General features: G+C 45.4%; 2 protein-coding genes across 9 annotated transcripts; both read right to left on the bottom strand.

The window, feature by feature from the left end:
• Positions 1-5,246: 5,246 nt before the first annotated feature.
• On the bottom strand, positions 5,247-22,448 carry LOC141106531 (oocyte zinc finger protein XlCOF8.4-like). 5 transcript variants are annotated; one of them, XM_073597379.1, is made up of 7 exons: positions 22,346-22,448; positions 19,211-19,329; positions 17,795-17,983; positions 17,588-17,711; positions 8,820-8,953; positions 8,367-8,475; positions 5,247-6,396 (listed from the first exon to the last, which is right to left on the bottom strand). In XM_073597379.1, exons 2-7 carry the CDS (start codon positions 19,286-19,288, stop codon positions 5,726-5,728), a joined length of 1,305 nt encoding a protein of 434 aa, XP_073453480.1. In that variant the 5' UTR covers positions 19,289-19,329; positions 22,346-22,448; the 3' UTR covers positions 5,247-5,725. The 5 variants fall into 5 exon arrangements, with proteins under 5 accessions (XP_073453480.1, XP_073453478.1, XP_073453479.1 ...); XM_073597377.1 differs by having other exon boundaries at positions 22,269-22,436; XM_073597378.1 differs by having other exon boundaries at positions 22,301-22,436.
• A 12,309-nt stretch (positions 22,449-34,757) lies between these two features.
• Positions 34,758-65,962, bottom strand: LOC141106515 (uncharacterized). Of its 4 annotated transcripts, none has more exons than XM_073597339.1 (10): positions 65,858-65,962; positions 58,164-58,248; positions 57,016-57,096; positions 56,737-56,891; positions 54,816-54,915; positions 54,434-54,523; positions 53,529-53,624; positions 50,217-50,305; positions 42,602-42,698; positions 34,758-38,806 (listed from the first exon to the last, which is right to left on the bottom strand). In XM_073597339.1, exons 3-10 carry the CDS (start codon positions 57,044-57,046, stop codon positions 37,557-37,559), a joined length of 1,908 nt encoding a protein of 635 aa, XP_073453440.1. In that variant the 5' UTR covers positions 57,047-57,096; positions 58,164-58,248; positions 65,858-65,962; the 3' UTR covers positions 34,758-37,556. The 4 variants fall into 4 exon arrangements, with proteins under 4 accessions (XP_073453440.1, XP_073453441.1, XP_073453442.1 ...); XM_073597340.1 differs by having other exon boundaries at positions 56,794-56,891; XM_073597341.1 differs by lacking the exon at positions 54,434-54,523.
• Positions 65,963-71,590: the final 5,628 nt, after the last annotated feature.

Genomic DNA, 71,590 nt, shown 5'->3' with positions numbered 1-71,590 from the left:
ACCCTAATCTGCCCTTTACCACCCCAACCTACCCTATACAACCCCAGCCTGCCCTATGCCACCCTAACCTGCCCTATATCACCCTAATCTGCCACTATACCACCCTAACCTGCCCTATATCACCCTAATCTGCCACTATACCACCCCAGTCTGCCCTTTACCCCCTTAATCTGACACTATACCACCCTAACCTGCACTATACCACCCTAATCTGCCACTTCACCACCCCAGCCTGCCCTATACCACCCTAATCTGCCACTATACCACCCCAAGAACTATGAAATAAGCCACAAAAATGATCTGGAGCCTAAGAGAACAACTTTGTGAGAAAAGAAAATGGCAAAGCCATGGATTTAAGCTGCTAGGATTGACTCCTGGGGAGGCAATCATAGAAAAAGCTTCAAATAAATCCATAAGCGCTTGGTTCCAGTTGTAGCTACGTGGTTTGTATTATCTAACATAAACCATGGAAGTACCAGTTTTGATAAACAAGAAATAGTTGTTTATTGAGTAAAAACATTAAAAGGCCATGCAATCACGTGTCAGATGTTAAACCAGCCTCCAAGGTTAAGTGGTGCCTGCTTGTCCGCAATGGGAAGGGTCCAAAGTGTGTGTCGCCACTTGCAAGATCCAAGGATGGTGTGTGTCAGCTGGGCTGAAAATGAATACTAGGAGCTGCGGGGGGAGCCACTGAGTGGATAGCTGTAGCGGTTCTGGGGAGGTAAACGACTGCAGGCTGTGGCAATTCACCCCATGGAGACAACACTGGAAGTGGCATCAGGCGATGATGTCACTCAGATAAATGCGGAAGCCGAAGCCAAGGAGGAAGGACACTTGGAGAGCAAGCCGTTCGTACTGGTCCCGTTGCTATGATGACATGTTTCGCACCACTGCGCCTTGTCAAGTCATGTTGTCATAGCATGTTAGATACACACAAACCACATAGCTACAGCTGGACCCAAGCGCTTATGGATTTAGTTGCAGCTTTCACTATACCACCCTATACTATAATTTACAGGGGTCGTTTGGGGGTGCGCCCTGTGACTGTATGCTGCCTACAGGGCACTGGGCAGGATAGACAGGAGGAGGGGGGGCGACACCATGTTTTATGTGCCACTTTGTGTTGGTCTAATTGTGAAGTTGAAGGAAAATGATAAATGGTTTACCAAATTTTTTACAAATAAATATCTGAAAAGAGTGGCGTGCATTTGTATTCAGCCCCCCTGAGTCAATACTTTGTAGAACCACCTTTCACTGCAATTACAGCTGCAAATCTTTTTGGGGATGTCTCTACCAGCTTTGCACATCGAGAGTGAAATTTTTGTCCATTCTTCTTTGCAAAATAGCTCAAGCTCTATCAGATTGGATGGAGAGCGTCTATGAATAGCAATTTTCAAGTCTTGCCACAGATTCTCAATTGAATTTAGGTCTGGATTGTGACTGAGCCATTCTAACACATGACTATGCTTTGATCCAAACCATTCCATTGTAGCTCTGGCTGTATGTTTAGGGTTGTTGTCCTGCTGGAAGGTGAACCTCCGCCTCAGTCTCAAGTCTTTTGCAGACTAATAGATTTTCTTCTAAGATTGCCCTGTATTTGGCTAGATTCATCTTTTGATCAACTCTACCCAACTTCCCTGTTCCTGCTGAAGAAAAGCATCCCCACAACATGATGCTGCCACCACCATGTTTCACGGTGGGGATGGGGTGTTCAGGGTGATGTGTAGTGTTCGTTTTCCACCACACATAGCGTTTTTTTTTTTTAGGCCAAAAAGTTAAATTTTGGTCTCATCTGACCAGAGCACCTTCTTCCACGTTTGCTGTGTTCCCCACACAGCTTCTTGCAAACGGGACTTCTTATGGCTTTCTTTCAACAATGGCTTTCTTCTTGCCACTCTTTCATAAAGGCCAGATTTGTGAAGTGCATGACTAATAATTGTCCTGTGGACAGATTCTCCCCCTGAGCTGTGGATCTCTGTAGCTCCTCCAGAGTTACCATGGACCTCTTGGCTGCTTCTCTGATTAATGCTCTCCTTTCCCGGCCTGTCAGTTTAGGTGGACAGCCAAGTCTTAGTAGGCTTGCAGTTGTGCCATACTCGTCCCGTTTTCGGATGATGGATTGAACAGTGCTCCGTGAGATGTTCAAAGCTTGGGATTTTTTTTTTTATAACCTAACCCTGCTTTAAACTTCTCCACAACTTTATCCCTCACCTGTCTGGTGTGTTCCTTGGCCTTCATGATGCTGTTAGTTCACTAAGGTTCTCTAAAAACCTTAGAGGGCTTCACAGAACAGCTGTATTTATACTGGGATTAAATTACACACAAGTGGACTCTATTTACTAATTAGGTGACTTCTGAGGAAGGATAATTGGTTCCGCTAGATTTTAGTTAGGAATATCAGGAAAAAAAGGGGGCTGAATATAAATGCACGCAACACTTTTCAGATGCTGTATTTATTTGTAAAAAATAGTGAAAATCATTTTCCTTCCATATCACAATTATGTGCCACTTTGTGTTGGTCTATCACATAAAATCCCAATAAAATACATTTACATTTTTGGTTGTAACATGACACAATATGGAAATTTTCAAAAGATATGAATACTTTTTAAAAGGCATTGTAGTCCAACTTTCTATTTATAGCCATGTTTTTTTAAATGGATATCCAACAAGTGTTTCTAGGTGTGATTGCCAGGTCTCCACAAACTCTATTGGTACAAACAAATGGCAACTGTCCCAACCTACAACTGGCCTTAACAGCAAGGAACACATGAAAGGGCAACACGTATCAAACAACAACAAAGAAAAATTCCCAAGTCAACTTACCAACCAGCATGTAACATACCAAATTGCCCTAACAGTTTACGTTAAAAACAGGGGTTTCCACAAACTCTAACCAGAAAGTTTACAATAAATTACATGATAGTGCAGCAGGACATAGGAGAAATAGCTTAAAGCTATTTAGTCTCTTTATGTTTTAACCAGCTAATATCCATCCATTACCAATTTTGTGGTTACGATTAGTGTTAAAGTCCCTGAAATATGAAAATGTTTGCATTTAAAGCACTAGAGGCTTCTGCATGAAACAATTTAAGATTGCCTGGTTACTGGAAAACATAAATCTTTGGGTACATCTACATTTTTACAGCTTGTCAAGCACCCTGGGAACGTTGAAAACTCAGACGCTAACAACTACATTTTGATTTTGTTGAGAAAGTCAAGGGCTATCCCTTCATTAATTCACCTCCTTTTTGGTCATGAGTAGGGTCTCCTTGCTGGTAAGCGGGTTTTCTTTCGTCATTTTTGTTTACAGAAAAAAAAAAGGCATTAGGGATGGCATTTTTCCCAGAAAGCCTGTTAAAGTGATATGAAAGCTAGAAACGTTTTTTTTACGTCAATCCATTCCTTGCATTAAGGTAAAAAAACCTTTTTTATTCCTCTTTCCTCGCCCTTACCTGTGTAAAGGGGAAGAGAGGGAATAATAGATCCAGCGTTGTGCAGAGCTGCATCCATTCTCCCCTCTCTTCCTCTTCACTCAAGACTCAAGCAACAGAGGCCACTGGCTCCTGCTGCTGTCAATCAAATGCAGTGAGGAGGAAGGCTAAGTCCCACTGTGTCTGTTTATGAAGCGCGGCTCCTTAAACACACAGTTCAGGAGTGAGCGGACACAGTATGCCCCCATAGCAAATGGCTTGCTTTGGGGACACACTAAGGAGAGGAGGAGCCAAGATCACCACCGAGGACCTGAGAAGAAGAGGATCAGGCAAACAGTTCCACTATGAGTCCCTAATCACCACCATTAGTAGTATAAAAACAAAAAATTCCAGTATATATACACACCACAGTTTATGGAAGCTATAACTTTCAAGCAAATCAATTAACGTACACTTAGGCCCCTTTCACACTGGGGCGGTTTGCAGGCGGTATTGCGCTAAAAATACCGCCTGCAAACCGCCCCTAAACAGCCTCCGCTGTTTGTTCAGTGTGAAAGCCCGAGGGTTTTCACACTGAAGCGGTGCGCAGGCAGGACGGTGAAAAAAGTCCTGCAAACCGCTTTTTTGGAGCGGTGTATTCACCGCTCCTGCCCATTGAAATCAATGGGACAGCGCGGCTATACCGCGGCAATGCCGCAGCTATAGCCATGCTGTACGAGGGATTTTAACCCTTTTTCGGCCGCCAGCGGGGGTTAAAACCGCACCGCTAGCGGCCGAATACCGCTGCAAGAACGACGGTACAGCAGCGCTAAAAATAGCGCTGTTGTACCGCCGACGCTCCCACCGCCCCAGTGTGAAAGGGGCCTTATTGGGATTTTTTTTTTTTTTTACCAAAAGGCATGTAGCAGAATATATTTTTTATTGGATATGTATTTTTTTTTTTGGATATGTATACATTATAGCAGAAAGTAAAAAATATTGTTTGTTTGTTTTGTCTTTTTTTATGTATATAATAATAAATAAAAAAAACCCAGTGGTGATCAAAATACCACCAAAAGAAAGCTCTATTTGTGTGAAAAAAAAGTTAATGATATAAATTTAATTTGGGTACAGTGTTGCATGATCGTGCAATTATCAGCTAAAGTATCACAGTGCTAAATAGCAAAAAAATAGCCTAGTCGTGAAAGGGGTAAAACCCTCTGGAGTTGAAGTGGTTAAAAACACAAAAACAGAGGCTGACACAGAAATGTTTTATTTAAAAAAAAAAAAAAAAGTTTGTTCTTCAACTCATTTTAACTTGTGATCCATCTGCTGCTCAATGATCGCAAATGAAGTCGCACATCCTTAAGAGTTGGTTTACACTTCAAAACAAGGCTTCGGACACGCTTTATTGAAGCTCTCAGAATGCTAGTCAAAGCCCGTTACTAAATAAGATGGTTAGTTTACAGTCCTGTTTACACCTTGCTTTTGCTTCAAAAATGATACTCAAAGTCGCTTTAGTGGTGCTTCAAAGCATCTTCAAAGGCTCCATAGAATTCTATAGCAAAGTTCGCTTGAAGCATCATTGAGGCACCACCGAAGCATCAAAGAAGCATGTTGAAGCAGTAGGCGCTTTGATGGAGCTTCAAGTGAGCTTTGTCATAGACTTCTAAAGAGGGTTTGAAGCACCACTAAAACGACATGGGGTATAATTTTTGAAGTGAAGCTGAAGCAAAGCAAAAGCAAGGTGTAAACAGGACTGTAAGCTAACCATTTTATTTAGTGACAGGAGCTTTGACTGGCGTTCAGAGAGCTTTAACAAAGTGTGTCCGATGCCATGTTTTGAAGTAAGTGTAAACTAGCCCTAAGAAAGCTTATATGCCCCATCAAAGACACAAGTCGAGAAAACATTGAGACGTAGATAAAAATGCAGGCAAAGAAATTGCAAAGTCTATATTTATCGTCTTTCCTTGCGATTATTCTTGCCATGAAGACAGCAGGCCTAATGAATGTGGGCTCTGACCATGCTTACACAAGTGCTAAAGACTTTCCTCAGCACCCACATGACATCATTTAAGCTCGGCATCTGTTGGCCTAGGTACACATGGATGCACTGTGGGAGGAAGGGGCAAACGGAGCATTGGGGAAACAAATAGAAGGTGAGGTGGCAGGCAGTAGAGTGACCTGTTTCTTTGCCCTGCAAAAGTTCACATTAGTTCACGTAATATGGCTTATGCCTATTCCTTGGTGTCAGACAGTAACTTGTTTTTCAGAAGCCTTGCCGCAGTCAGAAAAAGACTAGGGGATGACTACTATCGTGATGGCCCCAATGCTGAACCTGCATTCGACTTTGCTCTCAGGTGACTCCTCTGATGGACAACAAGGTGGCTGTTTCTTGTAAAACATTTCCCGCACTCGAAGCAAGAATAGGGCTTCTCCCCTGTGTGAGTCCTGTGGTGTTTAGAAAGATTTGACTTATCTTTAAAGCACCTCCCGCACACCTGACATGAATAGGGCTTATCTTCCCTGTGGATTCTTCCGTGTCTGAGAAGATTGGCTTTGTCACGGAAACATTTCCCACACAGCGAACAAGAATAGGGCTTCTCCCCTGTGTGAACCCTCATATGGGTGAAGAGATGGGACTTCTGGGTAAAAGACTTCCCGCAGGCTGAGCACCCATAGGGTTTTGTCCGCAAGTGAATTTTCTGGTGCAAAAGGAGATGTGAGTTCTGGGTAAAACATTTGCTGCACTGAGGACACGGGTACAATTTCTCTACTCGGGGGCTACGGAGATCTGTAACCAGGTCATCAATGATACAAACTTCATGAGTAGAAAGGTCAGAAGATAGATCTTCACTATGAGGTGCTGGGAGGAAATTTGAAACATGGTGATTTTCTATTGGAGAATCACATATGATATCATCATCTTCGATTTCTCCATCTACAGTGATAATGGGGTGCCCATACTTTCTGTATCGTCCATCTAGAGAAAATAAAATAGGGGCATATAAGCAATTTGTTTCATTCATATTTAAAGCTGGACTCCAGGAAAACTGCTAATACATACACGTTAGCTGTTTTACCTGCCAATGGATTTACAAATCTGTCTATTCTATCCTGAGATTTACGCAGCACAGTCCTATCTGGCAGGGCAGGAGACCAGATTTTTCTCTGTTGCAGGTCATTAACACTAACAAGTCTTGTCCCTCCCCCAGCCAGTGACTGGACATTGAAAGGAAAAGCAGCAGACTAATAAGCTTATCTCTCGGTCACTCTGCTTTCTCCTCTGTTAGCACATGGACACTCCCTCCCAGTCTAAGCTCTGTTGTGCATGGAATTCTAAGGGCCTGAGATCAGGTCACATAAAAGGTACTTACACAGCTTGATTAAAAAAAAAAACAAAACAAAACAAAACAAAAAAGTCCTTAATGATGTATTAGTGATTACAAAATTGTATTCATTTGTGTCTGGAGTTCAGCTTTAACGTGAGCCCTGGTTCACACCAGTGCGGATTTGAAATCGCACTACTTCAGCAAGACTTCAAAGCCACAGATCAGAGTTATTTGGACCTCTGATTTCATTGCGGCTTGTGACTTCATTTAACAGAAGTCTATGCAAGTCGCAATAAAAATCACAAAAAAGTAGTGCAGGAACCTTTTTCAGAGACTCGACGATTTGAACGGTTCCATTGACGGCAATGGGGTGCGACTTATCAATTTTGAACTGTCAAATTGCATAACAAATCGCACTGGTGTGAAGGGCTAAATCTGTTAGGAGAGTAAAAAGTCCTTCTCTGAATACTTATTCTGGGGTCAGTGACCCAAATTATTAAATGCAAAGGGTAAGTATGACAGACAAGAAACTAGATTTTTCAAAGTTACCAATGGCAACCTCACATGGTCCAATTCGTTTTTGAACAAGCAGATCCTCATACACAATATTACCAAAACTATTGGGACGCCTGCCTTTATACACACATGAACATTAATGACATCCCAGTCTTAGTCTATAGGGTTCAATATTGAGTTGGCCCACCTTTTGCAGCTATAACAGCTTCAACTCTTCTGGGAAGGCTGTCCACAAGGTTTAGGAGTGTGTCTATGGGAATGTTTGACCATTCTTCCAGAAGCGCATTTGTGAGGTCAGGCACTGATGATGACGAGAAGGCCTGGCTCACAGTCTCCGCTCTAATTAATTCCAAAGATGTTCTGTTGGGTTGAGGTCAGGACTCTGTGCATGCCAGTCAAGTTCCTCCACCCCAAACTCGCTCATCCATGTCTTTATGGACCTTGCTTTGTGCAGTGGTGCGCAGTCATGCTGGAACAAGAAGGGGCCATCCTCAAACTGTTCCTACAAAGTTGGGAGCATGAAATTGTCCAAAATGTCTTGGTATGCTGACACCAGAAGAGTTCCACTGAAAAACAACTCATAATCCCCCCCACCACTAAATTATTTGGACCAGGGCACAAAGCAAGGTCCATAAAGACATGGATGAGCGAGTTTGGGATCGAGGAACTTGACTGGCCTGCACAGAATCCTGACTTCATCCCGATAGCACACCCTTGGGATGAATAGGAGCAGAGACTGCAAGCCAGGCCTTCTCGTCCAACATCTGTGCCTGAGCTCACAAATGCGCTTCTGGAAGAATAGTCAAACATTCCCATAGACACACTCCAATACCTTGTGGACAGCCTTCCCAGAAGACTTGAAGCCGTTATAGCTGCAAAGTCTGGGCCAACTCTATAGTATATATTCTGGACTAAGACTGGGATGCCTTTAACATTCACGTGCGTGTAAAGGCAGGCGTCACAATACTTTTGGTAATATAGTGTATATATGGAGTGATGGCTCCTGACAACCCCACTAGGCACATACCATTTCCCCTGGCAGATGAAGAAGATAATGTTGTAGTGGCTATACAAGGAGAATCTAGATTTAGTGTTTCTTACTCACCTATGCTGATCTCTGAGGGGATTTGCTCCTCCTCTTCATCGCAGGGCTCATCGCCCCTCACATATGACTCTTCATCATCTTCAACTTTAATGACGATTAAGTTATCTCCCTAAAATAAGGAAAACCACACCAACAATAAAGCATTACACCGAGTTATTAAAGCCCAACTCTAGACAAAACTTTTTTTGAAATGGGGAAGGGACAGAATGATTGTGGGGGTTTTATTTCATTGAGACGATCTCTCCTTACGTTCTTATCTCTGTGACACCAGGACAAGACATGAAGGGACTGAGGGTCACTGGGACAGGAAAACACATCAATTAAAAAAAAAAAAAAAACTAACTGAGGTTCCCATCTCTTTGCTTTATTCAAAACAAAACAATAAAAGGTTTTTGTAGAACTGGGCTTGGAATTTTAGTTAATTTTAATTTATATTATTAATACATTTCTCACCTTATAATGGTAGGTGACATCGTGAGTAAGGTCTATAGCATCTGCTGGGGTCTTCAACTCTTCCTGTGTGGGATCCCAGGAATACAAAGGATGGGGACATCTCTCTGGGGGATTTCTTTTATTTTTAAATCCATCTGTAGGAAACACATAAGATTGTTATACTTACTGTAAAATCTATTTCTTGAAGTCAGTTGAGGGATACAGGAATTCAGATAAAGTCGGGTTTTACAGCCTCCTACATGACTGGACACCTGCAAACAAATTTCATTGGTTAGCCACCAGTATAACCCCTCCTCTACCCAGCATGCCTCAGTTGTATAGAAAAGCAGTACTGGGGAAAAAAAAAAAAAAAAAAAGAGTGGGACTCGTGTCCCCCAATGGACTTCAAGAAATGGATTTTACAGCAAGTACAAGATCCCATTTTCTTTATCATCCATTGAGGGACAAAGAAATTCAGATAGATACAGTCAGGATGTCCAAAAGCAGTCCAACTGAGGAATGGGCAAAACATCAAAAGCATTACAAGCCTCCCTAGAAGGACTGGGGAACACCTATAGCCCAGGAACTGCCTGAAGGACCAACACCTGAATCCGAATGGATAAGGTGAACCCTACCAGATATGGGAACAAGACAACATGACCAAGGAGAAAGCACAAAGGATCAACCTGATGCTCTAGACCTGGATGGAAAAAGTCACTGCCAGAGGGGAATGACTCCATACAGAAGGAAACTACAACCTGAGCCAGCAAGAAGCTGATCAATAGGGATGAGCCGAACAACCCCCGGTTTGGTTTGCGGCAGAACATACTAACTGACAAAAAGTTTGTGCGAACACCGTTAAAGGCTATGGGACCCCAACGTGAAAAATCAAAAGTGCTAATTTTAAAAGCTAATATGCAAGTTATTGTCATAAAAAGTGTTTGGGGACCCGGGTTCTACCCCAGGGGACATGGATCAATGCAAAAAAAAGTTTTATAAACGGCCCCGTTTTTTCGGGAGCAGTGATTCTAATAATGCTTAAAGTGAAACAATAAAAGTGAAATATTCCTTTAAATATCGTGCCTGGGGGGTGTCTATAGTATGCCTGTAAAGTGGCACATTTTTCCCGTGTTTAGAACAGTCCCTGCAGCAAAATGACATTTCTAAAGGAAAAAAAGTAATCTGAAACTGCTTGCAGCTGTATTGTATTGTCGGGTCCCGGCAATATAGATTAAAATCATGGAGAAAAACGGCATGGGTCGTCCTCCCCCCCAGCCTATTACCAGGCCCTTTGGGTCTGATATGGATATTAGGGGGAACCCCGCATCCAAATTAAAAAAAAAAAATAAAGGGCGTGGGGCCACCAGGCCCTATATACTCTGAACAGCAGTATACAAGCGGTCCCCAGGTTACAAACAGGATAGGGACTGTAGGTTTGTTGTTAAGTTGAATCTGTTTGTAATTTGGAACAGGTACATTTTTTTACGTGTAGCTCCAGCCTAAAAAATCTATTTTTAATCTTTTTGGATAACATATGGAAGGGTTATCATCACCACTGTAACATTTGTTTTGCTGTCTGTGCCCCTGTTCAGAAGATTTCACCTCACTTTCTGTCCCAATGACAATTGGATTTTGAAAATGTTGGGTTATTAGAGAAACAAGGATTTGTAATAAAGCATCAGAGACACCTTTTTCCCATATTAAGAATTTCCCTTCCTAGGGGTAGATTTCCTCTCACTTCCTGTTGTCTCCTTCCGTTTGTAAGCAAGAGTCGTTTGTAAGTTGGATATTTGAAAATAGGGGACCGCCTGTATATACTATACGGCTTGCCCTATACACTCTGTGGAAAATTGGGCCTTAGGTGTTGGTGGTACCAGAACACTGTAAGCCCTCACAGTTACTCTTGGTGGGAGCTGGAACGGGCCTTGCTGTGAAATATTAGAGCAAAAATTGTAATTACATGTCCCTGTTAAACAGGGGCAGAAAAATTGGGCCTTAGGCGGTGGTGGTGGCACAACACTGTAAAGCCTCACAGATATTCTTGTTGAGCGCAGGAACAGGCCCTGCTGTGAAATATTAGTTCAAAAATTGTAATTACGTGCCCGTTAAACAGGGGCAGAAAAATTGGGCCTTAGGCAGTGGTGGTGGTTCCCTGTACCAAAAATATTCTTAGAAGCTAGATGTTCTGTTGCAAAGGTCTCCAAGTCTGATCTTGCCCCTAGATATTCCTGCACCATGTAATTCAGACGCTGGCGATGGTTGCTGGAACTGATCATACCTTGGCGCTGAGGACTGAAGAATTGTCTGAAGGCATCGGTCAGCCGGCCACCTTCTCCACCGCTCTTTCTGTGACTGAACGAAGCCTCAGCAACACGTTGTCCAGCACCAGGAAATTGTAACCTCCCAGGCTCTGGAAACGCATTGCACAAACCTTTCTGCAAGGCCTCCCGAAGATGTTTCATCCTCTGCTCCCTCTGCGAAGGCTGGATAAGTTTTGCAACCTTACCTTTGTAACGTGGATCAAGAAGGGTTGCCAGCCAGTAATGATCCCTCTCCTTGATACCACAAATCCTAGGGTCCTTTCGTAGGCTTTGCAGGATCAGGGAGGCCATGCAGCGTAAGTTTGCAGATCCTGAGTCCTCTGGGTCACATGATCCAGAACCACCTCCTCCCAGCCATTTGCAACTCCATGGGTTTCTGGGACTGAAAACGATCCCTTGAAGACTGCTGCTGGTGTTATCTTCCACCTCCATGCTGACACAATCCTCCTCCTCTTCATGTGTGATCCGCAGGCTCGCAGGAATACTATCTGGATAAAGGGGGCCATGAGAGGTAAGGAAGTCCTCTTCCTCCCACTGTTCTGCCTCAATTGCCCTGTTCATTATTCCACGAAGCATGTGTTCCAGCAGGAACACAAGAGGGACAGTATCATTGATGCATGCACTGTCACTGCTCACCATCCTCGTGGCCTCCTCAAATGGTGACAGGACAGTGCATGGATCCTTGATCAGTAGCCACTGGCGTGGCGAAAAAAAGACAAGCTCCCCTGACCCTGTCTTGGTGCCATACTCACACGGGTACTCATTAATGGCCCTCTGCTGCGTGTTCAGCCACTGCAGCATTGCCAACGTTGAGTTCCACCTGGTGGGCATGTCACAAATGAGGCAGTTCATGGGCAGGTTGCATTACCTTTGAAGGTCAGCCAGCCGAGCACTGGCATTATATGACCGGCGAAAATGACCACAGACTTTCCTGGCCTGCCTCAGGAGATCCTGTAGGCCCGGGTACCTGCTCAAAAAGCGCTGCACCACCAAATCTAGGATGTGTACCAAACAGGAAACATGGGTCAAGTGTCCCTGTCGGAGGGCGGAGAGAAGGTTGGTGCCATTGTGGCTCCTGTCCCCTAAGCAGACCAACTCAAGCACCGCATGGCATTTTTTTGCCTGAGTGCTTGCGTAGCCCCTTGAACGCCGACAGAGCACCGCTGGTTCAGAGGACAAATCTGCAGAGGAAGAGGCCATAGAGGAAGAAGAAGAGGAGGGGGTGGAGGAGAGAGCTGTGGAAGAATCACCACTAGCATTTTGGAGGCGTGGTGGCGGAACAAGCTCCAACAATACTGAACCCTGTCCTGCATCCTTCCCAGCTGCCAGCAGTTACCCAGTGCGCCGTGAAAGAAAGGTAACGTCCCTGTCCATGCCTGCTGGACCATGAGTCAGTGGTAATATGAACCTTACTGCTGACCGCCCTGTCTAACGAGGCCAAGACATTGCCTTCCACATGTTGGTAGAGAGCCGGAATGGCCTTCCGTGAAAAGAAATGTTGTTTGGGAACCTGCCACTGAGGTACTGCACATTCCACAAATTCACGAAAGGGGCAGAGTCTACCAGCTGAAAAGGCAGCAGTTGCAGTGCTAGCAATTTGGCCAAGCTAGCATTCAGATGCTGAGCATGTGGATGGCTGGGACCGAATTTCTTTCCACGGTTTAGCAACTGGGGTAGGGAAATTTGCCTGCTAAAATCGGATGTTGGTGTACCGCTAGCAGATTGGCCACAAGTACTTGGGACACCTATTTCTATACCGTCATTCCTCTCAGTGTGCGTTTCTGAGAGGATTGGAGGTATAGTGGGATTAAAGATCCCAGCTGATGGGGAGCAAGGAGAGTTCTGCCTTGTTCTTTGAGGTGGGTCTTTTAAGTGCTGTTGCCAACAGACTGCATGGGAGGTCATCATATGTCTGGTCAAGCATGTGGTGCCCAAGCGGCTGCTGTTTTGGCCACGCTTGATATACTTCAGACATATGTTGCAAACAGCAACGTTCAATCTGCTGCACACGTGTCAAAAGAACCAAAGAACTTTTCAAAGTATATGGGGAGTCAGCAGTGCCCTGCACCTGCTTTGCTGTGTGGTGTGATGCAATAGGGTGGCTGCCCTTAAGCTGCCCCCTTGAGACATATGTTGCAAATAGCAGTGGTGGGATCTGATGCACTCGTCTCAAAAAAGGCCCACACCAAAGAACTTTTGGAATAACACGCAGAGACAGCAGTGCCCTGCACATGCGGAGCTCTGCGGTGTGATGCAGTCGGTGTGCTGCCCTTAAGCTGGCCCCTGGAGGGCATCCTGCCTCGTTGGAGATGTGCCTCCTCCTCTCTTCTATCAGGCACCCAAGTAGAGCCAGTGACCTCATCATCCCCTCCCTCCTCGTCACTGGAGCAAACTTGGCAGTATGCTGCAGCTGGGGGAACATGACTGCCAGTTTCTTGTCCTTCTTGGGCACCCCCTCTCTCTAGGCTCACGTTACTCCCTTCCTCAACCTGGGTACCATCATCGGAGCCTTCAAATTGCTGCGCATCCTTCTGCAGCCTGTACCCGACACTGTGGTCGAATAGTTCGGGGGACTCCTCCATGCACGATGGTGGGGCTAGGGAAGGAATGACTGTTGATATGGAGCCAATGGAATAGGCCGCTTTGGCAGCTGCATTGGCAGGCAAACTACTCTGAGCCTGGGTGACAGAGAATGAGGAGGATGAGGACGGCTTTGTTATCCATTCCACCAACTCTTCTGCATGTTGTGGTTCAATAACCCGGCCAGCTGCAGAAAAAAAGGACGACCAGCTCTGTTGACTGTAGACACAGAGCCTGCTTGCCCTCTTTTAGTGGCCTGTGAGCATCTGCCTCTCCTTGGTGGCCTTTCGGACATGTTGTAAATTTTGTTTAGCAAAACAAAACTACACTGTATTGTGTACTGTGTACACCACCAGAAAGTAGTAGCAACTGCACTATGTGTACACTGCCTGAAGTATATTATAAAAAGTACACCAGGAATGGCTTGCAGTCAGATATAGGCTTCACTGGATGCAGTGTATATATCACACATATACACACACACGAGACTGTGTGTATAATTATACACATATATATATATTACACAGCAGCTAACTGAATAACCTGCCTGCCTAAAGTATATTAGAAAAAGTACACCAGGAATGGCCTGCAGTCAGATATAGCTACACTGGATACAGCTAACTGAATATCCTGCCTGCTCAATCTAAATCACACTCTCTCTTGTCCACGCCAACAACACACTACACGGGGCCGACGTGCAGGCAGCCTTATATAGTGGGGTGTGGACTTAGTCCTCCTGAGCCATAACTGGCCAAAGGCACCCTGCCTTTGGCTCTCTTAACTGAGGGCGCTAGGATTGGCCAAAGCATGCAGGTCATGGTGCATGCTTTGGCCAATCATCATACAGCAATCCACTGCGATCTCGCAGTGCATTATGGGGCGTTACGCGGTGTTCGAATTTGTCGTTAACACCCCATAATGTTTGTTTTTCGGCGAACGGGCGAACACCCGATGTTCGAGTCGAACTCATGTTCGACCCGAACATAAAGCTCATCCCTACTGATCAACCAGAACCATCAGAAATCATAAATGGGCGAACCAATAAATTCTCAATGAGAAAGAAAGGACCAACAACCTGATGTGGTCAATAGAACAAAACACTGGAAATAATCCTCAGCCAGGAACAGGTTTGAAAGAGAACCCAACGCAAGAGAAGTTTAGGTAAGAAGACCAGACAATCCACATGGGAAAGCCAAAGGCCTGTCATCATTACCCCTCAAGGTCAAGGGGATAAACGCTATCTAAGGAAGGCTGTCTAGCCAAACAACAAGGTATATCAGAACTTATGGTATAGTACAGGGGTCTTCAAACTACGGCCCTCCAGTTGTTCAGGAACTACAATTCCCATCATGCCTAGTCATGTCTGTGAATGTCAGTGTTTGACAATGCCTCATTGGATGCGTAGTTCCGTAACAGCTGGAGGGCCGTAGTTGGAGGATCCCTGGTATAGTATAACATAAAAGCCTATGGCATGAGAAGACCCCTGAACCCTTTAGAAAATTCAACAGTTCAATTCCACAAAGTCATGACAGAAAGAAGAGAATGCCAGAAGACAATAGTACAAGTATAGGCAGAAATGAAAAACCTGTCCTCACCCTCAGACAAGTTGGATGGGGATTGCTAAAAGGACACTGGGGCTGAAACAAAGTGAAACAACCTCCAATACATGTAAATGTCGCGCTGATTGATAAAACATATCAATACATTTCAACAAGTGCCAAAGATAAGAAAATGTCCCAAAGAAAATAATGTGCAAGTCCACAATATGTGTGAATGAATAAGAATCTTCCACCCAAGGATCTAGAAATAAGCGTCACGACAGACCGGGAACCTTCACCATATGGTCAAAAATGCGGGCTTACCAAACAAACAGTTTTGCCCCTTGAATAATAGAGAAGTTATAAAAAGCACGTTATAAGGATCCACATCAGCCACGTTGTACCAGCTCCTCGTCGGAGTCAAAAGTGTCCCAGTTTCTCATATAGCGCCACCTACAGCCACATATGCTCAGAAAGCAAACAAGAGCATACGCTCAACATAGTGCCAAACCTAATAACTTTTATTCATATGTATATAGTACTTACAAGCATCACAGGGTAATTGCGCATTGAAAAAAGTAAACTCCAGCAGTCATACAAACTTCTGGGTCACTCCTGGTTGCACGAAAATGTCAGTATGTAACTCCGCCCTACGCCTTTTATCACGTGTGACGTCTTCTTTTAACTTTTACATAACCTCAGTTCCCCTAGAGCCTGCAAAAAATTCTGTGGGTCCTGCTTACCCCTTAACCACAGCCATGGTTCTTGAAAGCTTCTGATCAACCCAGGTCTATCAAAGCATCAACAGTCGTGGAGCAGGGAACAGGAATCTTAGCTGAAAAGCGAAGAGCATCACCTAGAATATGGGCAAGTCCAGGGCAGTATTCACGTGACTTTCCCGAGGAGGCTGCTAACCAGCCAGGGAGGAAGGATCAATCCCCTGGTGAAGAGGTTCCACAAAGTCCTCTAGATACTCTCTGTCATCAACATAGTACCTGCAGTACAGAGCTAGTGTGCTCTGCCTGCTGGTAATCCCAGGAGACACAGTGCCTTCCAAAAAAGAGCTCTGCCTGCTGTGAAGGATATGAGCTGCAGCCAGGTGCACAAACCACTCCTGTCAGTGAAGGCATTATTGGTTGAGAAGAGCCAGATTCCAAGACAACAATCTTCTAAAAGCCCCTTCAGGCAAGCCAACATGCTTGCCATTATCCAGCACAAGCGTCCAGCAACCTATTGCTGGGGGGGGGGGGGACTCCCAACTCCCTCCCAGAAGTGAGGGCATTGCAACACCTAAATGGTGTCCAACAGAGTACAGGGTAGACATCTAGTCAAGGTGGAGTCCCCAGACATGAAGGGAACCATTCATTCCAAGGGATCAGACGGTAGTCCCAGGGATGGAGATACTCCAGCAAGTGGAATGTCTCAGGAACAGTAGGAATATATTATCCTAGTAGCCTGAAGACACAGAAAGATTTCAGCAGAAACTACCTGATCTTCAGGAACAGGCTCAAAGTTCTGTGCAGACCCCAAACCTGCAACCATGGGAGGGCAGAGGAAGCCAGGAAGAAACCAGTAAGGGGGAGGCCAACCTGAAGGGGGTTTCCAACACCCTACATTCCCTCAATGCACAGGAAGGAATGGACCCCTTGCCTGATAACAATGGTACACCTGGTGTAAGCCTTTTCAGGGAGGACTTAAGCTGGAGCACCACACCCAATGGAAAGAGGAGCTTGTCAAAGCTGGAGGCCAGCGAGGCCCAACCTGGCCATATTCTACACGAGTCAGTCTCTTCAGAAGGGTGTTGACTACAATAAAGTTGACTCTCTTTACAGCAGGACACCCAAGTTTTCCACATTGGTGATGCCAGGAGAAAACCCAAGCTGAACCCAAGAGCCAAGGCTCCAGGAAGCAACAGTAATACCCAAGGGACACTGATGATCCTTGCCCAGTAAGGAGAAGATAGAGCTGACCCTGTAGATCAGGGAGTTCCCCTGGAGCTGGGGGGCCTGAGAGATATCATGTACCATGAAGGGTTCTTTATAATTCAGAGACAGGGTGCCTTCCTGAGGAGGAGGGAGGAGCCCAGCTCCAAAAGCCAGACGATCATGAGGGTAGGGTCCAGGTCCAGGGGACATGAGCTGGATATAGAAGGGGTTATACTGGGGGTTGGATTAGTATTTTCTGTCTGCCATTGTACAATTCTTTAGGCGGCAGTATAACTAAATTCCTGTATCCCTTAATGGACCATAAGGAAACACTATTTCTCTGACTTTATATGAGAAGATGTATGTATCTAGGTGGATGCTCAATACTCTTCTTTCCTTTACAAGAAATGAAAGTCTCCTCTTACCCGGTGATTTCGGGGTCCATGGGTTCTCCATCATGATGTCCTTGTAGAGATCCTTGTGCCCTTCTATATATTCCCACTCCTCCATAGAGAAATAGACAGTGACATCCTGACACCTTATAGGAACCTGACACACACAATGATACCGTCACCATCCAGACACATCCTTTTTTTACTGGATAATGTCCCATAATTTCCAGCATGGCTCACCTCTCCTCTCAGGAGCTCAATGATCTTGTTGGTGACCGCTAGAATTTTCTCATCATTTCTCACAGGTATTAGAGAAAGAAGTGGGGGTTCCATAATAATCTTCTCTCTCCTGTTCCATTGTCTTGACACAGTGTGGTGACTGTTGGGTGTCATATGCTTGACAGATGTCTTATTCACAACCATGTACTCCTGAGCGTTAAAATACAGATTCATATCACTTTAACTTAAAATGATTTTAAGATCTTTTTTTTTTTTAACAAACATGTTACACTCACCCACTCTGTGCAATGGAATTGCACAAGATGGCCCCAAACCTCCTCTTTTTTGGGTGCCCTATTGCCACTCTTGGCTCCTCCTCCCTTGACAGTAACCCCTTAGCAAGCCAGGGTGAGGGGGCAATACTGCTACGTAAATATGTTTTTAACTTAATTCAGGGAATCCATTAAAGTAAAAAATGTTTAGGTCTTTAAAACCACTTTAGTGATAAAGAGTAAGTCACACCCTGCACCACACACTGGAACCATCTGCTTTTCTTTCCTTTGAACTACTTCAACCCCGGAAGGATTTGCGCCCTTCCTGACCAGGCCATTTTTTGCGATACGGCACTGCATCACTTTAACTGACAATTGCACAGTCGTGCAACGCTATACCCAAACAAAATGTATGTTATTTTTTTCCCCACAAATAGAGCTTTCATTTGGTGGCATTTGATCACCTCTGCGGTTTTTATTTTTTGCACTATAAACAAAAAAATGAGTGACAATTTTGGGGAAAAAAACAATATTTTTTACTTTTTGCTATAATAAATATCCCCAATTTTTTTTTTTCTCATCAGTTTAGGCCAATATGTATTCTTCTACAAACGTATGTTAAAAAAAATTGCAATAAGCGTATATTGATTGGTTTGCACCCAAAGTTACAGCATCTACAAAATATGGGATAAATTTGTGGCATTTATATATTTTTTTTTATTATTACTAGTAATGGCGGCGATATGCGATTTTGCGGCAATCGGACACTTTTTTGGGACCACTGACATTTATACAGCGATCAGTGCTATAAAAATGCACTGATTACTGTATAAATGTCACTGACAGGGAAGGGGTTAACACTAGGAGCCGATCAAGGGGTTAAATGTGTTCCCTGCTAGGTGTTTCTAACTGTGGGAGGATGGGACTGACTGGAGGAGAAGACTGATCGCTGTTCCTAAATACTACTCTCTCCTCCCCTGACAGAATGGAGATCTGAAGCCTTGCGGCTTAACAACCGGCTTCCAACTGAGCATGAGCGTATACAGCAGCTACTCAACAAGCGGTTAATAATATATCCAGAATCCTCCTCACCTCTCCAGTCAGGTCTGTATTTTATTACTATCGATAAGAGTGATGTCTTGTGACCTCCCAGAATCCTCCTTACCTCTCCAGTCAGTAGGCCGATGATCTCCAGAGTTAGGTCTAATATCCTCTCAGTAATGTGATTATGCTCTTTCTCCATCCTCAGCCAGGCGATATTTCCCAGACAGGCTTCAGTTTAAGCTGCGATAAAAATAAAAAACACACAGACCTTATGATGGAGTCTAGTAATCTCTGTGAGATCAGGAATGATAAACTTAAAGCGAAACTTCACCCAAAAGGGGGAAGTTCAGCTCTTCCTCCCTTCTCCTTTATATTTGGCACTTTTTTGGGAATGGGGGGTGGGCGGTAACATGATTTTGACAGGTACCCGCTCCCTCTAAAAGGAAGTTCACCCCCCTCCTTTGTCCGCAGACTTTTCTGGGACATCACAGGTCCCAGAAGACTGCGGGACCAATCACAAAATGTGGTACCGCTCATGCTGTTGGAAGCTGGTTGTGAAGCCGCAAGGCTTCACTCCTGGTTTCCCTTAATGAAGATGCTGGCGCCTGCACATAAAAGCGGATTAAAGAATTAAAGATTAAAGTGAGGACAGCACTGGATCCAGGGGCAGGTAAGTTTGCTTATATTAAAAGTCAGCAGCTACTGTATTTGTAGTTGCTGACATTTATTTTTTTTTTGAGGGGGAAAGGGGTACCTGAAGCTCCTCTTTAGGACTATGTTCTCAGGATTCCGATATCTCTGGGGTGGGAGTAACTCCTGGAATGGGACCATCTAAACAGGGACTGATCTAGACAGCCCGCATGCTGCCATAGCAGTGACAGCAGAAAAACATGTAATCTATAGAAGGGCTAAATACTACTTTACAGTAGTTAAAAAGAAAAACGCTTGAACTCCCAGAAAAAAGAGGTAATGAACTCCAGCAGATTGTTACATTGTAGAATCAGAGGAGGAGACATAAGAAGAAATTAAGGTAAGAGGGAGCCAGGAGAAAAGCAACAGCCGGAAGAGAAGCGAGGGCGGGGACGGTACAGCCGGAAGAGAAGCGAGGGCGGGGACGGTACAGCCAGAAGAGAAGCGAGGGCGGGGACGGTACAGCCGGAAGAGAAGCGAGGGCGGGGACGGTACAGCCGGAAGAGAAGCGAGGGCGGGGACGGTACAGCCGGAAGGGAAGGGAGGGCGGGGACGGTACAGCCGGAAGAGAAGGGAGGGCGGGGACGGTACAGCCGGAAGAGAAGCGAGGGCGGGGACGGTACAGCCGGAAGAGAAGCGAGGGCGGGGACGGTACAGCCGGAAGAGAAGCGAGGGCGGGGACTGTACAGCCGGAAGAGAAGCGAGGGCGGGGATGGTACAGCCGAAAGAGAAGCGAGGGCGGGGACGGTACAGCCGGAAGGGAAGCGAGGGCGGGGACGGTACAGCCGGAAGGGAAGCGAGGGCGGGGACGGTACAGCCGGAAGGGAAGCGAGGGCGGGGACGGTAAAGCCGGAAGGGAAGCGAGGGCGGGGACGGTACAGCCGGAAGGGAAGCGAGGGCGGGGACGGTACAGCCGGAAGGGAAACGAGGGCGGGGCGGTACAGCCGGAAGGGAAGCGAGGGCGGGGACAGTAAAGCCGGAAGGGAAGCGAGGGCGCGGACAGTACAGCCAGAAGGGAAGGGAGGGCGGGGACGGTACAGCCGGAAGGGAAGTGAGGGCGGGGACGGTACAGCCGGAAGGGAAGCGAGGGCGGGGACGGTACAGCCGGAAGGGAAGCGAGGGCGGTAAAGCCGGAAGGGAAGCGAGGGCGCGGACAGTACAGCCAGAAGGGAAGGGAGGGTGGGGACGGTACAGCCGGAAGGGAAGCGAGGGCGGGGACGGTACAGCCGGTAGGGAAGCGAGGGCGGGGACGGTACAGCCGGAAGGGAAGCGAGGGCGGGGACGGTAAAGCCGGAAGGGAAGCGAGGGCGGGGACGGTAAAGCCGGAAGGGAAGCAAGGGCAGGGACGGTACAGCCGGAAGGGAAACGAGGGCGGGGCGGTACAGCCGTAAGGGAAGTGAGGGCGGGGACGGTAAAGCCGGAAGGGAAACGAGGGTGCGGACAGTACAGCCAGAAGGGAAGGGAGGGCGGGGACGGTACAGCTGGAAGGGAAGCGATGGCCGGGACGGTACAGCCGGAAGGGAAGCAATGGCCGGGACGGTACAGCCGGAAGGGAAGCAATGGCGGGGATGGTACAGCCAGAAAGGAAGGGAGGGCGGGGACAGGAGAGAGGGCAGGGAAGTGATGGTAGAGAAGGTAGACAGGAAAGGGAAACGGGGGTAGGAATGGTAGTGAAGGGAAGTGAGAGTGGCGAGGGTAGAGAGGGGAGGTGAGGGCGAGGATGGCAGAGAGGGAAAAAAAAGCAAGGGCAGGGATAGGAGAAAGGGTAGGGAATGGAGACTGGGTTGGAGGAAGAGGGCAGGGAGAAAAGAGGTCTAGGACAGAAAGAAAGTGATCAAGAGAAAAAAACCTGAGGAAATAGTATAATTGGATAGAAAGAAGAATTGGAAGGATAACGGAATAATGGGGTTTAAACCGAACAGTAAATAGAGAATGGACAGGCGGACATAATGGATCTCTCCCGCCATCATTTATTAACGATAATCTTCCTTTCCTTGCACTGAAATGTGACGATTATACAGATTCTAATCAGATCTAACCAGCCACAGCTCCAATCCTTCTATCCGTCCCCAGAAATGTGCCGCTTATCACCGACATCTCCTTCCGCCTCTATCATGCGGCTTTAAATGGAAAAGTCTTTTGCCACCAACAAATACCAAATCTCAGGTCCAATCCCCCCCTGGACATGACAGTGCAGGGCCAGAGATATCCAGTGTGAGCTGCACTCCCACCACACCTCTGATCACCTGCAATATTGGGGGAGTGGAGCTGAGCCCCCCAGCATGTCACCTCATCCTTTATTCCATATGGAAGCTGAGGTACACTTCCTCCATACACCCCATTCATGGTTCAGGTAAATTGATTCATGAGGAGCCTCCATTGCTGAGCAGCCTCCAGCCCAACCTGGGGAATACAGTCAGTACCCACAACGCTCTATTTATTAACCTTCGCTCATATTTATTGCCGCAATCCCCCCCACCATCCCTCACCTGCAGTCTAGACCCCCTCAAAACCAACCGACCATCAAATCTTTCTCCTCTTCCCTGTAACTTCCAGGTTCACCCACCCCTGACAATTACTTCCGGGTTCAGCCTGCACAGCTGGTTTCCCTCTTGTATAGAAGAGAGAACGCCGACCTGCGCCCTCTACTGGCGGAACGGCCGCCTTTTACAAGCCCGCGTGAAGGCTTTGATTGGTTTCTGCAGCTACCCGCGCCAACGCAATAAAAGCAGCAGCCATTTTTGTGTGGTCCATTATAAAACAAGGACTTTATTGAGTGTTCTATCAGCCAGCCGCCACCCGGCCTACTGCGCATGCGCGATACGCGGCCAAAGTGACGTTGCCTCGCGGCCATCTTAGTACACCCGTACTCGTCCGAAGTAAGCCTGGAGTTGGAAGTCGGCAAGCGGACATGTTTATACACCCACCGGAGTCTTGCTTTTCATAGATATTTTGAACAGAAAACTGAGCTCATATAGTGAAATGCTGTATTTAGAAATTTCGAAATGAATCAGCGAAATAAAATTAGTTACATAATGAATCTATTCAAACCAAATCTAAATAAATGTTTCAGGTCTGCACGTCTAATAATGTTACTTGGAGAGATATGGCAAAACACTTGCACTGTTCTGACTACCAGTAATTAAGGGAACTGAATTGTGTTTATCTAGCAACAGTATATAAAGACAGTCCTTACTACAACAGTCCCCGTTTTATCCCACTGGCAAGTGATCGATGGAAAAAAAGAAAACAGTTGGCTGGCAAAGTTATGGCTCTTGAAGAAAGCACGACTGTTCCCAGATTAACTTGTTCAATGTTAGTTTCTTACCGTACCCAGAGCCCCGTCCTCGGGGTCTTCGGACACATGCTTTGGTTCAGTTCAAGTCCTCAGATAGGGATAGGAATTGCTGTGATGTCTTACTTTTAATCCTGCTGAAACAGACCTTTCCTTCCTCACATGCGGTAGGAGCACTCTACAGTACAGTCTGATCTCACAAGCATCCAAATCACCCCCCACCACAGAGAAGGTTTGCAGTCTCTTTGCTTCTCTGAGTTTTCACCCGATTGTGGTCAGCTATGGCAGGGACCCGTTCAGGCAGCAGCCACTGCTCAGTCTTTTTCCCACATGCCTTCTTTCTTTAAAGTGATACTAAACACACACGGTTTAATTTACATTGCCCTTTCTTTTTCTGTAGAATAATCATGGCACTGTAATTATTTTAATTAAAAAAGTACCTTTTTCCTGAAAAATATACAGCTGTCACATGACCCAGATCGTTCCCAGCCTGTCTGCAGGGAAACATAAGCAGGAGGAGCTTCTAGTCCTCTGCTGCTGGTCACATGTTCAAAATAATAATAATAATAAAAAAAAAAAAAAAACAGCCTTTGGAATACAGAGTAAAAATAAATAAATAATATCAATAAACTGTTTTTTTTTTAAAAAACTGTTTTAAATTGTCATACAAATATATTTTTGAAATCAGAGGTGGCTCTAGGCCTTGTGAGACCTTAGGCAAAGACATGAGGCCCCACTCATGCCTATATCAGGAAAAATACGTTCCAGAGCTCCAGAAGTCTCAGGTTACGCAAGAGGTGAGTGTGACAGATGCCTGCGCACAGCAGCATTGAGATGTCCTGTAACCTCTAAAATAAAGTCACGCTGCAAAAGAACCTTCAGGGCTCCGAAGCAAAAAAAATGAAGGGCCCTCCGACTCGAGCCCGGGGCCTTTACTTCCATTGCGGGGCCCTTTAACATGTTCTGCAGCGGGCCCACTTCCTGCCCTTACATTAGAATCCTCCATTACATCAGCTTTCCCAGTATGCCCAAAGCCCCCTTTACGTCAGAGTTCCCCTTTACAGTACATCAGTGTCTGCAGGGTTTGCCTTACAGTGCAAGTGGGAACTCTGCAGACCCTGATGTAAAGGGGAACTCTGTGGACCCCGATGAAAAGGGGAATGTTGTGGACTCTGGTGTAAGGCTGGATTCACACCAGTCCGGTGCGAATTCCAGCTCCGCTCTCTGTGCGTAGAGAAAAAGCAGCTGTTCAGCGCTTCCTGTCCGTTGTAGCTGCGGATCAGCTGAGCAGGGAGAGGGGGAGGTGTAGTGAGGAGGGGGATAGAATTTGTGTTCAGAACGGAACGCATCTGTGAATCAGATGCTTTCCCATAGACATAGAAGATTATACATGCTGTAATTCGCACCACAATGCTTAGAAAACGCACACATTTTTGGGCAATGCGGGGTGCGAATGCAACGCACATATGTGAACCAGACTGATTTAAACTAATAGGCTTTAAAATGTTCTGTGAATTGGATGTGGTCTAAACCACATCCAATTCGCATAGGTGTGAACCCAGCCTAAAGGGGAACTCTGGTGTAAAAGGTTCTCTAGTCACCAGAGCCCTCCTTACATCAGAATTTGCAGAGTTCCTCCTTACCTCAGAGTCTGAAGAGTTCCCCTTGCACTGTAACTCTGATGTAAGTGGGAACTCTGTGAACTCTGATGTAAGTGGGAACTCTGTGAACTCTGATGTAAGTGGGAACTCTGTGAACTCTGATGTAAGGGGGGAGGGGGGGTTCTGGTGACCAGAGAACCTATTACACCAGCGTTCCCCTTTACACCAAGATTCCAACATTCCTCCTTACATCAGGGTCCACAGAGTTCCCCTTTACACCAGGGTGTACAGAGTGAATACACTAAGGTAGAGAGGTTCACTGATGTAAGAGGGGAGTGAGGACACTGATATAAGGGGGGCCTTTATATCAGTGCCCCCCCCCCTTAACTTAGGGTCTCCACTCACCCCTTACATCAGGAACCCCCCATTAGAGTGGCTGACTGTGTCACACACTAACCTGTAATTGCCTGTAGGTTTTGGTTCTCCCCTCCCCCACGCCCCCTCCTTGCAGATGCTTTCAAATTCGCTGGAAAGTCACCAAGCAACATGATGTCACTGCACATGTGACCAGCGGCCTGCCAACCGGCGGCCCACCAAGCACCCCCAAGCCAAATTCCTTCTGAACTGGAGCCGAATGTGGATTGATAATCGGCTCCAGAACTTTGCATACGTACATGCAGTTCCGGAGCTGGTCAATTAGTAATCAGCTGAGCTCGACTCAGGCTCGATGGTCATTGTCTTGAGCAGGAGGGTTGGGAGGTCCACTGGTAAGGTGTGCAAATCAGCCCCACGGCTGCTCAAGCGATGCCTTCTGAGAGGACGTCATATGAATTTACTTAGGACGAATGTCCCCCCCAGCCATCAATCTGCTACAGGCCTGGCTTATAGGTGTTATACATGGTGATCATATCCACCTCTTCTCAAGGAAAAATAAATAGTATTTCTTGTGTACCTGTAAAATTCTTTTTTTTTATTACATCACAGGACAGAGAGTATTACATATTAATGAGTACTGGGCTTTGCTGCCACCTTCAGGTGAATGGACATTGGCCAAAAAAGGCAGGAATTCTCTGCCCAGGCATTACCCCTCCCAGCTCAAGGAAGCATAAGATCCCTGTGATGTACTAAAAAAAAAAATCCTAATTTCTTAATTGTACTTTACAGGACACAGGGTGCTTCATATTCATGATTACATGGGATGTCCCAAATCACAGAACAAGGAGGGTGAGCAACAAGGACAAATATGCCCAAAAACAGAAAGGGAGAACCCCACTACGAAGACCTTTAGCCAACAACCAGCATCCACAGAGGCGTGAACATCTACCTGGAGAATGTGTGAAGAGAAGACCTTGCATACCTTATAAAAAGGAAAGTGCAGCTCTAAAAAATAAAGACTAACATAGATATGTGATATACAATGTAAATATATCCCAAACATATGAATACGTTAGATAAATAGATATATATAGTAAACATTCAAAATGACACATCTATTGAGAGTTGAGTCCCAAGAAACATCCACTTGGATGTACATATACACAAACTACTATGCAAAAGTGAGTCCAAAAATGTCCGTTGAGGTGTATATATGTTAAACACCCAAAAGTGTAGAGAGATAATAAGGTGTTGATAGCAGATCCACCACCATATGTAAAAGTGGGGGGCTTACCAGAACAATTGGACATAGATGGGTATACACCCACTGCGCCAATTAAGCTTGTATAGATGATATCACGTAGCCTGTTACACAGCAGCATCCGCACAGCCAGGTCCCACCTATAGGAATGAGCATTCCTATAGGTGGGACCTGGCTGTGCGGATGCTGCTGTGTAACAGGCTACGTGATATCATAGGGCTGTGGATATTTGACCGGATTTGCCCCTGTCATATATACTCTCTACAAGTACCCTGGTTATCTTCACCACATCTACCGAGATCTTCATCTATACAAGCTTAATTGGCGCGGTGGGTGTATACCCATCTGTGTCCAATTGTTCTGGTAAGCCCCCCACTTTTACATATGGTGGTGGATCTGCTATCAACACCTTATTATCTCTCTACACTTTTGGGTGTTTAACATATATACACCTCAACGGACATTTTTTGGACTCACTTTTGCATAGTAGTTTGTGTTAATATGTACATCCAAGTGGATGTTTCTTGGGACTCAACTCTCAATAGATGTGTCATTTTGAATGTTTACTATATATACAGGCATGTACTGGCCATTGGGACTACAGGGAGTTTCCCGGTGGGCCGATGGCTCAGTGGGCCAATTTCAGTGACAGTGGACCGCTGCCTCCCTCCAGTCCTCTGTCCCCCCCCCGCAGTGCTCACCTCCTCTCCCTGGCTAGTTATGCAGCGCGCCTGAATACAGACATGATGCTCAGGAGTCAACACTTAGAAGCTCATCATACGATCTGGAAGGAGGGCGGCCTCACTTTCCTGCCTAATCTTGTTCCATTGGGGGGGGGCGCCAAACTGATTCTTTGCCCCAGGTGAAATAATGTCTAGCTTCCCCACTGATACTGCCTATAAGAGAAATAATGTAAAAGGCTAATAGCTAGTGGGGGGGGGGGGGCTTGGGTGGCAAGCCGGCATGGGAGAGACCTGTCAAAGTGGGCCAGTCTGGGTGAAGTCCAGGGCCAAATTTTTGTCCCAGTCCAGCCCTGTATATATATATCTATTTACCTAACTTATGCATACGTTTGGGATATATTTACATTGTATATCACATATCTATGTTAGTCTTTATTTTTTAGCGCTGCACTTCTCTTTTTATAATTTATCTCTCACAGGTTTAGATCACTTGTTTGTGCTAGCTGCTCACATCCCTTTCTGACGGCGCGATATTCACATATATATTTACCTTGCATACCTTGACCTTGATGCTGAATTGCCCAAGAAGCACTGACACTCATGGTAAAATGGGCCATTAGGCTGCATTCACACCCGAGCGTTTAACGTTTTTACTGTGATTTTGCTAGCGTTTTTCAGGCTACATTAACACCTGAGCGTTTTTAGCTCATAAAACGCCCGAAAAAAGCCCAACAAGCGAAATCCCATTCATTTCAATAGTACCTGTTCACATTTGAGAGTTTTGTCACCAGAAGCAAAACGCCTGAAAAACGCCCTAAGCTCAAAAAAGAACATGAGCTTCTTTGGGGCAGATTACAGGCGTTTTTCTGCCTTTTACATTGGTGACCTGAACAAAATTGTGGCAAAAACGCGTGACTTTAAAACGCTCAGGTGTTGAATGCAGCCTCACTGCATTTTTACCGCAATTTCGCCGTTTTTTCTGCCGCAATTTTGTTCAGGTCGTGTTTTTCAAGCGTTTTATGAGCTGAAAATGTACAGGTGTGAAGGAACCTTGCCCTTAATACCATAGGCCTGACAAATAAGCTGACAATTTCACTAGAAATAGTGGATTGGGAGCCAGTCTATACCTCGCGAGGACCAGCAAACAGGGACTAAGATTGAACAGCTCAAACAGCATCCAAAGAGTGAAGCATATATTATTTTTAGGATGTTTAGCATTAAGAAAAAAGTAACAAAAAATCCTTATTTAGTGGAACAAATAAACCACCTTTGGTAAAAAAAAAAAAGAAAAGAGGACAGAGGCGTCATTACCACTTTATCCTGGTGAAGAACCAGAAAAGATTTCTTACAGGAATGTACAGCCAACTTTCAAGTTAAACACCTGGCAGTGACCGGCCCCACAGCCCCTCCGTTTTACTTACCTGAGCCCTAGAACTTGACCCACAGGGACACGCTGTCTTTCTGCCCGGGGTTCTCGGCTCTTGATTGGATAGAAAGCAGCGCAGCCATTGGCTCCCGCTGCTGTCATTCAAATCCAATGCCGCGGGTGCCGGGGCCAATTCCTGCATTCTGCCTCTATGGACTAGGGAGCGCGCCCGCAAGGTAACCCCCCCAGGAGAGTGCTTCTCCCAGGGGGTTATCTGATGTGGGGAGAGCCGAGAAATCCGCCGGGGGACCCCAGAAGAGGATGTTCGGGGCCAATCTGTGCAAAACGAGCTGCACAGTGGAGGTAAGTATGATATGTTTGTTATTAAAAAAAAAAAAAAAAAAATGAACCTTTAGTGTCACTTTAAGATCCTGCTAGCCGAAGAAACGACAAGCAAAATGTCATCCTTGCATGTAAGCAATGGCAGAGAGTCAATTGGAGAGGCTCAAAATAGATAAGACCAAATTAAGTTTTCATGGATACAATGATATGTGATAAGTCTGTAGAATAGAATGGCCAATGCTGAGATTAGAGATGGGAAGGCCCGGAAAAAAACTGGAAGGAATTTGGGGAAAAAAAAAAAAATCTGTTTCTTTTTCAAAGTTTTTTTTTTTTTTTTCGGAAAAAACAAAAACGAAGAATTGTGGAAAATGTTCTTTTACAATGATAAATAATATATATCCAAATGTTACAAGGATGTTTGTTTGGGACAGCTTGGGGTTGACTTTTTTTGCCCTGAGGAGAAAAGGGATTACTGACTGAAACCCCCTATCCCTCAGGTATAGGGGTTCGACAGCCATGCCATCAAAGCCAGCGACTGTAAAGCAGGATGGAAGATTTGACCCTGCAACAGTAAATCTGGCTTATCACAGCTTGTTTGCAAAGAGGATAACCATGTTTACGTTCCACGTTCTTCATGGCAAAGTAGGTGCAATCAGAATAAGCAGAATGCCTTCCAACTTCATCCTGTGAACAGGCAAAGAAGAAGCAGCAAAGGGGGGAGATATATTAGGGAGAACTGATCCCAAGGAGTCATCAGGGCATCCAGGGCAATTACCTAGGGGTACCTAGTCCGGGACATAAACCTGCCCAGTTTGTTGTTGAATCTGTACGCCAAAAGATTCACATCTGGTGCCTCCCATTGTAAGCAAATCTCTGCAAACATCTCTGGGTGAAGGCCCCATTCACCTAGATTCAGTTATGGCTGATGGCTAAGAAAGTCAACCTGACAATTTTCCATGGTAAGAATCAGAGGTGTAACTAGAACCTTCAGGGCTCCGGTGGAAGAAGCCTTAAAGGGCCCTCTGACCCCAGGTTGGGGCCCTCCCCTGGTGGCAGAACGCAAGTGCGACCCTGGTAGTTCTGACACCTGTCAGGTGTTTTTTTAATTTTATTTTTTTTACAATTTTATTTTTTACAATTTTTTTCAGAGCCCTGTTGGGAGAGGGGAGGGCAGGCTTTGGTGAAATATAAGGGATCTAAACAGACCTCTGATGTTCCGCCTTTGAGACAGAGAAAGTAGATTGAGGACACAGCCTTTAATGTCCTTCTCTGCAGCCTCAGCTGCACAGAAGGAATGGACTTGAATAGCTCTGTACAGAGCTTCCTGTTCATTCATACACTGAAGCATAGTAAACAGTTATGAATGAACATGGACGCCTTTAGCACATGGGTGCTTTGATGTAGCAAAAATAATCAGTCATCTCGGCAGTAGCAATAAGTTCCCTATTTATAGGAGATACAGGTAGGCAGCAGTGCCCTGTTAAGGGAGACGCATATGCATAGATAACTCTGTAAAATTTGTAAAATGTGAACCACTTGTATAGACATTTTAATTATTCTAATCTACCCAATTGTTTATCTATTTTCTGTCAGAAGGCATTGTACCGTGCATGTGACCAGCATCCCCATGAAGAAGCCCGTTATAGGGGCGAAACATGTTGGGAAGTCCACCTTTTATTGCTGTATCACTGTTACTGTATTGAATTGTACTTGCCATATCTATTTCCAATTTTTTAGCTTTTATTGGATCAATTCCTATTTTTTCAAATAAATGCATCTTTTATATAATTGATAATTTCCTTCATTTGCACCTTAAAAATCCCATTTTTCTCTGTTTACTACTTCTATGAATGAACACAGTTTACTATGCCTCAGTTATGAATGAAAAGAGTCAGTGACCAGGATGGATCTCTGACTCTATTAATTCAGACAAGGAAGAGGCCAGTAAATTACACATTTACCGACCCCTTCCCCACTCTCCATCCTGAAGGGGGGCCAGGAGAGAGCACAGGAGCCTGATTACAGCAGGAGGTAGATAGGAGGGGTGGCATGTACAGAAACCAATTGTCTCCATTTTCCTCCTGCCACCAAAATGGAGGGAATCAGTTCCTCTATATGCTGTCTCCTCCACCGCTCCTATCCATGTGTACAGGGGGCCTCATGGGCCCCCTCGAGCAAGGGTCGGGACGCAATTGCGACCCCTGTCTGTACGCCCCTGCTCCTAACTGTACCTTCCCAAGATTTCAACAATCATAACAAGTGCTGGCACTCGGCTACAGTAACTTGCCTGACAGGGGAGCGCTAGAGTAGGCACCCAGGGCACTTGCCTCACATCTCTTACAGGTGCCAGGGGTCCCACATTCTGCAATTGCCTCATCTGTGGCAGGTGGCATCTCTTTGATTTGCTTTGGGAGGGGAGAGGACTTGTGCTAGAAGGTGTTGTGGGGGATTTCAAATCCGACCCACCCAGCACAAGTCCTCTCTCCTCCCAAAGCACCCCCAGCACATATTCTCCTACCCCCCCCTCCCCAAATCAAAGAGGTGCCATCTGCCACAGATGAGGCAATTGCGGTATCTGGGACCCCTAGCACTCATAAGGGATGTGGGACAAGTGCCCTGGATGCGCACTCTGGCACGCCCCTGTAAGGCAAGTTACTGAAGCCAAGTGCCAGTACTTGTTCTGGCACTGGGCTCCAGAACTCAGCCTGGATTCACAGGACACCAGTTACTGTGTTCCCCTCCCCTGTATATGTACATCCAAAAACACAGACCTCAGATCATCAGTTCGACTCTTGCAGTGTAATGCTCCTCCCATGGCTCCTCCTGCCTGTGTACAGGAGAACAATGGAGCTGAGTTGGAGGAAGAGGCTTTAGTGAGGTCTTTGTGCAGGCAGTCGGTGGGGAGACAAGCTGGCTGCTACAGAGGGGGCGATCGCCAGTCTGGGACCCCGGGCATCCTGCAAGAGATGGGGTGCAGGTGAACCTGGTAGTCCCACAACCCACTATCTCCTAATATCCAGCATCTCCATGTATATCCATCATTCCAAAGTCCACCTAGTCTTTGTAGTTAGGTGCATTGGCAGGTCCAAGGACCTCCGATGTTTGTCTCATATCAACAGGATATTGAGCTGAAGACTGCATCAAAAGCCGCTACCATCTTCCCTAGCACCCATATCCACACCCAAAATAAGGAACTTTCCCACAAATTCAGGGACGTCACCTGGGATAAAAGCAACACGTGTTTCTCCTGCAGAAGCAGTACTTCACCTGTGCTGTGTCTTATGCCCTGTACACACGGTCGGACATTGATCGGACATTCCGACAACAAAATCCATGGATTTTTTCCGATGGATGTTGGCTCAAACTTGTCTTGCATACACACGGTCACACAAAGTTGTCGGAAAATCCGATCGTTTTAAACGCGGTGACGTAAAACATGTACGTCAGGACTATAAACGGGGCAGTGGCCAATAGCTTTCATCTCTTTATTTATTCTGAGCATGCGTGGCACTTTGTCCGTCGGATTTGTGTACACACGATTTTGTTGTCGGAAAATTTTATCTCCTGCTCTCCAACTTTGTGTGTCGGAAAATCCGATGGAAAATGTCCGATGGAGCCCACACACGGTCAGAATATCCGACAACACGCTCCGATCGGACATTTTCCATCGGAAAGTCCGACCGTGTGTACGGGGCATAAGACTACAGCCTCGTACACATAATCCGATTGTTGGCCAACCGAGCGTCCAAAGGGCGTGTGCCTGGATCTTGTTTTGCATACTAACAGTACACAATTGTCGGCCAACAAACACGAAAATAGTGACGTACTATGAGGAATTTTAGCTCTTGAGCGCCACCCTTTGGGCCCTTTCTGCTAATTTTGTATTTGGTGAGCATTGATTCGACTTTGTGTGACAGACTTGTGTACTGACGATGCGAAAATCAGACAACAGATCGTTGTCCGCCGAAAATTTACCAGCCTGCCATCACACATTTGTTGGCCGAAAGTTGGCCAACATTTGTCAAAAGGGGCGTACTAACGGTCAGATTTTAGGACAACAGTCTGTCAACAGACAACCCCCTGCCAATAATCGGTTTATGTGTACGAGGCTTAAGCCTCAGTACTCCAGATGTTGTGTCAGACCCAAGGCTGACTTCTAAGGGTTCAACATCCAACTGAACTGTTCAGACTTGTATCATCTCCTGGACATTTGATGTCAGTTCTAAGCCGGTTGCTTTTTGAGAAGGTCACCTAGGTACCCCTTGATAGGAATACCCTGGGTCCCCAACATCCCCCAGAACTAGAGTTAACACTTTTGTAAACACACTGGGTGTTGTGGACAGGCCAGAAGGCACCTCCACAAACTGGTAGTGGAGATCCTTCACGGCAAACTTAATAAACCGACCAACTCTTGAACCATAGGATTCTTTTCATGTGGATAGACATGGTACCCACTAGGGAAAGCTGCTTAATGGAGTCTTTCAAGTCATCCACTGAGAAGCTCGAGGCCCTCAGAAAATCTTCCAGGAACAGCCAGATGGCAGGATCCCCTGGGTCCAATTCTCTGCAATGAAGCACCGTCTCTTCCACCTGTCCGGGACTCTTGGTGACATCTCAACACCACCCCTGGTGCCCAACCTGCAGCCCTTTGGTATGTGATGTGCGGCCCTCCCCACCTCATATAACATGTTCCCAGTTTTGTATTGTGTTTTGCAGCACATCCCCAGCCAAGAATGTAGCATATTTACACTCTCTGAACCCCATTTTCTCTACTAGGTCTTCAGTTTCTGACAGTGCTTTCAAGTATTACATATATTAAACATTATGTGTGGCCCTTTGGTGATGTCAGGGACCACACCTGAGGCCCCCTTTGGCTCATAAATTGACAACCACTACTCTACATTTATCTTTCCGCTCTGCACAGCTGCTGTACCCTTGGGGTTTCCACTATCACTGCTGGATTTTCTATTTATTTTATATTATGAAAAATGGAACAGAAGGAGCTGGAACATACAAAGGTGGTCAGAAACACCCAAAAACCCAAGTGGACAGGAACAAATCTGGGAATGATGGCAAGGAGATCTCATTGTTGGAGTAACCAAGACATTTAGGAACCCAGGGGCTGACTTAGCCCACCTATAACTAAAATAATATCAATTGCTCATTGACAAAGTCAGATAATTATTCTTGGTATTCACATCTCAGGCGTAGTAAATATTCTTGTCAAGGCAAGTCCTGAATTGATCATTATTACAATAACACTGTATCACTGAAAAAACACTGAACATATTCTACATTTTGTACACAAAACTACACAACCAGCAATAAAAAAACTGTGTAAACTGAAATGAAGTAAAAATTACCCTTAAAAGAGAAGTATGGGTTTGTTTGTTTTTTCCATAATCATACTTACCTAGATGGATGCAGCATCAGGCCGATGCTGCATCTGTCCCCTGTCACCTCTGCACTGAGAACCGAGTGATCGAACATCGCTGATCGCTCGGTTCTCACAGCTCCCCGAGCAGAGAGCTGACGACTGTCAATCAGCAGCTCTCCGCTCTGCTCCCTCCTCGCTCACTGGAGCGCTGAGCTGTGGAGGGGTGGGGAGCGGGCGTCTCAGGCTCTCAGTGACTCACTAATGCCGCGTACACACGGTCGGACTTTTCGTCTACAAAAGTCCAACGGACGCCGACGGACTAAAGCTGGCTGGTAATCCGTTCGTGTGTGGGCTTCTCCGGACTTTCAGCAGACTTTTTCAGCCTCAAATCCGACGGACTTTAGATTTGAAACATGCTTCAAATCTTTACGTCGTAACTACGACGGACCCGAAATCCGCTCGTCTGTGTGCTAGTCCGACGGACAAAAACCCATGCTAGGGCAGCTATTGGCTACTGGCTATGAACTTCCTTATTTTAGTCCGGTCGTACGTCATCACGTACGAATCCGTCGGACTTTTGTGTGGTCGTGTGTAGGCAAGTCCGTTCGTTAGAAAGTCTGCTGCAAGTCCGCCGAAAGTCCGCCGGAAGTCTGTCGGACTTTTGTAGACGAAAAGTCCGACCGTGTGTACGCGGCATAAGAGGCTGAGATGGGTGTCAGTCCAGGGATCTGGAAGATCCACACTCCCATTGTTGGGATGACGCGGTGCCTGGACTGATTTCTGTTACGCCAGCAGAGAGCAGACTTCAGTCCGCTCTCTGCTGAAAACAGGTCACAGGAGTGCAAAACGTATTGCACTCCTGTGATCCATAGGTGAAGCCCAGCAAAACAAACTTTGGCTGGACTTCGCTTTTAAGCTCATCTTCAGCCAAGTTTAACCCCCACTAAATGTCATTACCACCATTCCACGTCTAGCTGCTAATTCCAATGGTTCCTCCCTATACCTCATGAATAAGCTAATTAACCCCTTAACACCAGCGCCTCCCGAGCCTTTAAGGGGTTTCTGATGCCAGGAGGCGGGGTGGGGTTTATGGTCATATGCCCACCATGACTGACTGTCAGGGATCGGAGTCCATACAACTGGAGTTCAGCTTTAACCTGTTCTCACTGGCCATATGCACATATGCAGCAGCTGGACTCTAATGCTGAGCCACCGCACATATGCGGCCATGGGAAATGGCTTTTCTGTGCTGAGAGTGCGCTAACTGCATGCTCTCAGCACAGTAACTAAGCTGCCATGGGCAGCTCCTGAAGCATACGTACGATCAGGAGCGTCCGATCATGTGACTGCTGTGACAGCCAATCACCACGGTCACATGATCGGAAAGCCCACTTCTGCCTCATTGGCAAGGGATTAAAGTAACTGAGCTAAATGACCCAAATGCTTCCCTTAATCCACAGAGTGGGAGGGTTCATCTCTGAATGTTCAGTTATCTGCCTGGGTGGCATGGACACTTCCCATTGGCTGTCCAATGGCAGGGTCCTCATATGTTTCAGAAGACTGCGGAGACATGATGATGTCACTACAAAGGCCGGTAACTAGTTCGATGGCAGGCCTAGAGCGCAGCATTGAATCACTGGTCTCCTCACCAATGAACCCAATGGGAGGTGCCCATGTCACCAGGCAACAACAAAGGCTATTGGGTCCATTAGTGAGAAGGTTCCTGAAAACCCGAGGGGTGGCACGATGACATCAAATGAGGCAACAACACTGGTCTGCCAAAGGCTCTGACTGCAGCAGGGGATCGTGGGTCTTCACAAAGGTCACTAATAGCGAGGTGAAGTGGCTAAAGGACTTTTGAGAAAGGGTAGGATTGGGGTCATCCTCCATGACTAAGCCCCATGGGTGGGGCAAAACGCATCAGGGCATGGCGTGAACGGATTCTGGGCTGAGGCTCCTTTTACTACAGAAACTGCTGGGTTTTGCTGGATGTGCGGCACCTGGGGTGTTCCTTCATTTTTAGCTTGCATCTACTGAGCCGAGACAAGCTCTCTTCTAGCCTTCACTCTCAGCATGAGTTACCAGACCTGGACAGACAGGAGCCTAGAGCATCAACCCTAATCCCTGGCATGGGATTTGGGTACGTTCAAATTTTGCCCTAAGATGAGTCTTAAATTGTTTAAAAGATAAAAGTCTTAAAAGTTTTATAAAAGCCATCTGATCTAAATGTAACTCACTTTCATGACATAAGTCAAATAAGCATTTCATAAATATATTAAAAAATGTTCACGTAAGGACACCCATATTTCTAGTCGTTACTAATACTGGTGGCCAATTCGAGAATTATTCAATCACTGGGCCACCTGTGACCTCTTCAGTTATCACACACACAGATTATCTGACCTAATAAAAAAATTGCAAATAAGCGGGATCTCTTCCTTATTTGCAGAAAAAGAAAGGAAAAAAGTATCGCATTCGTGCTGGCATCATTGGCAAGCACTGCAATTAGTTTTGCTGCCAGCCCAGTCCATTATAGTATGGCCAAAGACATCATCAGGAAAATATTTAACTATCTACAACCAACTTTTGTCCAATTTTTGAGATGACCATTATGTAAAATTCCATTAGAGCTGCAATCTCTTGCAATAGGCAGCCATAGACCTCAAGAAAGTTTTATGTATAAACATGCACACTTAGTTCACCCAAGCGTTAAATGTTTATGCTAAGTCGGCAGGTGGTGGAAACATTAAGAAGAGTAGGGTAAGAGACCATCACTTAATCTCAATTAATACAAGAATTGTTCAAAGACATCATATAAAACCATATCCAGTCTATAAATTCCTTGTAGACAGCCAAACTATTTGTCTTTAAAGTAAGATAAAGCTGGAAACTGAAATAAAAAGTCTGATTTGGTTCTGGATTTCTGATTTCTAACAGTGGTGGTTTCATTTGGTTGTTCTTTCTCCCATGAAAGTGCCAATTTTGGATATACATAGATATGTTAACTTGTGAATCTTGTACCGATGGACCTTCCCTAAACTTATTAGAAAATTGCTCCTATAACCATTATGTGAAATGTTTGCTATTCAAACCCCCTCCCCCCTTTTTTTTCTCTCTCTTCTTTTCCCCCTCCTCATGACTTTTCTCCTCTTTCCTTTTGTGTCTTTGGTTTTTCCTATCCCCTCTATATTGGGTTACTGCCTTGATAATGCTCTCGGAAGAAAAATTCTGAGCTGAAAATTATTTCTGTTCATAACATACAACGGGTTTTTTTTCTTGTTCTCTATCATTATACTGGATTTACGCTTACAAAGACGCTACTTGTTGTCCAGAAGCAATTTACAACATTGCACATGTTTGGCATATTGTATGTGATACGGTAAACCTGTTTCTGTATGTTTTGCTATAATTTGTGCTATTTCAATAAAAATTTTATTGAACAAAAAAAAAAAGTCTGATTTGGAATAAAAGTCCATACTACGCTTCCTCAGCTGTGTCCCGACACAGGTTTTCTTGCCTCCTGTGGGAAACGAGATGAGCCACCAACGAAGACTTATGTGAAAACCGTCTTTCACATTCGGAACACGGATATGGTTTATTACCTGTGTGGACCCTCTCATGGACGACCAGATCCGATTTATTAATAAAACCTCTCCCACATTCAGAGCACGAGTATGGGCGGTCTCCAGTGTGGGCCTTCTTGTGCCTTACCAGATTTGATTTGTTCTTAAAGCTTTTCCCACATTCGGAACATGAATACGGGTTATCACCAGTGTGGACTCTCTCATGTCGAATCAGACTAGACCTGTAGATAAAACACTGGCCGCACTGAGAGCAGGAATATGGCTTTTCCCCTGTATGAGATCTCTGATGTCTAACTAGAGCCGACTTGTTAGTAAAACCTCTCCCACACTCAGAACACAAGTAAGGCCGATCACTGGCGTGAATCTTCTGATGCAGGAAAAGGTTTGATCTTTCGGTGAAGCTTTTCCCACATTCTAAACAGGAATATGGCTTCTCCCCACGGTGGCTTCTCTCATGCCTGAGGAACTGATACTTCCAGGAGAAACATTTGCCGCATTCTGAACAGGAATATGGCTTCTCCCCTGAGTGAGACCGTCGGTGCGAGATAAGGGTTTCCCTGCGTGTGAAACACTCTCCACACTCCGAACAGTAAAACGGCTTTTCAGAAGTGTGGGTCCTCTCGTGGTTGAGCAAGTTGGATCTTTCGCTGAAACATTTGCCGCACTCTGAACATGAATAAGGCTTCTCCCCTGTGTGAACCTTCTCATGTATGATGAGAGACGATTTCCAGGAGAAACATTTCCTGCATTCGGAACATGAGAATGGCTTTTCCCCCGTGTGAGTCCTTTGATGACGGACAAGACCTGATTTCTGGGTAAAGCATTTTCCACACTTGGAACAGGAATAGGGCTTCTCCACTGTGTGAGCTTTACAGTGCTTACTAAATTCTGTCTCCTCTGTAAAAGATTTCCCGCACTCAAAACAAGGAAAAGTTTCATTCCCTACAGGAACTGTATGGTAGGAGAGAGTGGGTGATGGATCTGAAGAGCAACCTCTGTGTGTGGTGGAACCACATACCAGTACTGGATGAAGATCTTGGGTAATAGTGTTTCCTTCTGACAAATCAGAGGTGGTATCATCTTCTGTCTTGTCTGGAGAGGTAACAGACCTTTGCTCCATACTATACCTTTTGTATCGTCCATCTGGAGGTAACAAGACATGGAAGGGTACAAAACCAGTTAAACAAATGTTTAGAAAAGGTCTTGAAAATAATAGCCAAAAGAAAACTGAAACAGGGAACCTCTCTGTATCCTTCAACATGTCATTTTGTTTGGAAGTCCACATAAAGCATTTCTGCAGTCTCCCCTCCCTCTGTGAGCACTCAGACTGTACACTTTAAGGCTGCATTCACTCTTTCCCAATATTCTTTTGAACGATTTGCACATGATTTTGCATGTCGCACATAGGGCAGCCCTATGCGTGTTTGTTGCCCAAAAAGAAGCTTGCGCTCCTTTTCGGGTGACAAGTGTGGCACATTTTTAAAATGTGTGTGTTCTGCGACAATAGCATCACTTGCACGTTCAGGAGAGGAGCATTATGGCACTAAAAATACCTGAGGTGCCTAATCACGTGTGATCGCACCAAAAAGCTGGGAGCATTTAGCGCTTGAGCATTCATTCATTTCAATGGCCAGAATAAATTTAAGTGTTACTAAAAGTCATTTTTAAAATTAAAATAATAAACACGTTATACTCACCTGCTCTTTGCAGTGGTTTTGCAAATAGCGGCCCTGAACCGCCTCTTCTAGGGGCCCCTGCCGGCAGTCTTGGCTCCTTCTCTTATTTGTGTGCCCCCATAGTAAGCCGCTTGCTATAAGGGCACACAGTGCACATTCACTCCCGAGCTGTATGTCTATGGAGCAGTGCTACACAGACTCCCGCTTCCTTCTCATTGCATTTGACTGACAGCAGCAGGAGCCATTGCCCAAGTCCCTGTGTGAAGAGGAAGAGAGAGGAGAAGAGATGCAGCCATACACAGCGCTGGATCTCTTCTCACCTCTCTTCCCCTTCACACAGAGAAGGGGGAGGACAGCGTGAATCGTCGTATATGTACAGTGGCTCCTTTAAGAGCCATAGCAGGCGCGCGCACTGCATGGCGGGGGACCCGATGCACATGGGGGGGGGGGGGGCACGAGAGCCAGAATGAGGATTTGTGTTTGTAAACAGAAATCCCTGTTCTGACAGGGGAAGAGAAACAGATCGACTGTTCCTACTCAGTAGGAACAACAATCTGGCTCCTCCTCTAGTCAGTCCTGTCCCCTTACAGTTAGAAACACACCTAGGGAACATACTTAACCCCTTGATCACCCCCTAGTGTTAACCCCTTCCAGTGACATTTACACAGTAATCAGTGGCTATTTTTAGCTCTGATCACTGTATAAATGTCAATGGTCCCAAAAAAGTGTCAAAAGTGTCCGATCTGTCCGCCGCAATGTTGCAGTCCCGATAAAAATCGCTGATCGCCGCCATTACTAGAAAAAAATAAATAAATACCGTATTCATTGGCGTATAACACGCACTTTTTTCCCCTTAAAATCAGGGGAAAATAATGGGTGCGTGTTATATGTCGATCCCCGCTATCTGTGATCTATCGGAGCGATCGCTGCGATCGCAGCCGACATTCACATAGCGTGTAGTTTTAAATATGGCGCTGCGGAGTTCGGAGGGACTCGGCGGAGCTGAACGAGTGCCGCCGAGATACACATAGTCGAATGTACTCGGCTCTTTCCGGCACCGCTCACAGTCACGCCCAGTCCCGCCATTGGACCTGTGTTATGTCCATCATAGGGCGGGACTGGGCGGGACTGTGAGCGGCGCCGGAAAGAGCCGAGTACATTCGACTATGTGTATCTCGGCGGCGCTCAGTCAGCTCCGCCGAGTCCCTCCGAACTCCGCGGCGCCATATTTAAAACTACATGCTATGTGTATGTCGGCGGTGATCTTTCAAGCGATCTGTCCAAGCATGTAATGGACACTGGGGGCAAGGCTGCACTGACCACTGGGGCAAGGCTGCACTGACCACTGGGGCAAAGCTGCACTGACCACTGGGGCAAGGCTGCACTGACCACTGGGGCAAGGCTGCACTGACCACTGGGGCAAGGCTGCACTGACCACTGGGGCAAGGCTGCACTGACCACTGGGGCAAGGCTGCACTGACCACTGGGGCAAGGCTGCACTGACCACTGGGGCAAAGCTGCACTGACCACTGGGGCAAAGCTGCACTGACCACTGGGGCAAAGCTGCACTGACCACTGGGGCAAAGCTGCACTGACCACTGGGGCAAAGCTGCACTGACATGGCTGCACTGACAAGGCTGCACTGGGGCAAAGCTGCACTGACAATTCTGCACTGGGGTAAAGCTGCACTGACAATTCTGCACTGGGGTAAAGCTGCACTGACAAGTCTGCACTGGACACTGGGCAAGGCTGCAGATGGACACGATAAGGCTGCATTGATGGGCATTTTAATGTAAGTTTTTTTTCCTTAAACTTCCCTCCTAAAAGTTTTTTTCCTTAAAATCCCTCCTAAACTTGGGGTGCGTGTTATACGCCGATAAATACGGTATATAAAAATGCCATAAATCTATCTCCAATTTTGTAGATGCTATAACTTTTGCGCAAAGCAATCAATATACGCTTATTGCGATTTTTTTTACCAAAAATATGTAGAAGAATACATATTGGCCTAAACTGATAAGGAAATTTATTTATTTTTATTTTTTTTAATTTGGGATATTTATTATAGCAAAAAGTAAAAAAGATTGTGTTTTTTTCAAAATTGTCGCTCTTCTTTTGTTTATAGTGCAAAAAATAAAAACCGCAGAGGTGATCAAACACCACCAAAAGAAACCTCTATTTGTGGGAAAAAAAAAAGAAGACAAATGTTGTTTGGGTAAAACGTTTCACAACCGCGCAGTTGTCAGTTAAATCGACGCAGTGCCGTTTCGCAAAAAATGGCCTGGTCAGGAAGAGGGTAAATTCATCCGGGGCTGAAGTGGTTAAAGAGGAAGTAAACTTCCTTTACTGACTTTTACATATAGGTAAGCATATAATAAGGCTTACCTATAGGTAGTGTAAATACTGTATCTCCTAAATGTGCACCGTTTAAGAGATATTTACATTACATGCAGCCAGTGACATTACTGGCGCATGCGCTCTGAAGAAACGGCCACCCGTGGTGTTCCTTCTGAGCTCCTGTGCACATGCGCGTGAGTGACATCATCGCAGCCGAAGCCTGCGAACCCGGAAGCAAGACGGGTGAAGATGGAAGCAGCTGCAACGCTGACATTGCGGCACTGGAGAGCTTCATTTTAAGGTAAGTTTCACATAATGTGCTAGTATGCCTTGCAGGGAGAAAAAATAAATCCAGCGGTATACAACCGCTTTAATATTCTAGTCAATGAAATGAACACTAGAACGCTTGACGTGCCTAAATGTGTCTAAATGTTTTTGAAAATTCGCTGCTTTAGGCGTGTTCTTGACTCTGCCTTCTCTTTTCAAGAGAAATGAGTTTAAAAGAGCTGAAGAGTGCATGAAGCCTAACTATATACTGTATTTCTTGCAACTACCATGACCCACCACTAAAAACAACCCAAAATAAATTTTCCTCTTCCTGACGTGCATGGGGATACCACATGTATTATTTTTTCCTCTGTATCCATTTTAGGGCCCAGAAACAAAAGTGTGTGTGTGCATTTTGCCTTTATGGACTTCTTTATTATGTGATCATTGTGAATGGCTTTCACAGTGATCATTTGAGGAGGAGCCCATCCTACCAGTTTCTGATCATCATTCTATGACCACATGCTATCGATGACAGCTCTGGAGGTGCACAACATCATGGTCTCCATACAAAACAGATATGCATGTATATGAGAGAACAGAATAAGCCCCACCCAGTGTACAACCGCCAGGAAGGGATTAAGCAATTTTTACTCACCTGTTCTGATCTCTGGAGGAATTTCCTCCTCCTTATATAGTTCATCGCTCCTCATGTCCGCATCTTTATCCTCTTCAACTTTAATCGTTTTTACATCCTGAATACCACAAAACAATAGACAGCAAGTTACATAGACTATGGTTACAATGCATGAGATCATGCAACAAAATCAGTTACATCACACTTCCTAAAGCATATCTAAACCCAAGAACTAAAATGTAATACATTCCTCCTCACCAGTCCATAGATGTGGTGGCTGCATTTGTTTTTTTCCCAAGTTAGAGTAAAGTTTTTTTGTTTTGTTTTTTGTACTTGTACCTACAGGTAAGTATATAATAAGGCTTATCTGTAGGTATAGTGATTATCTCCTAAACTTGCATGGTTTAGGAGATATTCACACTGCATGCAGCCGCTGACGTCACCAGTGCATGCGCTCCAAGACACTGAGCCATGTGGAGGTAGAAAAGAACAGTCAAAAGACCTGCGTAACAAGGTAATGAAACGTTACAAAGGTGCAAAAGAATATAAAAAGATATCCAAAGCCTTGAATATGCCAGTCAGTACTGTTTAATCACTTACTAAGAAGTGGAAACATAGGGGCTCTTTTGATACCAAGCCAAGGTCAGGTAGACCAAGAAAGATTGCAGCCACAACTGGCGGAAGAATTGCCAAGGATACAAAGAAAAACCCACAGGTAACCGCAGGAGAAATACAGGCTGCTCTCCAAAAAGACGGTGTGGTTGTTTTTAAGGAGCACAATTCAACGATACTTTAACAAAAAAGAGCTGCATGGTTGAGCTGCCTTTACCGTGCCAGTGCCACAAAAAAGCCAATGAGGCATGTCAGGGTGTTGTTGGGCATATTGTAACCAGGCTTTTTTGTGGAACTTGTACAGTAAAGGCTTCTTTCTGGCAACTTGACCATGCAGCTCTTTTTTATTCAAGTATCATCGTATTGTGCTCCTTAAAAACAACCACACCATCTTTTTTCCAGAGCAGCCTGTATTTCTCCTGAGGCTACCTGTGGGTTTTTCTTTGTATCTCGAACAGTTCCTGTGGCAGTTGTGGCTGAAATCTTTCTTGATCTACCTGACCTTGGCTTGGTATCAAGAGATCCCGAAAATTTCCACTTCTTATTAAGTGATTGAACAGTACTGACTGGCATATTCAAGGCTTTGGATATCTTTTTATATCCTTTTCCATCTTTGTAAAGTTTCATTACCTTGTTATGCAGGTCTTTTCACTGTTCTTTTCTACCTCCTCATGGCTCGCTCAGTGTTTAGCCTGCTTAGGGCATCCATGTGAGAGCTAACAAACTCATTGACTATTGCCATTTTAACCACTTGCCGACTGCCGCACACACATATACGTCGGCAGAATGGCTCGTACAGGCAAATGGGCGTACCTGTACGTCCCTTTGAAATAGCCGCCTTTTGGGCGTGCGTCCGCCGCATGCCATGGGATCATGCCCGTGGGTCCCGCAAACTCGATGTTCACCAGAGACCCGCTAAGGAGAGGCAGAACGGGGAGATGCCTATGTAAACAAGGCATTTCCCTGTTCTGCCTAGTGACATGACAGGGATCTACTGCTCCCTGTCATCGGGAGCAGTGATTACTGTCATGTCAGTGGTAGCCCCTCCCCCCACAGTTAGAATCACTCCCTAGGACACACTTAACCCCTTGATTGCCCCCTGATGTTTAACCCCTTCCCTGCCAGTGTCATTTATACAGTAATCAGTGGCTATTTATCGCACTGATCACTGTATAAATGACAATGGTCCCAAAATAGTGTCAAAAGTGTCCAATGTGTCCGCCATAATGTCACAGTCCCGATAAAAATCACAGATTGCCGCCATTACCAGTAAAAAAAAAAAAAAGCATAATAAAAATGCTATAAATCTATCCCCTATTTTGTAGACACTATAACTTTTACGCAAACCAATCAATATACACTTATTGCGATTTTTTTTTTTTACCAAAAATATGTAGAAGAAACATATAGGCCTAAACTGAGGAAAAAAATTTGTTTTTTTTTAATATATTTTTGGGGATATTTATTATAGCAAAAAGTAAAAAATATTGCTTTTTTTTTAACAAAAATGTCTTTTTTTGTTTATAGCGCAAAAAATAAAAACCGCAGAGGTGATCAAATACCACCAAAAGAAAGCCTTATTTGTGGGAAAAAAAAGGACCTCAATTTTGTTTGGGTACAACGTTGCACGACCGCGCAATTGTCAGCTAAAGCGACGCAGTGTCGAATCGCAAAAAAATGCTCTGGTCAGGAAAGAGGTAAATCCTTCCGGGGCTGAAGTGGTTAACCTGTGTGTGCCACCTTTTGTGTCTGTACCAAAGCCAAACATTCCAGGGTATGTAAATTTTTTATCAATGCCATTTTTATTATTATTATTATTATTATTCAGGATTTATATAGCGCCAACAGTTTACGCAGCGCTTTACAATATAAAAGGGAGACAATACAGTTATAATACAATACAATACAATACAATAGGATTAAGAGGGCCCTGCTCAGAAGAGCTTACAATCTAATAGGGTGGGGCAGGTGGTACAAAAGGTTGTAACTGTGGGGAATGAGCTGGTGGAAGTGGTAGGAGATTAGTTGGAGACGTGATAGGCTTTCCTGAAGAGATGAGTTTTCAGGGATTGCCTGAAGGTAGCAAGAGTAGGGGATAGGGCCATTTGGTTGATTTCTCTTATCATTATGATTTAAAAAGGATCCAAAAAACTATGTGATAATAAATGGCTTCATGTGATTGCTATCCTTAAATAAAAGACCGTTTTTTGGCATGAACAGTCATATTTTCAATACTAATGCCAAAATTTCACAATTTCTGCCAGGGTATGCAAACTTTTGAGCACAACTGTACATACTACCACATTATGCCATCGTCTTGCTGGTTTTTTTTTACTACCGATTTAAGTACATTTTCTGCAAGTAAAGAAAAACGAAACAGAATTTCACTCTCTCAATCAACATTGATTATTTTTATGCTACTGATTATCCTTATGCTACTAGCATTAGTAAATTAGATAGGAAAGTATATCATATTTTCTTTTTTATTAAACCTTTTTTTTTATTTCTTCAGTTACTTCCTGGTTTATTGCCTAGGAAGATGATGTCATACATTGCAGGAGTCTTCAGGGGGGAGGAGGGGGAAAGGGGTTTTCTCAAGCACACTCTCCTGCATGCATGCTTGAGCTAAGGTCAGATGGATTCCAGTAAGTAAATGATACATAAATAATTTGTCCTTACGCAAGATGGCCTTGGCCAGAAATACTAAGGGGGTGTTTTTCAAAGCGATTTCCCAACAAAATAAAGCATAGAGACATGGATGGATGGGGGAGTTTGCTTTGAATATTAAAAATGAACTAAATTGTGTTTCTGGTTTGTGGTACTCAGATGCAGTGAAGATCCACTTTAATACATAGTTACATAGTGCGTGAGGTTGAAAAAAGACACAAGTCCAAACTATGTGTGTGATTATATGTCAGTATTACATTGTATATCCCTGTATATTGTGGTCGTTCAGGTGATTATCTAATAGTTTTTTTAAACTATCGATGCTCCCCGCTGAGACCACCGCCTGTGGAAGGGAATTCCACATCCTTGCCGCTCTTAAAGAACCCTCTATGCAGTTTAGGGTTAAACCTCTTTTCTTCTAATTTTAATGAGTGGCCATGTGTCTTGTTAAACTCCCTTCTGCGAAAAAGTTTTATCCCTATTGTGGGGTCACCAGTACAGTATTTGTAAATTGAAATCATATCCCCTCTCAAGCGTCTCTTCTCCAGAGAGAATAAGTTCAGTGCTCGCAACCTTTCCTCATAACTAAGATCCTCCAGACCCTTTATTAGCTTTGCTGCCCTTCATTGTATTCGCTCCATTTCCAGTACATCCTTCCTGAGGACTGGTGCCCAGAACTGGACAGCATACTCTAGGTGTGGCTGGACCAGAGTCTTGTAGAGTGGGAGAATTATCGCTTTATCTCCGGAATTGATCCCCTTTTTAATGCATGCCAATATTCTGTTTGCTTCATTAGCGGCAGCTTGGCATTGCATGCCATTGCTGAGCCTATCATCTACTAGGACCCCCAGGTCCTTTTCCATCCTAGGTTTCCCCAGAGGTTCTCCCCCCAGTGTATAGATTGCATTCATATTTTTGCCACCCAAATGCATTATTTTTGTACAATAAATCTCATTTGCCATGTAGTTGCCCACCCCATTAAATTGTTCAAATCTTTTTGCAAGGTTTCCACATCCTGCGGAGAAGTTATTGCCCTGCTTAGCTTAGTATCATCTGCAAATACAGAGATTGAACTGTTTATCCCATCCTCCAGGTCGTTTATGAACAAATTAAATAGGATTGGTCCCAGCACAGAACCCTGGGGGACCCCACTACCCACCCCAGATCATTCTGAGTACTCCCCATTTATCACCACCCTCTGAACTCGCCCTTGTAGACAGTTTTCAATCCATGTCCTCACGCTATGGTCCATGCCAACGGACCTTATTTTGTACAGTAAACGTTTATGGCAGGGGTCTCAAACTGGTGGCCCTCCAGCTGTTGCAAAACTACAAGTCCCATGAGGCATTGCAAGGCTGACAGTTACAAGCATGAAACCCATAGGCAGAGACATGATAGGTCTTGTAGTTTCGCAACAGCTGGAGGGCCGCCAGTTTGAGACCCCTGGTTTATGGGGAGCTGTCAAATGCTTTTGCAAAATCCAGATACACCACATCTACAAGCCTTCTGATTACTGCTAATGATACCGTTCCCAATACTAAAATCTTGTATATAGTCACTTATAATCCCCTCCAAGAGCTTGCATACTATTGATGTTAGGCTAACTGGTCTTTAATTCCCAGGGATGTATTTTGGGCCCTTTTTAAATATTGCTGCTACATTGGCTTTTCTCCAATCGGCTGGTACCATTCCAGTCAGTAGACTGTCAGTAAAAATTAGGAACAATGGTCTGGCAATTACTTGACTGAGTTCCCAAAGTACCCTTGGGTGCAAGCCATCCGGTCCCGGTGAATTATTAATGTTAAGTTTCCCAAGTCTAATTTTACGATTAGGGCTATAGTGTCAATTCTGGCAGCAAGAGTCAGAGGCTTTTATTGGCCAGAATGACAGGTGTTTGTGAATAGCTGCAGGGGCTCAGCCTACACAAGGCAATGACAGGCTGACGGTAGCCGCAGCTGTCCGTGGCTGTTTGGATTTAATAGAACAGCCACTGTTTACCCAAAGTTAGGGACAGATGATCAGTTAGGGAAAAATAGCAGATGACAGACAGACGGCATCTGGGGACAAACATCTATCCCTAACTGAAGATAATGTCTGGATATGCAAACTGCCACTATCAGCAGCTCTTCACAAACATCTGATATTCTAGCCACAGAAAGCCTTTGATTTTTGCTGCCAGAAATTGCGCAACAGCAAGTGTGAATGAGGCCTAAAAACCGTTAACCTCCATGGGGAGTCCAAAAAACAGGCATAGGGGCATACAGTGCAGGATATTAGAGGTGTCTGGTTCAGACAACTGTATCAATTTGCAGCTTACATTGGTGGTCATTATGCTAGTCTCAAACATGTCTTTGACCTAACCTATTATGTCTGACTGTTTTTTTGAAAAATTGCAGTACATTACTTCTCTGTGTCAATAGCTTGAAGTGAGACCCAATAGACTTGTATCCAGCCATTGCCCAAGTTTAGTTACACTATATACAGTATCTCACAAAAGTGAGTACACCCCTCACATTTTTGTAAATATTTTATTATATTTTTTCATGTGACAACACTAAAGAAATGACACTTTACTACAATGTAAAGTAGTGAGTGTTCAGCTTGTATAACAGTGTAAATTTGCTGTCCCCTCAAAATAACTCAACACACAGCCATTATTGTCTAAACTGCTGGCAACAAAAGTGAGTACACCCCTAAGTGAAAATGTCCAAATTAGGAGCAAAAGTGTCAATATTTTGTGTGGCCACCATTATTTTCCAGCACTGCCTTAACCCTCTTGGGCATGGAGTTCACCAGAGCTTCATAGGTTGCCACTGGAGTCCTTTTTCACTCCTCCATGATGACATCACAGAGCTGGTGGATGTTAGAGACCTTGCGCTCGTCCGCCTTCCGTTTGAGAATGCCCCACAGATGCTCAATAGGGTTTAGGTCTGGAGACATGCTTGGATAGTCCATCACCTTTACCCTTAGCTTCTTTAGCAAGGCAGTGGTCCTCTCGTAGGTGTGTTTGGGGTCGTTATCATGTTGGAATATTTACCTGTGGCCCAGTCTCCAAACTGAGGGGATCATGCTCTGCTTCAGTATGTCACAGTACATGTTGGCATTCATGGTTCCCTCAATGAACTGTAGCTCCCCAGTGCCGGCAGCACTCATGCAGCCCCAGACCATGACACTCCCACCACCATGCTTGACACACTTGTCTTTGAACTTATCATCTGGTTGCCGCCACACACGCTTGACACCATCTGAACCAAATAAGTTTATCTTGGTCTCATCAGACCACAGGACATGGCTCCATATCCATAATCCATACCCTTAGTCTGCTTGTCTTAATTAAACTGTTTGCGGGCTTTCTTGTGCATCACCAGTTTGATGCAGTGTGCAGTGTATGGTCTGAGCACTGACAGGCTGACCCCCCACCCCTTCAACCTCTGCAGCAATGCTGGCAGCACTCATACATCTATTTCCCAAAGACAATCTCTGGATATGACGCTGAGCACGTGCACTCAACTTCAAACCGCTGTATGGTCTTGGTCACCATGCTGAAGCTCAGTTTCAGGGTCTTGGCAATATTCTTATAGCCTAGGTCATATCTTTGTAGAGCAACCATTTTTTTTTCAGATCCTCAGAGAGTTCTTTGCCATGAGGTGCCATGTTGAACTTCCAGTGACCAGTATGAGAGAGTGAGAGCGATAACACCAAATTTAACACAACTGCTCTCCATTCACACTTGAGACCTTGTAACACTAACGAGTCACATGACACTGGGGAGGGCAAAATGGCTAATTGGGCCCAATTTGGATATTTTCACTGAGGGGTGTACTCACTTTTGTTGCTAGCAGTTTAGACATTAATGGCTGTGTGTTGAGTTATTTTGAGGGCACAGCAAATTTACACTGTTATACAAGCTGTACACTCACTACTTTACATTGTAGTAAAGTGTCATTTCTTCAGTGTTGTCACATAAAAAGATATAATAAAATATTTACAAAAATGTGAGGGGTGTACTCACTTTTGTGAGATACTGTATGTCTATAAGTCGTATTGTGCAGGTATGACTAGAATTTCAGAGGATTGGGGCCAGAGTGGATTCAAATATATTTTGAGGACAGAGAAAGCAGCTGAGCTGCTGAAAGAACGATTCCAGTGCTTCTCCTGGGAAATTTGAGGAGGAGTTGCTCTACTACAGTGCACACAACCACAGAGGGCAGGGATGGCTTGTGTTAAGGTACGTTTACTGCATATGAAAACCATTGATTGTTCAGGAGTTGCTGCTGACACTGACACCAAATAAGGAGCTGTTTCACTTTCTGACACCACCACTTCAATATCTCAGAAGACCCCCAAATCCATTTACCTGGTAATCCAGCGGGAGTTGGAGATCTCTTTCCAGTGAATTAGGGGGACTGGAACATCTTTCTGGTGTATTTCCTTTGCTAGCTCCAACTGTAAAAGCCACACATGCGGTCACATAAAGTGTAAAATAAAGTTAACACAGTGTTCTGAACATTTAGAAAATACGTATAGTTACACTGCTAATAGTTAGAGCGGAGTTCCACAAAATGTTGTGTTTACTTTTAATAAACACACACTCACCTGTCCTACGGTCAGAGATGTAGCTACCCGAACCCTCACTTCTCTCCCTCGCCTCTCCACGGTGCCGGCATTGCAAGTGTGGGCACCCGGCTGTGACAGCTTGCGGCTTCACACCCGCGTGCACACTGCACACGCGCGAGTCACGCAGCGCCTTCTCATTGGTTGGGAAATCTTCCGGGACCTGTGACGTGCCCCAGAAGATTGCAAGGAGGGAGGGGGAGGCAGGTCGAGCGGAAGTGGAAGCAGGTACCTGTCAAAACCAGGTACCTGCTCCCCCCCCAAAAAAAATGACATGCCAAATGTGGCATATTCGGGGGGGAGGAGTGCTTAAAGCGGAACTTGCCCTTTTGCTGTATATGCTAAGTTTGTATTTTCTCAATAAAATGTTTATGCAAAAAAAAAAAAAAAAATTACAACTTCAAAAAACTCATCATACCTCTTACTAAATACCTTGGAATGTCTACTTTCAAAAAGGGGTCATTTGGGGGGTATTTGAACTGTCCTGGCTTGTTAGGGTCAAAAGAAATGAGATAGACTGTCAGTACTTCAGGTGTGATCAATTTTCAGAGATTGGCATCATAGCTTGTGTAATTTTCACAAATACCAAATAATCTACACCAATTTGGGTTATTTTTAGCAAAGATATATAGCAGTATAAATTTTGGCCAAAATGTATTAAGAAAAATTACTAATTTGCTAAATTTTATAACAGAAACAAAGGAAAATGCATTTTTTTAAAGAATTTTCAGTCTTTTTTCTTTTATAGCACAAAAAATAAAAGACCTAGCAGTGATTAAATACCAGCAAAAGAAAGCTCTATTAAATTAAATAGGGACACACTACCATCTACAGCAGGGGTCTCAAGCTGGTGGCCCTCTAGCTGTTGCAGAACTACAAGTCCCATGAGGCATTGCAAGGCTGACAGTTACAAGCATGACTCCCACAGGCATGATGGGACTTGTAGTTCTGCAACTGCTGGAGGGCCGCCAGTTTGAGACCCCTGATCTACAGGCTTCAGTGGTACCTGCAAGCTAAAGGCTTATTTTGTGAATGAAGCCTCCAGCCTGAGTGTGATCTCAAAGTCATAACGCACATCATAATTACATGATTGAAAACTGCTGTGATTGGTTCCTGATCAATAGTGGCGACTGGATCGGTCAGAGGCAGCCAGGTCTGAGGTAGCATCTACACATACAGCAGGGGATTCACTAAAACTGGTGAACACAGAATGTGGTGCAGCTGTGCATAGTAACCAATCAGCTTCTAACTTCAGCTTGTTCAATTAAGCTTTGACAATAAGGGCCGGTTCCCACTGGTGCGATGTCCGACATCGCATGTGATTCGCACCGCTGCAAATCACATGCGATCTCTGTGCGATGCGATCTCAGCCATACAGATAGTATGGCTGAATTTGCATCACATTCAGACCAAACTCACACAGGACCCTTTTTTTGGTCCACAGCAGAATCAGATTGCATGGGTGTTCACACCCATGCGATCTGATTCCTATCCGAATTTGCAGATCGTACTGCAATATGCAAACTGATTTGGGGGTGTCATTAACTTTTAATTGACACTCCCAGCAGTTTGCATAGGGCAGTGTGAACTGCCGCCAGAAGACACCGCCGTGGATTTGCAGGGTTCCCGCATCGCAGCAGTGTGAACCGGCCTAAAACCTGGAAGCTGAATGGTTACTACGCACAGGTGCACCAGAGTCTGCGTGCTCCAGTTTGGGTAAATCTCCCCCACAGTGTCAACTGTTTTATGCCAAAGGGGAAGTGTATTTTAACCAGGGCTTTTTTTCAGCAGGAACATGGAGGAACGCAGTTCCGGAACCTCCAACACTGAATGTATTTTATGGCAAGGTGTGCTGGAAGGTATATTGATGCTGGCTCCTGGGGGGTCTATTGTTGCTGGTGGGGATCTATTTTTTTTTGTGGGGGTCTATTGTTGTTGGCTGGGGGGGTCTTATGTTTCTGAGGGGGGGGGCAATTGTTGCTGGGAGGGATCTACTATTGAGGAAGAGGTCTATTGTTGCTGGCTGCTGGAGGGTCTATTGAAGATGGCTGCTGGGAGATCTGTTGTTACTGCTGAGAGTCTATTGTTGCTAGGGTGGTATTTTGTTGGGGGGGGGGGGCATTGTTGCTGGTGGGAGGTCTGTTGTTGTGTGGGGGATCTATTGTTGCTGTGGTGGGATCTGTTGTTGCTGGGGGAGTCTTCAAAAATTCCATACAAATTATTTAGTAGCACAAAATGAGACTTGGTTATGTATTGTCTAAATGGGGCGGTACTGAGAGATGGGTAGGGGGTGGAGCCAAGAGACAATGTTCAGAGGTGGGTAGGGGGCAGAGACAAAGGGTGACTCAGAAGGGGGGAGATCCTGCACCTATTCTCTGAGAAAAAAAAAGCCCCAATTTTAACCTACCTTCATAACAGGTTGTGGCGCAGGGAAACATTTAGCAACAGATTGTGGGTTGGAAGAGGTTAAAGCGGAGTTACCCCCCTCCCTCCAAAAAGTAAAAGTCAGCAGCTACACTAGCTGCTGACTTTTAACATTAGGACACTTACATGTCCTGGAATCCAGCGATGTCGCAACCCCAGCCAATGTTTCCATCGGCTGCTAAAGCCACCATTGCCGGTAAGGGAACCCGGCAGTGAATCGCTCCCTTACTGGCCCAGCAGCAGGGGAAGGAGGAGGGGGGTCCAACTTTTGACGTACCTCGCTGCGGCGGGGTCCGACGAAAGTGGGGACAGGGTACCTGTCAAAAACAGGTACCCGCTCCACCCTCCCCCCCCGAAAGGTGTCAAATGTGGCACCGGAGGGGGGGGGAAGTATCAGATAAGCGGAAAATCCACTTTTGGGTCGTACTCTGCTTTGAAGCGGAACTAAACCCATCGAATTAACAGTTTCAAAAAACAGTCACATTCCCAGCATGTCAGGATGCTAACTGTCATATTTGCCCGCTCCCCCCCAAAAAAGTGCCAAATATGGCAGTGGAGGGTGCAAACAAGTGGAGTTTCCACTTTTGGGTGGAGCTCCACTTTAAGAGGGATCTGAATGTGCATCACTCACCTATGCTGATCTCTATAGGAATTTCCTCCTCTTTGATCCTTGCTTGTCTTTCGTCCTCCACCTTAGCTTTGACCTCTTTCTGCGTGTCTCTGGAATCTGTGAAAAAAGATGAGAGTAAGCAGGGGCGGCCCATCCATTCAGGGCGCCGCCTCCCCATTCCCCTTTCAGGACGCCGGGAGCATGAATTACAGCGGCGGGGTTTGTTTTTTTTTAAGCATCTGATCAGAGCCAGAGGCTCTAATAGGCTTCAAAATGAAGTGGGCTCTGGACGCAGAGCATTGCGCTCGTAGCCCACACAGGTATGTTAGAATAATTAATATTTGCTATTGTAACACTGAATCGCCTCTCCACCAATCAGGAAGAGCGGGTGTGAGACGCGTTTCCCGATTGGCCGAAAGGAGAAGCTTTCTGATTGGCAGCCGAGGAGGAGGGAGGAGATGGAAGCCACTGAGCAGGGGAAAGAGCTAGGTGAAGCCGGCCGTGGTTGACATACACCAACTAACTGACCGACCCAGTGGGTGGGGGTGGCGGGTGCACTGTTTGCCGCCCCCCCAAAATAATTATCACCAGCCGTCACTGAGAGTACGTGTACTAAAATGTATGAGAGACCCCAGAGAGTGTGTGTGGGGGGGAGACTGGTCACTTCTCTTGGCTGGTAACACACAATGACATGATGTGAGGAGGAGAGCCGGAGTCTAATAGAGGCTGATGTCTCTTGACTCCCCCACTGGGCACATACTGTCTCCCCATTACTGTCTACTGACAGAGGAGGGGGGGGGGAGATTGTAGTTACTGAACAAGGAGAATTTGGGATTCTTTTCTGGATTGAGACTGTATTCACACCCGAGGGACGCAACGCATTTGGCTTCAAAGCAGCTTTTCTGAGTTTAGTGTTTATTACTCACCTATGGTAATATATGGAGAAATTTCCTCCTTTTGAATAGCTTGTAGTTCCTTCTCTTCACGTTTGACCTCTGTCTGAGTGGCTCTGGTGTCTGTGAATAAAGATGAGAGTGAAGCCCCCTGTACTGAGATGTATGAGAGACCCCAGAGAGTGTGTGTGGGGGGAGACTGGTCACGTCTCTTGGCTGGTAACACACAATGACATGATGTGAGGAGGAGAGCCGGAGTCTAATAGAGGCTGATGTCTCCTGACTCCCCCACTGGGCACATACTGTCTCCCCATTACTGTCTACTGACAGAGGAGGGGGGAGAAGAAGAGATTGTTGTAGTGACTGAACAAGGAGAATCTGGGGCTCTTCTCTGGATTTAGTGTTTATTACTCACCTGTGCTGATCTCTGGAGAGATCTCCTCCTCCTTACATGAGTCATCATCCTCAAAGAACAAATCATCATCTTCAACTTTACCAACAATTAGGCCTTCACCCTGGATTAGACAAATCACTTAAATTAGTTTTAAAGAGTTTTATAAGATTAGCAAAACAAGACCTATTTTTTTAAAGTGACACTAAATCCTGGTTTAAAAAAAAAGTATGTATTCTTAGCCCCTTCCCACCACTGCCTCCTGGCCCTTTAACAGGATCTAAATGCCGGGAGGCAGAGGCAGTCATTCCAATCATGTGACTGCTGGTAGTCACATGATCGGAAAGCTCCCGATTGCTAGTATGCATCGGAGCTCTCGGGTATCTGCTCGTTACTGCACACAAGAAAGTGTTTATTTTTCACATACAGTATATGTGGCCACTCGGAGTTAATCCCCACCCGCAAGAGGCGGCATAAATGTGGCAGGTCGGCTGGAAGAGGTTAACTCAAAAAATACTTTCTATTGCTCTCAGCCTCCTCCAAATTCTTTTTTTTTTCTGCTGCGGTTATCTGACTTCCTGTTATAAGATGGCTATGTTTGTTCTCCATGGTCTCACTGTATGTAGGAACTTAGCCACTCTCTCTTGCTTGCTCCCGCAGATGGACTAGGCACTATGGACTATGGGATGTGTAGTGTGCAAATAGCAGTACACATGACTGCAACTAATGTGCGCTGCATATTCCAAACAAACAGAAGTGAGCTCCGTGGGTGAGGCGAAACATGTTGGGGGGGCGTGGCCTGGGTGGAGTTAGGCTGAGGCTGTTATCACTTATTGCACCACAAAACAATCTCCTGCGCTTGGGGGCTTAGTCTATAGATGATTGGTGCAGCCAACCCTTTGGCTAGAATGTGGAATGTCAGTGGTCTTGCCGCCCTCCTCAGAACAATGGGTATCCTTAAAACTGAAACCTATAAAGAAGAAAGAAGGGCGCACCGACCTTGTGCATTACCAAAGATAACATTTATTAAAAACTGTAACAGCAGTAGTCATACTCACAAACAAATGTGATAAAAAGGTTTGTCACTACACCAGCAAATGGAACCATGTCACCGCTTTGGCTCTGAGGAAGAGGGTCCTCCCTCGAAACACATAAGCCATTTGCGATGCCATCTGGTCCTCCTCAACATCTGGTCCAGGTCTGGTCCTTCTCAACATCTGGTCCAGGTCTGGTCCTCCACAACATCTGGTCCAGGTCTGGTCCTCCACAACATCTGGTCCAGGTCTGGGCCTCCACAACATCTGGTCCAGGTCTGGGCCTCCACAACATCTGGTCCAGGTCTGGTCCTCCTCAACATCTGGTCCAGGTCTGGTCCTCCACAACATCTGGTCCAGGTCTGGGCCTCCACAACATCTGGTCCAGGTCTGGTCCTCCTCAACATCTGGTCCAGGTTGCAGGTGTCTAGAGACACGGTTCCAGTTGCTGGTGTACTGACAAGCCTATTTATCACGTTTGTTTGTGAGTATGACTACTGCTGTTACAGTTTTTAAAAAAATGTTATCTTTGGTAATGAACAAGGTCGGTGCGCCCTCCTTTCTTCTTTATATGCATTACTTATTACACTCCGGGTTTGTATGGTGTGTGGTGGCTGAGATTTTTTCTTTGCTTGTTCTGCGGATTCCATCGAGTCAGGGTGGACTCCTAGCCTGACCTGTACCCTCAGTGAAATACACCGAATAGGGGACATAGATGCCAGAGCGGAGACCTTAAAGTCAGATAGCTTAGGTTCACAAACAGAAGTGAGTTTGAAAATAAGAGTTTCGGGAGCTCATGGAGGACATTACAAGGAGGAAGAAAAACACAGTAAAAAACGTTTTTATGAAAAATAGATTACAAGGCCATTAAGTATATGTGTATGAAGAATAAGGTTATTGTTCAGTGTCACCTTAAGTTGCCAATTATGACAGATTAGACTGTGTCCATACTCTTTCTTCTTGCTTACTAGACAACCCTTTAAGATCTTGTGACCCTTCTGTATAGAATCCTGGGAATACAGAGGACGGGGACATCTCTCTGGGGGATTTCTGTTACTGGATCCATCTGTAGGAAACACACACACTGACTGAATACATTGTTTCTATGTCCTTATATCAGAGGATGTGTGTATCTAGGTGGATCCCCAATACTCTTCTCTTCTTTACAAGAAATGAAAGTCTCCTCTTACCCGGTGATGTGAGGGGCGGCTGGCTCGACATAATGACTTCCTGGTAAAAATTCTGGCTGGTCCCTTATAAATTCAGTTGATCTGTAAGGGTCAAATAGTAACAAGTATTTAGAATAAAAAGAGTAGAGATGGCTACGTGGGAAATGGCCCTAACAGCCAGATTTTTTGAGTGATACGATTTTGAGCATTGTAATGCCCCGTACACACGGTCGAATTTTCCAATGGAAAATGTCCGATCGGAGTGCGTTGTCGGAAATTCCGACCGTGTGTGGGCTCCATCGGACATTTTCCATCGGATTTTCCGACACACAAAGTTTGAGAGCAGGATATAAAATTTTCCGACAACAAAATCCGTTGTCGGAAATTCCGATCGTGTGTACACAAATCCGACGGACAAAGTGCCACGTATGCTCAGAATAAATAAAGAGATGAAAGCTACTGGCTACTGCCCCGTTTATAGTCCTGACGTACGTGTTTTACGTCACCGCGTTCAGAACGATCGGATTTTCCGACAACTTTGTGTGACCGTGTGTATGCAAGACAAGTTTGAGCCAACATCCGTCGGAAAAAATCCTAGGATTTTGTTGTCGGAATGTCCGAACAAAGTCCGACCGTGTGTACGGGGCATTAGTGATAAATGAATTGTGTAAGGGTAGATTCACACTAGAACACAGTGTGGGAGACCCGCGATCCGTGTGCATTTGCTGAAACCACATTTACAATGCACTGCAGTTGCAATCTTCAGCGGGTGTTGATTTTAAGTTAACAACATCCTAAACACAGGTCACCAACACAGTTGCACCAGATCGCATGGCACAAGATTCCCATGCAATCTGGTTGCAGTGCGTTTCCAAGAGTAGTGCATAAACTACTCTGGTGCGACTTCAGTCCACTCAATATGAATGGACTGAAATCACACCACACTAAATCATTGCATCCCTGTGCGACTAATAGTGTGAACCAGGGCTAAGGGTCCAATAGCAATAGAAGTTGGACAAACAGATGTTTTCAATGTATTTCCAAAGAAAATGGAAGCAATCATTTCATGCAACGTTGTAATGAGTGTTAATAACAACCCGCTGTGATCACATTGAGGTAGACATGCAAACTTCCGGAGGCTGCAACTGCTGAGCTCCTTGGATACTGACCTGAAACAATCAGCCAGCTTGTGAAGTCAGCCTTTCTGATCTTCATACTTGTTCGGGGTCCATGATTCAGAACGTTTTAAAGGCTCTGGAACAGCATGACAGGCAATGAGCATTTTCAAAACAAGAGCTTGGTGAAGTCAGCCTATGTGTTATAAGTTTCCTTTAACCTGCAAAACACATATATGAGACGGAGGTGGGTTTTTTCTATGGCACTGCATATGGGCCTTTGTGTTTGTGCTTACTGAAGCTTTGAAAGGATGGAAGCGCCACACCAGCTTGTACGCCCTTGAAATGCATTGGTGTTACAAAATCATTTTTTTTAAAAGGTCTATACAAACTGGGGTGGTGCTCCCACCCTTTCAAACCTTTAATAAACTCTTCTGGGGGTCCAGCAAGACCCCACAGTTGCTGGTGAGCAGCTTCTAGGCCCATAAACCACCCATTGCATTATAACGCATCTCCATAAGGTTCAGCGTTCCTACACCCCAAATATTGCTGGAAGCATGCTCCATAGCAAGCTCCAAGCATGGAAACCAAGCTGTCACAGACGGCTCATGGTCTCGTACTACAGATCGGGAACCAGCAAGAGTGGCTCCTGATAACATGATCGCTGTGTTAGCCTGTGATTGGCAATCACATTGAGATCTTGTTTACATGAGTAGTAATCTGAAGAGCGATCTGCATATGTATCGCTCTTCAGAGAGCATTTGACGGTCAGTGAAGAGGCTTCCTCACCGCCCGCTTTAACCCCTTGATCGCCACATGCGGTTGCAGGGCATTTGCATTCATATGGGGTATAATTCCTGCTGTGGCTGTGAAGCAAAGCATCATGGCAACAGCATGTGTACACTCCTGGCAGCTACCTCTACAGCTACAGGGGGCAGTAAAACTGTGGCTCTACCATGGGGTTTTACCACCCCCCAACCTCATGTGTGAACAAGCCCTCAGTGTGTTTAGGTAGGGTAACAATAAAAGCAAAATATGCACCATTGTTTTTTTTGGCCCTACTACAGGTACAAACATTAAAGTGGTTAACTGCAGCTAAATGCATCATCCTGGTATCTCCCGTCCCGCTGGGAAACCCGGGATTGCAGCCGGCAATTTCAGCAGCTGACCATAGAGATCGTCAAGGACCAGAAGGTCCCCGGTGAACTCTATGGTATGTGAAACCGGAAGCGATGAGCATTTTCGGCACTTCCAGTTTCCCCGATATAAACAGTGCCATTTTATAAACTGGTAAAGCATCTGATCGCATACATAGGAAGCGCACGCATATGTTATAGTGATTGTAGAGTTTTTTTTTTTTGTTTTTATTTTAATAACAAACATGTCATACTTACCTCCTCTGTGCAAGCTGGGTTTTGCAAAGAGTGGCCCCAACCCTTCTTTCTGGGGTCCCCCAGCGGCGCTCATTACTCCTCCTCTTCTCGAATGCCCCTACGGAGAGACGCCTTCCTTGGGGGCACTCGTGCGTGCGCGCTCCCGAGTCCTGCTACTGCGTCCATTGACACAGACAGCAGGACTCGTCCCGCCCCGTGTCACTGGATTTGATTGACAGCAGCGGGAGCCAATGGCTCCTGTTGCTATCAATCTATTCAATGAGGACCTGAGACACCAGCTAGAGCTGCTGTGCTTGTTTCCATTGCTGGATCGGGTTGAGGTAAGAAAAAGGGGGGTTCTGTGGAGCTTCTGCAGTACAAAAGGTTTTTCACCTTAATGCATAGAATGCATTATGGTGAAAAACCGTGAGGGTTTACAACTCCTTTAACCACTTCCGGGCCGCCACACGCCAATATACGTACTCACTTTGAGGATGGCTATCGTTGTTATTGCAGCAGCTAGCTGCCATAACCCCGGTATCGCTGCGTTCGGCCGGCGGTCCGGTACAAGATAAAAGTAGTCTCTGCGGCGGATTCGCCGCAATATCACTTTTATCGGTGGCGGAAGAGGGGCTCCTCCCCCTCCTGCCGTGATCTGGTGCCCTCCGCTGCTTACCGGAGCCGTCGGCAGCGGCGGAGGAAATTGGATCCTTCCCGTGGCTGTGCATGGAGACAAGTGAGGGGAAGATAACCCCCACCCGTCTCCATGACATTGCAGGGCGGAAGAGACGTCAAAAGGCCCATTTTTTTTTTTTTAAAGACAAAAATTATATATATATATTTTTTTTTTTTTTTTTTTTTGCATTTTAGTGTAAATATGAGATCTGAGGTCTTTTTGACCCCACATCTCATATTTAAGAGGTCCTGTCATGCTTTTTTTCTATTACAAGGGATGTTTACATTCCTTGTAATAGGAATAAAAGTGACACCATTTTTTTTTTTTTTTGAAACAGTGTAAAAATAAAAAATAAAAGGTAAAATAAATAAGAAAAAAAAAAATGTAAAAACGACTCATCCCGATGAGCTTGCGCGCAGTAGCGAACGCATATGTGAGTAGCACCCGCATATGAAAACGGTGTTCAAACCACACATCTGAGGTATCGCCGCGATCGGTAGAGCAAGAGCAATAATTCTAGCCCTAGACCTCCTCTGTAACTTAAAACGTGCAACCTGTAGAATTTTTTAAATGTCACCTATGGAGATTTTTAAGGGTAAAAGTTTGTCGCCATTCCATGAGCGGGCGCAATTTTGAAGCGTGACATGTTGGGTATCAATTTACTTGGCGTAACATTATCTTTCACAATATATAAAAAAAATTGGGCTAACTTTACTGTTGTCTTTTTTTTTAGTTAAAAAAACTGTATTTTTTTTAAAAAAAATGCGCTTGTAAGACCGCTGCGCAAATATGGTGTGACAGAAAGTATTGCAACGACTGCCATTTTATACTCTAGGGTGTTAGAAAAAAAAAATGTATAATGTTTGGAGGTTCTAAGTAATTTTCTAGCAAAAAAAAAAACAGTTTTTTACTTGTAAACAACACATCTAAAAAAGAGGCTCGGGGTTAAGTGGTTAACAGTGTTTGCACCACACATGTGAGGTATCGCTGTGAACGGTATAGCGAAAGCAATAATTCCAGCACTACACCTCCTGTGTAACTCTAAACTGGTAACCTATAAAGGTGTTTAAAGTGTTACCTATGGAGATTTTTAGGTACCGTAGTCTGGCGCCCTTCCACAGGTGTATGCAGTTTTAAAGCGTGACATGTTAGGTATCTATTTACTTGGCATAACGTCATCCTTTATATTTTACCAAAATGATGGGTATTATATTGTGTGCAATACAATTAAAGAGTATTTTTTCCAAAAACCACTGTGCAAATACTGGCATAAAGAATTGCAACACGCATCATTTTATTCTATAGGGCCTCTGCTAAAAATATATATATAATGTTCGGAGGTTCTAATTAATGTTCTACCCAAAAAAATGTAGATTTTTATATGTATGTCAGAAATAGACCGGTACGGAAGTAGTTAAAAAAAAAACAAAATCGATGCTTTATAATCACTTTAAATAATGTACACACATGTGGTATCACTGTGAAAGTCAGGAGCAGGGGAATTTATTTCTTTTTGGTGGTGGGTCAGGGTAATGGCAAGAAATACACGGCTAAATTTTAACCACTTCAATACCAGGCACTTTCACCCCCTTCCTGCCCAGGCCAATTTTCAGCTTTCGGCGCTGTCGCACTTTGAATGACAATTACGCAGTACGGTACCCATATGACATTTTTATCATTTTTTTTGAGACAGATAGAGCTTTCTTCTATTGCTGGTATTTAATCACCACTGGCTTTTTTATTTTTTGGTAAACAAATGAAAAAAGACAGAAAATTTTGAAAGAAAGAAAAAACTTTTCTTTTCTTCGTTTCTGTTATAAAATGTTGCAAATAAGTAATTTTTCTTCTTCACTGATAGGCACTGATAGGCTGCAGTGATAATCAGAGCACTGATGATCAAAGTCCTAAATATCAGTATAAATGTCCCCTGTTGCAGGAAAGCCGGTTATCGGTAATCAGTGCCCTGATTATCTGTTCAGGTCTCCCCTGTGAGGAATTTCCGCTGATCGGTTCTCTTCACACAAGAAGCGAGGAGAGCCGATAACTGGCACTTCCTTGTTTACATGTGATCAGCTGTGATTTGACACAGCTGATCACATGAGCAAAGAGCCTCAACATTGGCTCTTTACCGAGATCTGGGTTGCGCCGTATCCCAGGGTTGGGACTGGGGGACTGAGGCGACGTCATATGACATCGTCCCAGAATGAGAGAGCCACCCCGCCGCTGTCATTAGTCTATACGGCGGGCGGGAGGTGGTTAACCGGAAGATTTGGCTGCTCAATGACCAGGCGATTTTTTGCAATACGGCACTGCGTCGTTTTAACTGACAATTGCGCCGTCGTGCGACGCTGTACCCAAACAAAATTAACGTACTTTTTTTCCCACAAATACAGCTTTCTTTTGGTGGTATTTAATCACCTCGGCGGTTTTTACTTTTTGCGCTATAAACAAAAAAAGAGCGACAATTTTGAAGAAAGCACAATATTTTGTACTTTTTGCTTTAATAAATATCCCCAATTTTTTTTTTTTTAAAAACAAATTTTTTTTCTCAGTTTAGGCCGATATGTATTCTTCTACATATTTTCGGTAATAAAAATTGCAATAAGCATATATTGATTGGTTTGCGCAAACAGTATAGCGTCTACAAAATAGGGGATAGATTTATGGCATTTTTATTATTATTTTTTTTTTTTTTTACTAGTAATGGCAGTGATCTGCAATTTTTGTCGGGACTGTGACATTATGGCGGACACTTTTGACACATTTTTGGGACGATTGACATTTATACAGCGATCAGTGCTATAAAAATGCACTGATTACTGTAGAAATGTCACTGGCAAGGAAGGGGTTAACACTAGGGGGCGATCAAGAGGTTAACTGTGTTCCCTCAGTGTGTTCTAACTGTAGGTGGAGGGGACTTACTATAGGAGATGACAGATCGTTGTTCCTAGTTATTAGGAACTCACGATCTGCCTCTCCTCTCCTCACAAAACAGGGATTTGTGTGTTTACACACACACGTCCCTGTTCTGCCTCTCGTGCCCGCGATCGCGTGTGGCCGCGGTCATCGCGACCGCCGGTCACAAGCATCGGTACCCCCGCAGTGCTATCCTGCTTAAAGGAGCCGACGTACAGCTACGACGACTCGCGGGATCGTGCCGACCTGCGGCAGTATAATGACGGCGGCTGGTCGGCAAGTGGTTAAAATGGTTCTTAAAAGCGGAGGTCCAATTAATTATTTTTTTTTAAACTATTCAAACCTTTACATATTGTCCATGTTACACTAACTTGTTTGGTAAAATGTCCAGTTTCGTACGAAAAATGTAGTATTAAAATGTGGTGATGGCAGGTTACATCTTGATTGTGGGCATGTGAAGCCCACAAGCATAAACTTCCTGGATGCAGTGAATTCTGAGCTACCAGCATTCATCACTCGCTCCCGCACATGCTCAGTTTGTACTGCGCAGAGCGCCGTAAACTTCCACGTTGCCATCACAACGGGCGGCGGCGTCGGAAGTTCCCGTCCCGTTGTGATGGCAACAAAGATAACACAAAACACACACACACGAAGTAAAGCTCAAACGTGACTGTCGTCATCGCGTCACTTCTGGTTTCCGAATTTCGCGAGAATTAGCAGCGGGCATCCGCACTGACTCCTGGGAATAATTAAGTGCTCCCAGGAGACAGTGCGCCGCCAGATATGACAACCATACCCGCCCATACCCGCGGGGGTCAGAGACAGGAAACAACCAAGAAAACACGGATATACAGGTACCCCCTCTGGAAAAAAAAAAAAATTCCATTTGACGATGTATGCAATGCAAGAATGCGATGGAGGTTAACTAAAAAATGTGTGTGGACCTCCGCTTTAAGCCTAAATTTTTTTCACCTTAATGCATTCTATGCATTAAGGTAAGAAAAACTTCTGTGCTGAAGAATCCCCCCCAATACTTACCTGAGCCCGATCTGATCCAGCGATAGACACCAGAGCAGCGGCTCTCACCGCTGTCAGCCTCCTCTCTGGGCAGATTGATAGAAGTGGGAGCTTTGCTTTGCAGAGCGAGCGGGGCCAAGACAGGGGGGCTCAGGAGCGAGTACACACAGGGGTCCCCATGGAAAGCAGCTTTCCATGGGGGCACTTGCCAAAAAGAAAGTGAAAATGAAAGAAAATGCAAAATTTTGGGTTGTTCCTAGAAAAGTAATAGAGGAGAAATCCTCCAATGGGGACACTAGTTTAGTGTTTCTCAACTCCAGTCCTCAAGGCGCCCCAACAGGTCATGTCTGCAGGATTTCCCTCAGATGAAACGGCTGTGATAATTACTAAGGCAGTAAAACAGATCAAATCACCTGTGCAAAATAACGGAAAGCCTGAAAACATCATCTGTTGGGGCGCCTTGAGGACTGAAGTTGAGAAGCACTGCACTAGCTCATGTGACCTGGGGGTCCTGAAGGGATTCCCTAACTTGCAGGCATTTCCTCTCACTTCCTGTTTTGGCTACGGGACAGGAAGTGAATGAAAATCTCCCCAATTGGACACAGATGGCAAAAAATGAACTGATAGGGGTTATAACCCCCTCTTACTCTATCCAAAAGGAAAGAATATGTTTTGCCTATAGTTCTACTTTAAATCTTCCTTTCTGCACATCTGCGTTTCTGCATGCGGGTTTGCATGCGTTTTCCGTGTGTTTACATGCATTTCCAGTGCATTTTTTTTAGGAGTATTTTCAATTATTTACATTTTTTTTAACAAAGTTGCATTTACACACATTTGCGCGTGTTGATACACATTGGGGGTTATTTACGAAAGGCAAATCCACTTTGCACTGCAAGTGCACTTGGAAGTGCAGTCGCTCGAAATCTAAGAGGTAGATCTGAAATGAGGGGAAGCTCTGCTGATTTTATCATCCAATCATGTGCAAGCTAAAATGCTGTTTTTTTATTTTCCTTGCATGTCCCCCTCGGATCTACAGCGACTTTACTTTCAAGTGCACTTGCAGTGCAAAGTGGATTTTCCTTTAGTAAATAACCCCCATTGTGTTTATGCATGTTCGCGTGCCCCAGTGCAGAAAAACGCAGAATACCGTATTTTTCCTAAACGCACATGAAAGCACTGCAATGGTGTAGATTAGGCTCAGTAGAATACATTCAGTTTTATTGCATATGCATTCGTACTGCATTTATTCTGCGTTTGATGGGTACATTCCCCATGCAATGTAGTAGAACAGAGCCGTGGTGCGATAATCTGAAAGTAAACCTCTTCTGCAGTACAATGATTACACTCGGGGTGTAGCGAGATAAAAGCCACCATAAGGTGCCAAAATACATCTTTTAATGGTCTTTATGGCTGCTAGGTAATCCCCATAGATGTCTATTGGGCCGGAAACAAATGACTACAGACCAAAGAGGACGGAAGCCTTGGACTGGAGGACGGCAAGCTTCACAGACTGAGATCTCCACACTGGGGGCAGGGAAGTATAAAGTGCATTGTTCACCCTGATAAACCAATCACACCATGCTAGAGTTCCCCTTTAAGATTTAAAGCAATACACTGCACAGAATGAGAACTGCCATACAGCCCCTGGCTTTGTGCTGCTGTCCTGCAAATGACCCCTGACCTACCTTAACGGGGTCACATGACCCCTACCCTGTCCACCCAGTATGCTGGGAACCCCTTGTATCATAATAAAAAGACACTATTACCTCCTCCTCACTGGGCACACATTCCCCAGACTCACAGCTCCACCAGAACAGCAGCTCCTCCCCTCCTCCTTCTATGGGCTACGACAAAATGGCCACCGACTAACTCCTCCAGCACAGAGGACAACTCTTTTAATAGTTTAAATATTTATTCACAAGTGAGTTATATCTTTGGATTGGAGGTAGATAACCCCATACAGGTGATATTCTAATCGTTTTGTTACACAAAGTAAACATTTAGGTAACCAGGAAGTATTTGTGGTGATGGAACGCAAACACCGGAAGTTGTAGACATAGACCGGAAGTTGTTGTTGTGATAGAGGGGAAACATTGTCAGCTCTGTTATTCATTTTCCTATATAAGAACAGCAATAGCACTGATTAGAAGAAAAGCTATACACATTATATTTATATATTCCCCATAGTGCAAGGTCGGCTTTAACCCCTTGTCATCCAACTGCCCTGCCCCCATAAAGACAATGACTTACAGACAGTTTCTTCCACCCTCAGGCAATCCCTACCTAGTTCCTTTACCATCTACTAGAGATATTCTGATAACAGCTGCTCAGTCTCCCCTTCTCTGAAGTGAAGGGGAGACTGTGATCCATCTTTTTCATTGTTATATGACTAATCCCACTTGTCACGCCCTAATGGCCCCTTTAGGAAAAAGTTTCTACATAGCGATGACTTTTACTATATGGGTCTAGAACTGCTATTCTGTGTTTCTTGGTCTACAAGAAAATGGCTGCCCCCTCCTGCACTAAGGAGGCTCATTACCCTAATATGCAAACAGGTGCCCTCTAATGGTGGCAATAGTTTCACACTGTATAATGTAAAATTGTATCAAATACTTACTGTAATTTTCCATTCCTGGCACCAATCCATATGTATACTGCCATGCTACAAAAGGAAATGCCGCTCCCAGGACCGCCAGACCTGGATAAAAACTCCCGCCCTACTCAGCCTCACAGGTGCTGGCTCTGCACGATTATGTGAAGGAAGAAAAGCAAACCTGGACGGCCGCACTCAATGAAAAATGGAGCATCTTGTGAAACGCGTTAGCTGTTGCTCCTGTATCATCCACCTCTGATGTGACTTATTTTGGATTTTTAACGTTTTTGTAAAAATAAAGATGCTCCATTTTTCGTTGAGTGCGGCCGTCCAGGTTTGCTTTTCTTCCTATACTGCCATGCTGGCATCAGGAAAACCGAAAATTGTATCAAATACCTTAATTTTCTTTTCCATAGCATGGCAGCTAAGGTTATAGCTTTTCATGTGACAACACTGAAGAAATGACACTTTGCTACAATGTAAAGTAGTGAGTGTACAGCTTGTATAACAGTGTAAATTTTCTGTCCCCTCAAAATAACTCAACACACAGCCATTAATGTTTAAACTGCTGGCAACAAAAGTAAGTACACCCCTAAGTGAAAATGTCCAAATTGGGCCCAAAGTGTCAATAATTTTTGTGGCCACCATTATTTTCCAGCACTGCCTTAACCCTCTTGGGCATGGAGTTCAGCAGAGCTTCACAGGTTGCCACTGGTGTCCTCTTCCACTCCTCCATGATGACATCACGGAGCTGGTGGATGGTAGAGACCTTGCGCTCCTCCACCTTCCATTTGAGAATGCCCCACAGATGCTCAATAGGGTTTAGGTCTGGAGACATGCTTGGCCAGTCCATCACCTTTACCCTCAGTTTCTTTTGCAATGCAGTAGTCATCTTGGAGGTGTGTTTGGGGTAGTTATCATTTTGGAATACTGCCCTGCGGCCCAGTCTCTGAAGGGAGGGGATCATGCTCTGCTTCAGTATGTCACAGTACATGTTGGCATTCATGATTCCCTCAATGAACTGTAGCTCCCCAGTGCCGGCAGCACTCATGCAGCCCCAAACCATGACACTCCCACCGCCATGCTTGACTGTAGGCAAGACATACTTGTCTTTCTACTACTCACTTGGTTGCCGCCACACATGCTTGACACCATCTGAACCAAATACGTTTATCTTGGTCTCAACAGACAACAGGACGTGGTTCCAGTAATCCATGTCCTTAGTCTGCTTGTCTTCAGCAAACTGTTTGCGGGCTTTCTTGTGCATCATCTTTAGAAGAGGCTTCCTTGTGGGACGGCAGTCATGCAGACCAATTTGATGCAGTGTGCGGCGTATGGTCTGAGCACTGACAGGCTGACCCCCCACCACTTCAACCTCTGCAGCAATGCTGGCAGCACTCATAAGTCTATTTCCCAAAGACAACCTCTGGATATGATGCTGAGCACGTGCACTCAACTTCTTTGGTTGATCATGGCGAGGCCTGTTCTGAGTAGGGTTGCCACCCGTACGGGATTGACCCGGACAGTACGGGTTTGGCAACTTGTGCCCGGGTTTCTGTCCCCTGGAAACCCGGGCACAACTAATATCCAGTGCCTCTGTCTGTGTCCCGTCCTCCGCCCCATAGCTCTGTATTTATTATGTGGCCGGGGCGGCTGTGCGGCGCGTGCCTCTCTGCTCCATATCACAGACCGCCGGTGTAGCCTGTCTGTGTAAGAGGCGAGCAGCCGTGAGCTCCGACCGACCTCACGGTCCTCATCTCATGGAGCCTCGGCCTCGCCCTCTTCCTGCTCCACCACAGCTGGGGACCGTGGGAGACGAGAGGTGACAGGGGAGCCCGAGACCTTGTCAGCAGCACAGCGGGATGCGGGAACCCAAAGGTATGATCGCAGCGGCAGCCCCCTCCTCTCTGTCAGCCCCCCCTCTCCTATCTGTCAGCCCCCCCTCTCCTCTCTGTCAGCCCCCCTCCTCCGTGTCAGCCCCCCTCCTCTCTGTCAGGCCCCCCCTCCTCTCTGTCAGCCCCCATCTCCTCTCTGTCAGCCCCCCCTCTCCTATCTGTCAGCCCCCCTCTCCTATCTGTCAGCCCCCCTCTCCTCTCTGTCAGCCCCCCCTCTCCTCTCTGTCAGCCCCCCCTCTCCTATCTGTCAGCCCCCCTCTCCTATCTGTCAGCCCCCCTCTCCTCTCTGTCAGCCCCCCCCTCTCCTCTCTGTCAGCCCCCCTCTCCTCTCTGTCAGCCCCCCTCCTCCCTGTCAGCCCCCCCTCCTCTCTGTCAGCCCCCCTCCTCCCTGTCAGCCCCCCCTCCTATCTGTCAGCCCCCCCTCTCCTATCTGTCAGCCCCCCTCTCCTCTCTGTCAGCCCCCCTCCTCTCTGTCAGCCCCCCCTCCTCTCTGTCAGCCCCCCCTCCTCTCTGTCAGCCCCCCTCTCCTCTCTGTCAGCCCCCCTCTCCTCTCTGTCAGCCCCCCTCTCCTCTCTGTCAGCCCCCTCTTCTCTCTGTCAGCCCCCTCTTCTCTCTGTCAGCCCCCCTTCCTCTCTGTCAGCCCCCTTCCTCTCTGTCAGCCCCCCTTCCTCTCTGTCAGCCTCCTCTTCCTCTCTGTCAGCCTCCTCTTCCTCTCTGTCAGCCCCCTCTTCCTCTCTGTCAGCCCCCTCTTCTCTCTCTTAGCCCCTGTAGCCCCCCTTCCTCTCTGTCAGCCCCCTCTTCCTCTCTGTCAGCCCCCCTCTTCCTCTCTGTCAGCCCCCCCCTCCTCTCTGTCAGCCCCTTCTTCCTCTCTGTCAGCCCCTTCTTCCTCTCTGTCAGCCCCCTCTTCCTCTCTGTCAGCCCCCTCTTCCTCTCTGTCAGCCCCCTCTTCCTCTCTGTCAGCCACCTCTTCCTCTCTGTCAGCCCCCCTCCTCCTCTCCCCTGTCCCCCCATACTACACCAGGAGACCTCCCCCACCCCCCAAAATTACACTGGGAGGCTCCCCACCAAACATTACACACTACATATACACTATATTGTACATTACACACGCCTGCACTATATACACTATATTGTACTTTACACACACCTACACTATATTGTACATTACACACGCCTGCACTATATACACTATATTGTACATTACACACTCTGCACTATATACACTATATTGTACATTACACACCTGCACTATATACACACTATATTGTACATTACATACCTGCACTATATACACATTATATTGTACATTACACACCTGCACTATATACACTATATTGCACATTACACACGCCTGCACTATATACACACTATATTGTACATTACAGACGCCTGCACTATATACACACTATATTGTACATTACACACCTGCACTATATACACTATATTGTACATTACACACGCCTGCACTATATACACTGTATTGTACATTACACATGCCTGCACTAAATACACTATATTGTATATTACACACTCTGCACTATATACACTATATTGCACATTACACACCTGCACTATATGCAATTGGCTACACCCACTGTTCACCGCTGCGCGTGCCACATTAATACTCCCCTAGGGCACACAGAGGTGTCCCAGGTATTTTACAATCTCATAGTGTATGCTACAAAAAAAATGCCAAGCCCGCTGAAGTGTTCTGGTTTGGCTCGAAGAAAAGGTGGCAACCCTAGTTCTGAGTGGAACCTGTCCTGTTAAACTGCTGTATGGTTTTGGTCACCGTGCTGCAGCTCAGTTTCAGGGTCTTGGCAATCTTCTTATAGCCTAGGCCAGTGATGGCAAACCTTGGCACCCCAGATGTTTTGGAACTACATTTTCCATGATGCTCATGCACTCTGCAGCGTAGGTGAGCATCATGGGAAATATAGTTCCAAAACATCTGGGGTGCCAAGGTTTGCCATCTTTATGCAGAGCAACAATTCTTTTTTTAAGAGTTCTTTGCCATGAGGTGCCATTTTGAACTTCCAGTGACCAGTATGAGAGAGTGAGAGAGACCTGCTCCCCATTCACACCTGAGACCTTGTAACACTAATGAGTCACATGACACCGGGGAGGAAAAATGACTAGTTGGGCCCAATTTGGACATTTTCACTTAGGGGTGTACTCACTTTTGTTGCCAGCGGTTTAGACATTAATGGCTGTGTGTTGAGTTATTTTGAGGGGACAGCAAATGTACACTGTTATACAAGCTGTACACTCACTACTTTACATTGTAGCAAAGTGTCATTTCTTCAGTGTTGTCACATGAAAAGATATAATAAAATATTTACAAAAATGTGGGGGTGTACTTACTTTTGTGAGATACTGTATTAAGTCGATTGGTTCATTCTTTTCACAATTTATATGTAAAGCGGTAGAGCAGCATATTTGGGAAATCACATTTATTCTGTCCAGCTTTCCTTTTGGAGCCCACAGTGCGCAAAAACACAACACCAAAGTAAACCAAAAATGTTCACGGGAACTCACAAAAAAGTGCTAAAGGGTGTGTTGAATGGTCCCCTCCCAAAGAGGAACTACACCTCCTTGATCTTCCCCCCTGGGGCGCAAAACTCTTCACAGGGGTAAAGCACACTCAGGTCCACCTAGTCAAAAGGCTCTGCAGACCCTACTCCTCGCAATAAACCAAATACAGCCAACGAGTACTGGGTGGGAGGCTGTGCCAAAAAAAGATCCCCTAAGGCAGGGTAGGAGGGAACCTAAGGGCCACACATCCTCCCCCTAAACTTTAAGGTAGGCCTGAAAACAAAAGACGTGCGTGTAGCAGTTTTTGAACTGCACTGCAACCGAATCGTTGGGTTGAATGGGCATTTGGAACTTGCGTTTGGGGTGTCATTAAGATTGCACTGACACCAATAATTCTTAATGGCACCCCCATGCAATGGTAACCACAATACCTTTTAGCATGCGCCAAACTGCATGTTGCCTCAGTACTATGTGGT

This window comes from Aquarana catesbeiana, linkage group LG08 (genome assembly GCF_042186555.1).
Source record: "Aquarana catesbeiana isolate 2022-GZ linkage group LG08, ASM4218655v1, whole genome shotgun sequence".
Classification (NCBI taxonomy): Eukaryota; Metazoa; Chordata; class Amphibia; order Anura; family Ranidae; genus Aquarana; species Aquarana catesbeiana.
This window is presented reverse-complemented; position numbering and strand designations above follow the sequence as displayed.

What these genes read in the sequence shown, in the direction of transcription:
- LOC141106531 (XM_073597379.1), bottom strand. Translation starts at nt 19,288, where the DNA reads ATGGAGAAAGAGCATAATCACATTACTGAGAGGATATTAGACCTAACT. An exon ending in ATGGACCCCGAAATCACCGG is followed by an intron (nt 8,954 to 17,587) that starts GTAAGAGGAGAC and finishes TGTTTCCTACAG; the next exon opens with ATGGATTTAAAAATAAAAGA. An exon ending in CCCCTCAGAGATCAGCATAG is followed by an intron (nt 6,397 to 8,366) that starts GTGAGTAAGAAA and finishes TATTTTCTCTAG; the next exon opens with ATGGACGATACAGAAAGTAT.
- LOC141106515 (XM_073597339.1), bottom strand. Translation starts at nt 57,046, where the DNA reads ATGTCGAGCCAGCCGCCCCTCACATCACCGG. An exon ending in GCCGCCCCTCACATCACCGG is followed by an intron (nt 56,892 to 57,015) that starts GTAAGAGGAGAC and finishes TGTTTCCTACAG; the next exon opens with ATGGATCCAGTAACAGAAAT. An exon ending in TCCTCCAGAGATCAGAACAG is followed by an intron (nt 38,807 to 42,601) that starts GTGAGTAAAAAT and finishes TGTTACCTCCAG; the next exon opens with ATGGACGATACAAAAGGTAT.